Below are 72089 nucleotides of genomic sequence, written 5' to 3'. Positions count from 1 at the left end.
AATTGTAAAATTTTCCACATATTTATAAAATATTAGAACTATAAAAGAACCTTAAATCATTTGGCTTTAATAGTAAATGCTTACAGCTAGCCAAAAGCATTAACTCTACTATAAGTAACCCTGATAGCTATGATTTAATGCTCTTTCTTGACTTCCACTTACTTATTATATAAGAGAATTGAAACTCACAGAGGAGACTTAGGTTTGCATGTTTGAATTCCATCATCAGGCACACATAGGTTTTAGTTGAAACCTCCTATGGATTATGAAAAAGATGTCCGGAGATATGGTAACTTGTTCAGTTAGTAACATAGCTGGGCCTGGAATCCAGGTCCCCTAATCAGCTCTTCTTTCTATTCCAATGTATTGATCCTCTCAAAAATCCTTTGAGGTAAAAATAAGAAAATTATTATTGCCTTCCCCCTCTCTGTGCCCCACCTTTTCTTTTTAATATGAGGAAATTTGAGGCCTAAAGGAGGTGTAATTTTGCCCAAAATCACATATCTGATAAGTGGAGTCAGGATTTAAATCCAGGTCTTATGATTTCCAGCCAATGATCCTTTTCAGTATACCACATTGGCTCTGGGAATGAAAGAAAACAGTGGCATCTATAATCCCGAAATTGTATTTGTCTTTGGAATTTGTTTTTCTACTTATTGAAAATCTGGTCTGTGAAATTAGAATATTAAGACTGAAAATTCAGTTTGGACAACTTCTCTCTCCTGGCCCCCAGTCCAGCTCCCTGATCCTATGCTAATAAAATGTAGTTAGTACTTATAGTTAGTCTATAGCTATAGCAAATACTGTGCTGAAATTTTTCAGATTACAGATTGACCCAAGTTCTGCCTGATTCCTCTGGGCATTGTCAAATCATGTTGCAATTTTAACGTAAGCCTTTTTTCTTGCTATCTAAATCTGGGTATAGGATGAAGAAACCATAACTCTTTCACTTCTCATTTCTCCCTAAGGATGGTCTACAGTCTTGGAACAAATAAATGGTAGTAGGTAGAGTAGTTTTTAGAATAGATTATAATAGATCCAGATCACTCCCCCCCCCCCCCCCCCCAGCTAATGGCTAGAAAGCCTTGGTATTTTTTTAATACAATTATAAATAAACCAACATTCAACATTTCTTCTGTGTTTCCTTCTCCAAAGATGCTAATTCTCGGAAGCAGGAAGCAGAATGGAAAGAAAAAGCAATAAAAGAGTTGGAAGAATGGTATGCAAGGCAAGATGAACAGCTACAAAAAACAAAAGTAAATAACAGGTAAGTTCAAGAGGGATAAAACAAGAGTTTCCAACATGAAGCAATATAAGATTTCTTGAGATTATATTCTTCTTGTACCTTGGCATCCCCCAGATAGTTATGTTGCACATTATTTCTTGTCTCTCAGTTACCTAGTGATTAGATTATTTAAATACTGCCGAGGAATATGGGAAAGCTTGGGTGTGCTTGTTTGAATTTCATCACGAAACACACATAAGCATTTGAATTTGGACTATACTAGTCATTCTTCTGTTACTTTGAGCAAGTAATTTAAATTTAACCTTGCTGAGCCACAATTCCTCATCTGTATAACAAGGGGGTTATACTAAATGGCTTTTCCAGTTCTCTCATCCTATGATAAGCACTCATAATGAAAACTTAGAAGTAAACTATAATATGAGTATTAATTCTGTTTGAAAGCATTAATCTTAAAGGTTTCTCCCTTGTTATAGAAGTATGTTGACATTTTTGTTCTTTGGCTATCAGCAACAGTAGTTATTTTTAATTCCCTCTTCTACTTCAGTTAATCCAACCTTCACCAGAAAATAAGTTCTCAAACTAATTAAATAGTAAAACTTAGGAAATTGAAAGGAAAGGAAGAAAAAGAGAATGCTGTCATTCTTATGAAATAACTTTTTCTTTTTTTCTTTAAACCTTTGCCTTCTGTCTTAGAATTAATTCTAAATATTGGTTTCAAGACAGAATGTAAAAGCTAGGCAGTTAAGCGTCTTGCCCAGGGTCACACAGCTAGGAAATATCTGAGGCCAGATTTGAAGCCAGGACATCTCCATCTCTAAACCAGGCTTTATGTCCACTGAGCTACCTAGCTGCCTCAAAAATAACTTTTCTCCCTTTTTTTTTCCCAGAACAATTCATTTCCTCCTTTTGAGCAACTTTCATAGAAAGTCAGCCTGGAAATGTATTTTATGATAATTTTTAACAAGATTCTAGGACCTTAACTCATTGAACCAAATTTGCTAGTACAGGGAATGTCTTCTGTAACTTGCCTGATAAATGGTCAGCCAGCTTCTATTCCTTGCCTCAGAGTTGGCTGTCCTCAGTTATCATAGTCCTTACTCATCTTCCTCTTAATTTCTATCCTGCTGGCTACTATCCCTTTTATTCCTGTCATCTAAAACAGGTATCAAAATGGGGGACGGGGAGGACAACTGATCAGATAAAATGTGATGAGGAAATGTTTAACAGAACTAATTAAAATACTGTGTAACATAGATAATGTTGATTTATGGTTTTCCAAATCAATATGCTGCCTCAGGGATCTGTATCATTTTGAGTTTGACACCATTAAGCTAGTGTAAGAATGAGTCTTTTGTGTTTTCCAAAAATTTTGTGTTTTCCCCTCTTTTCTTCACTCCCCTCATCCCACACTTCTCTTCTCATGGCCCTTGAACTGTTCTTTATATGACATAGTTTCTGGGCACTTCAACTCTATCTTTGTGATCTCTTCCCCCTCTCAAGTACACAGAGAGTAGAATGAATGCCTTTATGCTTTTCTTCACTGGAGGGTGTTGATAGCAATAGCACACAACTCAATAGCACACAACTTTGAGTTTATGACTAGCTAACTCCCAGAGTTTTCTTCCATATGAATTTGTGTGCATAAGTCTTGCCCATTATCTCTACTTATGCCATTGTTTTTTTTCTCGCAGGTGATGGGAAAGGGATCTTAAAAGTAGGTTCAAATCTGGCAAAGAACATTTCAGTGCCCACTTTCATAATAGTACAAACTTGGTTTGTTTTTCTTGTTGCTTTTTTTTACAGTGGAACTCTTCTAATGTAAAGAAATGTGAACATGCCACAACAAAATATAAAATTATACTTATGAGTTTCTTATTTTAAATAATACAGATAATTTCAAATTATAGAAATTGGCAACTAATTTATCCCCTCTAATTCCATGTCACCAAATTGGCTGCAGAGTGGTGAATTTTTCTACCACAATAACTCTTTGAGGACCATCCATCCACTAAGTCATAATGGGATTGTGGTATGTGTTGGTGTAGGAAAGATACACATGAATGAGATCACATTTCCTTGAAATATTGAGGAAGCAGCAGTCTCAATGTAATGGACAGCAATTTTTTTCTTAACCCTTGCTCCAAAGGCTACTTCTGTAGCTAAAGAGCTATAGAAATGTCAGTTTCATATTGGCCACCAGTGAGCTAAATATGATGGACTCTGCATCAAGTCGGCCTCTTTAATTATCATCTACCTTTTGGTATTTCTTTTCTATACTCATTCTCTATTTCTCCTTCCTTAAATCCTCTGGGCCCTGACCTGAGTTGAAGAGAAGAATTAAGCCATGCGTCTTGATGAAAGTTCCTTCTCTTGGGGAATGGGGAACAGTTCAAAAAGGTGTATTCATCACTACTCAATTAGGGATTCCTGCCTATCGATTATGTAAGTTCCTTGAGACTAGGAACTGTTTCCTTTTTGAATTTCTGTCTCCATTGCATTATCTCCATTAAAAGAGAGCTCAATAAATGTTCGGTGGCTGATCTATGACTTTAAACTCCCTAGGAAAATGATATGGTAGTTCTCCCCAGTTGAGGAATACCTGTATTCATTCTATAAACACTTGGACTCTGATTTATGAAATTCATAAAGGAGTTCAGAAAAGAGAAAAATCTCTTAATTTTGATAAATCATTTCTCTTCATAGTAGAAAGGCCTAGGAAATAAGAGAACCAGATTTAAGTTCCAATTCCAACTTGCTCTAATATCTTTTGCTTGTCTGTATATGATGAAAGTAGCTAGATCTCTAACATTAAGTCTTTGAGATTAGATAATAGGATTTACCCATTTCATTACCTGTTCAATTGGAAACTAACTTACAAATTTGGATTGAAATCAGTTCATTGATGTTTTCTCCTCTAAATTTAGACTCATGAATTTTGCTCTTTACCTGAAAACTCCTTCCTGAAAATTCATCATATATTTTATTACTGAACTATTTCTTTCACCAAATTACTTTATTTCTTATGTTTGTGTTTTAAATCTTGATAAAACTTGCTTTTTAAAGTAAAGTGAGATGGAAGGATTATTTTAATAGTGATTTTAAAAAAAATTAAATCATCTTTGTGGTCTAGGGAAATGGGGATATTTAAGGAGACAATCCGAATTATTGTCATTTAAGAGTTATTCTTCATTTTAGCTGGGAAATGATATATAAGCCTTATTGAGATACTTGGATAGTAAGTGTTGAAAAAAGATATTTAGATCACTAAATATATTGACTAGGCCTAGATATTTATTAGTCATAAGTTTTAAAAGATCTTTGACCTAAGGAGGTTTTCTTATGGGAACTGTATTACATTTAACTCAAAACAGGATGATTGGCAAACTTTTTTGGTATAGTGATAGATGCGTTCGCATTAGCATAATTCCAGTCCATTTTATCCTTGCTTTAAGGGACTCATTAGAATATAACTCTTTCTCCCCATTCCTCTTGCTCTTTATTTAAAGACTGGCATTTTCACACATTCCTTTTTTCTTTGTAGTAAGCTAAGTTTGGATATCCGTTGGGACTTCTGTGCTGTTTTTTTTCTTCATATAGCACATTTAGGTTTTTGGGCTGCTTACTTGAATGAACTAGTATATCAAGGCATGGTACAATCAACTAGATTATTTGGGAAGAGAAGGTAGTGTGGATAGTTTTTAAAGGTACTGAATTAGGGTTGGAGAGTTATTTTGTAATATATTTTCAGAAAAAAAATATTGCTTTGGGAATCTGAAGGCCAGCATATAGGGTTTTGCTCTGATGTTTAATTTAGTTACCATGGGCATATCATTTAACCTGCAAGCCTCATTTTGCCCTTTTGTAAAATGAGAGTGGTATGTATTCCGCATCCACTTCACAGGATTGTTGTGAAGGACTGTAAATTGTGAACTCGTTATTAGTGTCTAAGCTACTACAAATTTAATGCTTAAATGTTTACTTAACTAAAAAATGTGATTTCCTTAGTCATTTTCAGTGACTAACCTGAGAAGATCATTTTAGAGTTGATTAAAATAATTAGCCATTCTTGACTCTAGTTGGAAGATTTGACCAGAAATTGGGGAACTGCTCTACTGAAATCTACTTAAGAGCAGAGCCTTTTAGAAACAACTAAGAGTGGCAAACACATAGTTTGGGTGAGATTTAATGTAGAGTTCCATTGACTAGGCTGATACTGATATTTAGATTTTTTCTGCTTTTCAATGTTCTCTCTTTTTTCCTGCCTGCTTGCCTGCCTTTTGGACTTCTTGCTGTCTAGGGTGGCAGATGAAGCTTTCTACAAACAACCCTTCGCTGACGTGATTGGTTATGTGTATGTTGCAAAACTAATTCTTTTGATCTTCATAACTTTTTTGTCTGATAATTATTATTTCTTTTATGTAAAAATAGTTGCCTTGCTTTTTTTTTAAGCTATCTCAAACTGATCCTGTCATTTGCCTTTTATCAATTTTGGTAAAAGGCAATATATAGATTACTATGGGCATTTTGCATAACTTTGATTTAATCTACAAATTATTCTCCATTGACCATATTTTTAGAGCTATTTGTTAAAGAAAAATGCTATTCCTTTCAAAGATTCTTTTGGAGGTTGGAGTAGGGGGACCTGGGATATGTGACCCTAATACCTACTTCTGCCTTCTCTCCCCATTCATCCCCCATCCTCGGACAAGGAGAAAGGTATTTCAGCCTTGGGGTGGAGCAGAATTGAGAATAAAAGAAAGGGTATGATCATTCACAGGGAGGGAAAAGAGCTCTGAATTTGGAGCCAACCTGGAGATGGAACTCCTGAGTTCTGCCACTGAATGATTCTTGATTCTGTGACTTTGAACAAGTTCCTCGAAGCTCACTAAAGTTTGGCTCTTTTCATTTATAAAATGGCAATGGTATTTACATTGCTTCCTTCCCAGGGTGGTTTTAATTTATCAACTTGGATACTATTTGTAAAGGATTATGGCACCATATAGATGTGAGCTGCTATTATTGTTGCTTCTGTCTCTTCCATTTAATCAGAGAAGTTTCTCAGATGAATGTGTAATTGTTTTCTGTGATCTTAAATGAATGAAGATGTTTCTACTTGATTGTTGCTGAGCTTCCTTTCTCCCCTAGATGATCTTCATTCTCTTATCCCTACCCTTACCCAGCCCAAAGGATGAAATGGTCACAACTATAAGCAGCAGGCCAATTTTAGCGTTTTGTTTTGTTTTTCACCAAAGAAAATCTAGTTTTATAGTTTGTTTGGCTTTAATTATTGGACTTTTTTCTTTCAAGGCTATAAATTCCCCTTTGGTTATTTTAGTATCTTGGAACAACAATAGAAATACAATAATTGAATCCCCCTACCCCTTTTCTGGAACTTTAAAAATGGTCATTTTAAATCTATTTAGATGTGATGAACTTCTAGGCGGATTTGAAACAAGACTTGTGAAATGCTGGATTTACAGGTGGTGTTTGATTTGCCTTTGAAAATATTTCTGACACCTGGAAAAAAAAAGAATGGCAAGGATGGGTTTTGGTTTACTGTGTTCATTATATAGATATTAAAGAACCGTGCAGTCAAATTGCACAATGAAATTCGCAGCATGTTTCCTGAATGTAGCCTGAGTGGTGAGGGCATGTCTAGCTTACTTGTCATCTGCATTAAGCTCATTTTCATTTCCTATATCTGACTTAAACTTTCTCTCCTTGTTTCTTTTCTTCTCTTCACCTTTAAGCACAAACATAAATCATCCTTGCTACAGCCTAGAACAGTTAAGTAAAACTTTCTCACTGCCCCTCAGTGTCTGTCCCATAAAGTAGCAGTGTTGTAGTGAGCTTGGTCCGCAGTGGTGTCTCCCATAGTCATTACTGTGAATAGTGCAAAACCTTTCCATGGAATTTCCATCTCCATTGCTTTGGCTTTTCCTTTACCGCTTGTTGGAGTAGATGAATTTGGTTTTCCCTTCTAGATTGTGTCCTGTCTCTTTCCCCCACCACTGCTTCCTGGGCTGGAGTGAGTACCCCTCCCCACCACTACCAATCAATTCCTGATTGAAGGAACAGGGGATATTTGCCCCAACTGAAAAGAATGCTTCAGGCAGCATCTTGCAAAAAGATAACATTTTCCCTTCCTGGTTGGTTTGCATCATGAGGCAAAGACCTTACAGAAGAGCCAGTGTTATCTCTTTTGCTCACCTTAAAGTAGCCTGATATCAGTGGGAAGATGGCTTAAGTTTACAGCTTCTCCAGGAATGGAGGCTGGCTAAGGTCCATTCAGACTGGCCATGTTCTCTAAGAGTCTTACAAATTAGCTTGTTATTTTTACAAAGGCTGATTGGGTCTGTAGATATTCCCAAATTTACTTGAATTCCGTATAGGTCGGCACTAGACACCTACTTGAATACACAAGTACCAGTCTTTGACTCTCAGTAACCAAATCAATCCATAGCTGTGACAGTTTAGGACCAGTCAAGATGGAAAGAGAGCAATCCTAAACCAAACACCTGTATTCCAACATTTTACACAGCACTTCTTGGCACTCTGTGTGCATAGGGGGGTGATGTGATGTGATGCATCTGTCTTCTGCCATAGGAAAAGACTTTTTATTCTTGGGGGGAAAATTAGAATGCTATTTGACAGGCCTGGCAGATGAGGTGCTTTTGTGGTAAGGTGATGAGATGGCTCACTGGTCACATGGCTGACAAGAAGTTAACCCTCATCTCCTTGTTTGCAGGGCAGCTGAAGAAGCTTTTGTAAATGATGTCGAAGAGACTTCTCCTGGCACTGAGTGGGAACGCGTGGCTCGGCTGTGTGACTTTAACCCCAAGTCTAGCAAGCAGGCCAAGGATGTGTCCCGCATGCGCTCAGTCCTCATCTCCCTCAAACAGGCCCCCCTGGTTCACTGAAGGGAAGCCCAATGGAAACACTACGATTGCAATATCTTAATCTTACTCAGCGAAGCTGTTCACAGTCATTGGATTAATTATGTTGGGTTCTTTTGGACCAAACCTCTTGTCTTTAGAGTTGATCATTGTTTGTGATTGCATGTTTTCTTCAACTGTTTTCTCCCTGGCATTCCAAGTGGGAGGGAAGTGAGAACCTCCAGAACAATAGCCTCTTGTGCTTTTGTGCATTGTCATTTTCAACTGTACTGATAATAAAATTCTCTTTCAAATAGTATACATTATTGTTTCCTTTTTCTTGGGAGCTTGAAGCAGAGACTTGATGACCATTTTTGGTGTGTTTGTAGAATGGATTTGTGTTTTGGGCAGAAGTCAAGTTGAAAGGCCTCTGAGATTCCCTACTCCCAGCCACCACCTTCTACCTTCTAGGATAGGTCTTTATTATAAATATAGTTTTGTACAAAAGTCAAATCAGATCATAAAGCCCAACTTTACATATACATGTATTTTAGCCTTGCAAAGTACTTATGCAACCCCTAAATGATCAAGATAGTGTAGTACAAGTTTTCTCTGTCCTTTACTGCCAGGGAAACTGAGGCTTAGAGGAAAAATTGCTTGTCCATGTTCATATAATGTAATTGGGATTCAAGCCTTGTCCTCATTCCTCTCTAACACACTGATTCCCTGTCTTTAGCTCATTGATGTGCCTAAGCTTTTCTGTAGGACCAGTTTTTATTGCCTTACCAAAGGTTCCTGGCTTGCTAGGAGGAGGCGGCCTGATAGGGGCAAAAGAAAGATGAGACTTTGTTCCTGGAACAGCCTGAGATTTGGTCTTTTTATTTGATGATTTGAAAATTATGGGCTTTGGATAGGTCCATCAAGGAGGTAAGTTTGGGGTCCCCACTTGCACACAAGGATTGATTTGGATTTGGCATAGTTAGAAACAGTCTTGCTAATTGTTATTGGGAAGTTCACCCTTGAATTAGTAAGTGAAATTATATGAAACTTGGCTAGTTGTACATATACAGAAGGCTACTTTGGATTTTGTCTTTTTATTAAACCCTTACCTTCCGCCTGTATTGGTAATACAATACTGCGTATTGGTTCCAAGGCAGAAGAGTCATATGGGCTAGGCAATGGAGGGTTAAGTGACTTGCTTAGGGTCACACAGTTAGGCAGTGTCTTGAGGCCAGATTTGAACCTAGGACTTCCCATCTCTAGGCCTGGCTCTTATCTATTGAATCACAGAAGACTACTTTGTGATAATCCCCTTAAAGGTGGAAGGTGTTTTATCAAATGTGATCATTTGTCCTGTGCAGTGAGGATGAACTTTTAGAGACCTTGTGCTGTCCCCCACCCCCTTACCCCACATAGGGGAGGGAAAAAGCATTTCTATTGGGCTGCTGGACAGAGGGGTGGGGAGCAGCTCTGCCTGAGTCCCTCTGCTTTTCTAGTAATACACTTGGGGGGAGAGGGAGGCAGCACACATGCCAAAGGTTCGCCATCACTGGTCTAGTGCTTAGACCTGGGCACAGAACAAGCATTATGTAAATATTACTCTTATAAATCCCTCCTTTGCCCTAGGCTTTGCTTTGATCTTGACTGGAACTTGTTTCCTCCACAACATTCAGGTTAGAATGCTCCATGATATTTGAATGGTTTCTTTCTGGCTGCTTGAAGTATTTTCTCCTCGGCTTGGTGGCTCTCTAATTTAGCCATTACATTCCTGGAAGTTGTCATTTGAGGATTTCTTTCTGGAGGTGATCTGTGAATTCTTTCAATTTCAATTTTATTTTCTTATTTGAGGATATTTGGGCACTTGGATAATTTCTTGTAATATGATGTGCAAGGCTTTTTCTTTGATCATGGCTTTCAGGGTAGTCCAATAATTCCTAAACTGTCTCTCCTAGATCTATTTTCTAGGTCAGTTGTTTTTTTCAATAAGATATTTCATGTTTTACTCTCTTTTTTCATTCCTTTAATTCTGCTTTATTGTTTCTTGGTTTCTCATTAAATTATTAGTTTCTAGATGGTCAATTCTGATTTTTTAAGGCCTGATTTTCCTGTCAGTTTTTGGTTCTCTATTTTCAATTGGCCCATTTCTTCTTGCATCACTTTCCTTTCTCCTTGTATCACTTTCATTTCTCTTCCCCACTTTTCTTCTGCCTCTCTTAATTGGTTTTTGAAGTCTCTTCTAGAATCTGTCCAATCCATATTTTTCTTTTGGACTTTGTGCATGTTTGCTTTCACTGTCTCCTTCTGTGTATGTACCTTGCTCTTTGTCTCCATAAAAATTCTTTAGAGTTAGGTGCTTTTTTTGTTGTTTGCTTATTTTTCCTAATTATAGATAAGCTCTGTTTTCAGTTAAGTTGGGGTACCCTCTTTATTTTCTGGGTTTTTACTAGTTGAAGTTCTTGGAGGTTGATGTGATGGTTTGAGGGCTGGAGAGCTCTGACAGCCCCCTCCCTCTGCTGATTCAGTTGACCCTTGAGATGCTGATGACTTAAAGACTTGCCTCAGGCTTGGGCATAAGCTTTTGATCTCACTCTGAACTTGATCAGGTCAGGGGCTGATCAAATTCTAGCCCTAGACTTAGGCTCAAGTTTTTGGTCTCACTGTGTACTCGATCCAATCAGGCACACCCTTGATTGCTCTGTCCGGGAGCTCTGCCCTTAAGTTTTGTGGAACAAGATGGGGGGTAGGGGGTCCTGTGAACTATGTCCTCACCCCAAAGTGTCAACTATGTCTTCATCCCAAGCCCAGACTGGAATTCTTGGCTTTTCTCTGGGCCCACAAGGATTAGCCCACTTTAGCCTGGACGGCTCTGGACTGGGACTCTACTTCTCCACAAGTTTGAAATTTCAAGGGGTGTGGGTTGGCTTGTACCACTATTTGCCCAGGCAGGATCTCAGGATCTGAATATTGTCTGGGACTTAGGTTCCAAACCTGGGACAGCAGATGTGGGAGTGGGTGGGTATGTGGCTTATTCTTGGCTTGCTCTTCCCTCCTTGCTATATAGCCTCTTGCTGGCTCTGCTCTCCTCTCACCCCTGTGCCCCAAATGTGCCTATCTTTGGGGTTTTTCTTTTCTTGAAAGTTGTTTCACTATCTTTGTTGGTTCTTTCACTCTTGTATTCATTTTGTGGCAATATTTTAATCTTGGTTGGAAAGAATTCTCATGGTGACACAGAACAACTCTGGTTCACTCCGCCATCTTGGCTCTACCCCTGAAAGTCCCCTAGAAATGACATTCTGAAGAAGAGTACACATAGAGTGAGCAAGATTACACCTGAGTTTAGTCCTCCAGTTTCTCTTGGCCCTAGCCTCAGACTTTCTTGGGAGGATACAGCTAATCACCATCCCAAGGTATGGTGGAACATTGGGAATGATGAAGTGAGATTAATGAATATTTGGGGAAGAAGGTAGCCCTTTTCTGGCTAAATATTTGCCAGGAAGAAGGTTGCCCATTGCTTTTATGGGCTATAGGAGCAGACACTTATTTACTGAGGCAGTATCAGAAATTAGAGGAATTTCCAAGGACCCCTTAGTGCAATGATGACAAACACTAAGTGCCCAAACTGCACCTTCACACCACATGAGGCCCCCTCTTTGCCACAGACAGGAGAGGGAGGAAGTGCTTCCATTGGGGTGCTGGGCAGAGGGGCAGGTCATGTGAGAAATATCCTCCAGCTCCTGTGGAGAGAGGGAGGGGAGCAGGCCCTCTGGCACGCTCCTGCATGTGTGCCATAGGTTCACCAACATGGCCCTAGAGTAAGATGGATTTGGAACCCTAGACAGTTGGGATAGAAATTCCATATGTTCCTCCGGGTTGGTCTGGGAATGACAGGTTTGGCCCTCTAAGAATGAAGTCTGCTTGTACTGATGCAGCGGAAGGCTGGGGTGTAGACTGGAGGGTGGAGTGGCATTTTTGGAAGGAGCCGGTGGTTCTGGATTGGTTGCATAATATGGAAGTGCTGAGCAGACCTCAGGTCCCTTGTGGCTACTATAGTGACACACAAAAGTTCTTCCAGGGTCCATCTGTCTAGCAACACTAATTTGTTGTACATCTTCCTTGTTATTGTTTCGGAGTTGAATGAAGGGTGGATTACCTCGATGTTAAGATAACTAGTGTTACACAGCAGTATTTGACTTCTTGGATGGCTTGGTCCAATAAGGATGAAACAAGGTCTGGTCTAGATTAAAGTTACGAATTTGATTTTTAAAATATAGGATTACTAAGACAAAAATAGTCTGCTAGGCCTTACTAGCCTGGTTCAGAAATACCAGAAGAGGAATATTGCTTGGCTTTTATAAACCTTCTCCAACTTTGAATTCTTGGCATTATATTAAGAGATCAGAGACTTTATGCCCAAAGGACAAATTAGTCATTTTTTCAGTCATGTCCCATTCTTTGTGACCCTTTTGGGAGCTTTTGGCAAAGAGAGTGGAGAAGTTTGCCATTTCCTTCTCCAGCTCGTTTTCCAGATGAGGAAACTGATGTAAACAGGGTTAAGTGACATGCCTAGGGTCACACAGCTGAGGTCAGATTGGAACTCGGGTCTTCCTGAACCCAGGCCCACTCTGCAACCTAGCTGCCTAATCATGTGTTTTGGTGCTTTCCTAATCAGTCTCTCTCCCTCAAGTTTGTCCTCACAATGCCCAAGTTATTTTCATATAATTTTTTAGCTAAAACGTTTTGAGTTCCTTGGCAATTTGGTCCTACCCATACTTAAAAAGAACCATTATATGTACTAGTGATGGTGAATCTATGGCAACAAGCAGCCCAATGGGAACACTTCCTCTGTCCCCTGTGGGGTAAGGGTTGGGGAGGGGTACAGGGCACACCTGGCACTCAGTGGGGGGAGGGCATGGCACACGGTCTGGGGGGTGAGATGGTGGGGAGGGCCCGGCATTCTATCTCTAAAAAGGTCACCATCACTGGTATATACTCTGTTGGCACAGTGACTAGAGAGAGCGAGCCTTGTTTGCCTGGGAAGAATGGGGATAAGAATAGCACCTACATAGTCGGGTTGTTGTGAGGAACAAATGAGATGTTTGTAAAAGCCGGAGCAGTGCCTGCCCTATAATAAGTGTCGTGTGAACGCTGAATCCCTTCCTTTTCCCCTTTAAGACCTACACTTAGGGAGAAAACCTGCACCTACCCAGGTGGCCCCTTCAACTTCTGGACGGCCCCAGTTGCCTTGGTGTTTTGGTACCCTTATAGAGTGTAAGGTCCATGAGAGAGAAGAGACTTATCCAAGTTACACTCAGTATTCTCCTAGGGCCTAGCAAAGTGCACCGCGCAGTAATGGGTGCTTGATTAATTGGGTCGGCATATATGTGGAATAAAAAAACAAAGGCAAGTAAATTGATATTCTAATACCTAATGAGTCCCTTCAATCTCAGAGTATTGAAATAAAACTGTAGTTTCAAAATAAACATACTGGCCTACTTTTTTATAGGATTTTTAGACTATCAAACCAAAAGTGATACTTTTTTTTGCAATGTTATTTTTTTAAAATGTTTATTTTTTTGTTATTTTTGAGTTCTGAGCTGCTTCCTTCCCTCCCAACTCCAACTAGAGAAGGCCAACATTTTACAAATATTTTAATGAAACTATTGGATACATAGTTTTACATACAGTAGTTCTTTCTCTGAAAGCAGATAGTATATTCCTTCATAGGCCCTTTGTAGTTGATTTGAATATTTATAGAACTCAGAGTAGCTTAATCATTTACTCTTCAAATGGCATTGCTGTTTCACATACAATGTTCTTCTCATTGCACTTGAACTTCATTATTTCGTGCAAGTGTTTCCATGTTTTTCTAAAATTGACCTGTTCATTTCTTACAGCAGCAGAGTAATATATTCTATCACAATCACTTGCCACAACTTGTTGATGGGCATCCCCTCAATTTCCAGTTCTTTGCCACCACAAAGAGAGCTGCTAGAAATATTATAGAACATCTAGGTTCCTTTCCTTTTTCCCTGATCTCCTTGGGAAACAGACCTAATAGAGGGATTGCTGGGTCAAAGGTATACACAGTTTTATAATTTTGGGCATAATTCAAGATTATTCTCTAAATAAAAATAGTTGGATCAGTTCACAGTTCTTCCAACAATGTAGTAGCATCCTGATTTTTCCACACCCCCACTAACATTTAACATTTTGCCCTTTTATCATTTTAACCAATCTGACAGGTGTAAGATGGTATCTCAAAGTTGCTCTAATTTGCCTTTCTCTGACTAATAGCCTATTCCCATCCTTGGACCCTTTATCAATTGGGGAATGACTCATTCTTATAGATTTGACAAAATTCTCTTCCATAGAGAGGAGGCCTTTACCTGAGAAACTGTTTACAAAAAATTGTCCCCAGTTTTCTGCTTTCCTTCTAATCTTGGCTGTCTTGGTTTTATTTGTACCAAGCAATACATTATTTCTCTAAGAAATAATTAGCTTTAGAGAAATAACATTCAGAAGAACAACATGACAAATGTAAAATCTGAATCATTATACTGGGCTGGGAAAGACTTCTTGAGGGAAAAAAATGAACAAGAAAACAGGAATGAGTCAGGACTACATATAAAGGATATTTATTTAGAACTTGGATTATATTAAAATAAATTAAATGCATCATACAGATTTTTTAAATAATGAAATTTAAGAATAAATTAAAATCATCAGAATTAATGTACATATATGAGTGAGCAGTTATTCAGAATTGATCACTTTTGAATTCAGTGATTCTTATATTTTAAACTCTTATTTGGCACATAACAAACACCTAATAAGTGCCTGACTGATTGAATTAGATTTAATCATTTGGTGTATGCAGCAGGTATAGATTTTTCACTTTTTTCACAAATGGTGTCACTGCTGGGTCTTCATTCCCAGGAGTCACCATGGAATGTCAAAAACAAAAACAACTAATGATTTCTTGAGGTATTATTTAGCTAACATTGTCTAAATAAGTATATTAAATACAAAAAAGGAACAGGTTTACAGTAAGAGGTATTATTTTCATTTAGTACAGAAAACAGAATTGCTAGGTTTAGATACACTAAGGTTTTTCTAATCTTGAAATAAACATAATTCAAAAAAGCTTACATAAGTCTGCACATACAAAAAAGAAAACTGATAAAATGCTAACACCTAATTTTATGTAGGTGTTACATTTAAAGCCTGGCTGGCTTCCACAAGAGGGAAATATTACTGATTCATAAGTCAGTGATGTTTCCACCCTTCAAGTCAATCATTTGTTTCAAGCCAAATGTTCCACTTTGAAGAAAACCATCATTAAGCTGAAGTCATAGGCTTGAATTTCGGTCATTCTACATTCCCATTGCACTTTCTTTCATAATTCTCTAATGCACTTTTTATTACTCATTAGAGTTATCTGTGTTTGTCATACTCCCCTATGGAACTATTTATGACTTATGTGAACTTTGTATCTGCTCAGTACCTGGTGCCAGGCTCTCTGCACACAGGCGCTTGGTAGATGTCTATTGATTGAATGCTCTATCAACCAAGTTTAGGCTAATTTTAAACTAATCCAAACTCTGATTCGTGAACTGGCTAATGAAATTTAATTGTAATATATAAACATGAACCTAATCTAATTTTCCGAAAGAAAATGTTTCTAGACATTCTACCTCAAAAGACCAGGATACTATCTATTCTTTTGATATGAAGGTATATGCTTATTTTCCAGAGGCTTTGGAATACAGAGCATGAAAAGCCATTTAAAGCAAAGTTGCACTCTCCTGATACAGTCCTTGCCCTTAGAAGTAGCCAGCCTCCAGCTCTGGGTCCCAGTGGTTATTATTCTGATTATTTTTGGCTACTCATAAAGAAGCAGAAACAGGGTTTCCATTTCTCTTTAACATAATTATACAAAATTTCTGATTGAAGTTTCTCAGACACTGTCTCTATGTGTGAGTATATAAAGGACTAAGAAAACAAAATGGTTTCTTAGGCAGCTTGCGCAGTTAACTTAGGATAGTTAATTCTCAATTATCTGTAGTCTTGATTACTTTGACTTGACACTCAGTAGTCACAGGTCACATCTCCTTATTGCCTCACCACTGTATACTCAGGGAATGTGGATCTAATAAAAACATGATTAGGAAGGTAAATCTACCCTATGACAATCAGTGCATTTTAAAACCATGCCATCAATTTGGGGACCATCTAGTTCACTTTTTACCTCTTGTACAGATAGCTGAGAATAGGCTGTCATTTAATGTATCTATCTCTGATGGTGATGTCAGATAACTGTGTTCATCCAAGTCAAGATGCCACCATATTCCAACTGCTACAAAAGTGAGAAGTCCCCAAGTTGATGTTACAGCATCTCAATATAAGCAATCTTGTTTTGTTTTGTTTTCAAATCTATAAACAACTAGGGTGTGGGAGATATGATACAAGGGATGTTTGGCAAAACTGTTCTAGAGCCACAAGACAAGAGTGATTCTTACTTATATTTGGATCTGGTTTCAAAGTGCCGTGGAAATGCAAGTAACACCACAAAGATGGATTTGGGTCTGATTCCATTTGCTGCCTTGTTACATGTCAGGTTTCAACTCCTAAGGTGGTAGCTTAAGTAAGCCACTGAAGCTCATGATTTCTCAAAGTTAGAGTCTGATGGCTTCACTTCCATTTGTTGGACATAATCCCCATCCCCAGAAAGGGATAAAGAAGTCCAGAAATTGGGGCAAATCAGGACTTACTTTTCAGGCATCCTGAGCAGCGCCTCTTTCTGCTGTTCCCACTGTGAGCTAGGAAGGCTGAAGCTGTTTTCCCTTCTGACTTTACTGAAGTAATGCTCTTTATGTCCAATTAACTGTCCCAATTAAACAAATGGACATTTGCCATGTCTCTTGCAAGTTCATTTCATTTAAAAATACGAGAATAAGCCATTAATAAGTGATAATTTTTAAAATTAGTAAAAGAAAAATATTCAAAATGAATTTGTTTTGCTTGACAGCACATTATTTGTTTCAAGTGTTTTTTCTTGTTTCCTTCTATTTAAGGGCAAAGGAGAGGAAATAAACACATGTAACTGGAAAACAAAATGAAAAAATATCAGAAGGCGGATCAAGTAGATCCCAAAGTAGATCTGCTGATGCAGAATTGCTGAAGACTTAAGCAAGATTTTATTCTGCTAAAGTATATGAGGAGAGCAGGCCTGGGTAGGGATGAAAAGAAGCAGGTTACTACTTGTCTGTGCTACGTTATATCAACATATGGAACTTAAAAAGAAAAAACATATTATGGACTATGATGTAAAAATTAGCCCAGATCTATTTTGCTGCTTTCTTTGGCACAGAGAGTGTGCTGGTTTCTAAATACAGTATTCTGAGGTCTAGCATCTGTCAGTACATGGATGGACAGTAAATGTAGACATGAAATAGAAGGCTAAACAAAGAAACAAAAGTGCATATTTATAAGCCAAAGTAATTGGTGGCTAAAATGATGCATTTGATTAAAAAAGAAATAATTGACTATCCCATTTTAAGAACTTTCCTCAGCTACTTATCTCAGTGTCCATCACTGCACTCGCCGTGTAGTATAGTCTAACACCAGACTTGCAGCTCCAAGCAAGGCAGGATCCACCAAGTCTGAAACAACAACATCCACCGTTTGAACTGAGAACAAGGCTTGTTGTCGGATCACATCTTTAACAATGTTAACGTAATGACTCGCTAGGACTCCAGAGAGGATCACAAGGGAAGGATTTATCGTGTGAAGGATATTCACGACCCCAAGGCCCAGAGCTGTCCCAGCTATAAGAAAACAAAAATAGCAGAAGTTAAGAACCATGCAAAGGGAAAATCGCAAATTGATTTGAGAAATTAAAAAAATCAGTAAAAATATGTCAGGAATTCAACAAAGATGGTCACAGAACCAAATTAGCTATTTCCTAAAGATTTCAATATCATACACTACTTTCCAAAAATATTAACTTTTGCAGCATTATTTTGAAGACCTGTCCCAATGAGATGAGTCCCCTCTTACCTGTTCTAAGAATACTTGCAGCTTTTGCATTGCCAAGCTTAGCTGCCTGAATGAGATGAAAAGCACTGATAGTTTCTTCTTTTTTCATTGACATTCCTTCCACTAAGAGAAGGTCTTCTATTTTAGGAGAAACCAAAATAAAGGGAGAGAGAGAGAGAGAAGGGTGGGAGGGGCAGAGAGAGAGAAATACCAAACATATAAATCATTAATAAATCTGTAGTGATGTTGAGACTGAACTTGACCTCCTTATTTTCTCTATAAATGACACCACCATCCTTACAAATATCCAGGTTTGTTACCTCTTTTAAAATTGTACTTTTATTGATGCCTTTTGTTGTTTTATCACATCCATTTCTAGATACATCCTTCTCCCCTCTTCTACAATCAGAAGGCCAAAAAGATGAAAAAAGAAAAGGGGGCGGGGAGCAGTCCAGTAAAACCAATTAGTTCATCAAATATATCTGTTAGTATTGGCAATATGACACAGCCATGGTCCTCTACCTCTACACTAAGGGAGAAGAAATGCATTTTCTTAGCTTTTCTCCAAGTGCTTACAAAATTACACATTATTTGGCTCAATTCCTTCTGTTTATATATGTTCATTTATTTTTAACATTTTAAAATTCTGAGTTCCAAATTCTCTCCTTGTTCTAGTCTCTCTCCACTCTTTGAGAAGGCAATCAATACAATATCCACTACATGTGAGATCATGTAAAACATTTCTCTATTACCCATGTTGTGCAAAAAAAAAAAGAAGAAGAAGAAGAAGAATATACTTCAGAGTTCTCTTCCTGGAGGTGGACAGACTTTCTCATCTTGGGTCCTTTGGAATGGTCATGGATCACCATCTTGACCAGAGCACCTAAGCCTTTCAGTTGATCATTGTTACAATATTGCTGTTACTTTGCCCAATGTTCTCCTATTTCTGTTCATTTCACTTTGCAAAAGTTCATATAAATCTTCCCAGGATTTTCTGAAACCATCCCCCTCATCATATCTTACTGTAGTCTGCATCAATTCATATAAATCTAACTTGCTTTTCTGAATTGTATGTATTCATCATTTATGTCACAGAATTTAATACCTTACATTCATGTAACATAATTTGTTTAGCTATCTTCCAAATGAAAACCTACTTTGTTGCCAATTCTTGCTACTACAAAAAATGTTATGTTGGTCCTAAATTCAAATCTGGCCTCAGACACTTGCTAGTTGTGTGATCCTGAGTAAGTCACTTTACCCCAATTGCCTAGCCCTTAAAACTCTTCTGCCTTGGAACGTAGTATCAGTAAAAGGTTAAGGATTTTCTTTAAAGCTGTTATGAATATTTCATTACATATGGAAACTTTCTGCCTTTGACTTCTTTAGCAGTGTATCTGATTTATAACCTTATCATCCATCTTTCATTTCCCTGGTACCTTCCTTACAATATATTCACAGTAAATGAAAAAACTGTCATTTCTGCCTCCAAATATCTTTGGCATTTAACGCATTCTCTACTCCTATTGCAACCACCCCAATCCTAGTAAAACCCTTTCCTATGCTCAACCAATTAGAATGTATGTTCCTTAAGGATGGGGCTTTGGGATTTTGATCTAGCACCTAGCTCAATAAATGCTTGTTTAATTAAACTGATTTGTTGCCTAGGTTAGTCCCTCATTTCTTGCCTAGTTATGATGGCCTCCTAATTGGCCTTCTCACCTATTCTTCCTCAGTTTCTCCCAGCTTAGCATCTGGCTTTTTTACAGCTTTGTCAAATTGGTACAGAACTGTGATTTTATTGGCTTAGAACAATAATGGCAAACCTTTCAGAGGGGCAGGGGATGGGAGAAATGTCCTCAGGTGTATGTGGAGATGGGGAGCTGCATTCCTCTGGCTTTCTAGTAATGAACTCTAGTGAACTCTGTGCTGGGGTGACAGTGCGCATGCCCACAGAGAGGGCTCTGGATACCCCCTCTGGCATGCATGCCATAGGTTTGCCACCACAGGTTTAGGGAATTCTTGGGAAAGAAATTCTTTCTACTAATGTCAATTATTACCTGTTTTACAACTTAGAAATTTCAGAGATTTGCTAGAGGGCAGGTGTTGGTTAAGTGACTTGTCCAGACTTATTCAGGGAGTATGGGTCAGAAGCCTGGCTTGAACCCAGGTGGGCCTTCGGTCCACTACATCAAACTGCCTCATTCCTTATTGTTACCATAAGGAAAATATATCCTTCTTTATGAAGATTTAGTTTAAAATATGGAACTGAGCATGGGAAGACTTGGTTAATGAAAAATAAAGTAAGCAGTGCCAGGAAAATTATACACAGTAACTACAGCAATATAAATGAAAAGAAAAATTAAACAAAATCAAACTATTAGTAATAATGACTAAGCTACACCTCAGAAAGTTGAACAAATACAGAATATTAAATATAAGACATTATTATATATAAGATTAGTTCTGATGAATTGCCTTTTTCTCTTTCTCTTCTAAAATTTGGTACAAGGGACGGCTTGTTGGATGGGGGAGTAGAAGAAGATATTAAAAAATGAAGGTGATATAAAAATAAAAGACAACAATAAAACAAGATTAAAAATAATATGGTTTCTGAGAAGCCATTGTGGTAAAAATTAAGAACTGTCCAAGTCACTAGCTATCTATCACACACTAATTTTTGTATGTAATGTAAATTGTACATTTTTCCAATTCTGGCTTGCCTAAAATCTGAATGGAATCTGTAAGCATGCCCTGAGACACAGATTAGTTATCACTGGTTTTTCTAGCATCATCAGAAGCAGGAATAACTTTCTATCAACTTGTATTCATTCTTGGAAGAGCCCGTTATATATCTTTGCTGCTATTATTGTAGGATTTAAGGGGCATCAGATGCCTTCCACTTATGACTGGTCTAACCCCTGCCTCAAGTTGCTTAGAGTTAGGGGGGGATCTTACTGTAAAAACCTATCAACTTTCCCACTCATGTTGTGGGGAAGTTGAGATGGTGACAGTGATCTGGGGTGAGTAGTAGGAAGGGGTCCCATGGCATTTCCTCCGTGGGCTGCTACTCAATTTGTACAAAGACAATCCCAGGGCTTCTACATTCTATGAAGTTTGATGCCAAAGAGCAGGCAGAAGAATGATAGAGGACATACTAACTGGCCTTAGAAGAGGAAGAGTGAAGGAGAATGCATGGACAAGGATTTTGATGAGTAGTCCATGGGAAGTGTAGGAAATGTATTATATTTAGCATACTGAAATGAACTTAAGTAGTGATTAGATAAGCTCAGCTGATTATGCTGATATCTATTATTAATGGCATAATGACACTTTTTCAAAGAGGAGGCCAGGGGACAGGCAGAGAGTGAGGTATGGAGCAGAGGAGCTTTCGAACTTGACAACAAAGTGATGTGCTATTGCAGTAGAGGGGAATGAGGATGAGTGAGAACAGCCTTTGGGCGCTGGCTGCCCAAACCCAGAGAATCTGGGGGAAGTTCTGGAGGACACATACAGATGGAGTGGTACTGGTGGAGCTTTTCATTAGTCCTAACATTGGGAACAGTTGTCCTAACACCCAAAGAGTGTGAAACTGGAGCAGATCTAGACAGTGGAAACACAAGGGGAGACAGAAGTTTCTACACCATATTTTCATTGTTAAAGTATTTTGCCAAGTGTGGTGGTGTGTTGAAGACTGCAAACTAGGATGGCAAAATGCTGTGGACTTCTAAAAAAGGTGAGAGAAATGGGGATGCTCTGTGAATATTATCTGCTTCACCACTGTCAGGTATGAAGGCTACTAGAGGGAAGAGAGAGCTATCAAAACATTCCTCTGGCAGAGGATAACTCCATACCAGCTCAATGCTATAATGCAATTTCTACATTTAATCTGGATGGGATGGATCCTGTGGTACAGTGAGAGGGGCGGTGGGAAGAGGGGCAAATGAGAGTGCCCCATTTGAGCTGGCCTCCTTAAAGAAAGCCTACTAGCTAGGTGGTACAGTAGATGGAGCACTGAGCCTGAACTCCTGACTTCAAATCCAGCCTCACACTTCCTGGCTACATGCCTCTGGGTATGCTTCTTGACCTCTATTTAATCTAATTTTCCTCAACTGTAGAATGAGGACAATAACAGCATCTACCTCCCAAGGACTGTGGCAAGGGCCAAATGAGATATTTGTAAAGCACTTAGCACAGTACCTGGCACACAGCAGACACTATAAAAATGCCAGCTATAATTATTTGTTACTCTGGGGGGCAGAGATGTCAGGAGTTTAAGGACTGTGGTGGACGTGGCCAGAAAATACAAAGTGCTGAGTTCCATTTTCATAAATATGAAACGTTTACTTTTAGAAAAAAAATAAGATTTCTCCAAAATTGATTGGTGTTTTCAAGTGGTAAATATTTTTCATTGTATACACTTTTACTTTTAGAGTCAAGTCTAGATTTTAGAGTGGGATGTATTTGGACCAATGAGCTAGATTTTTATAATAAGTTAATACTAAAAAATTAATATAACATTGTTGTGTCTTCCTATTTTGTTTATATGATTTGAACAACTTATTTATGTATATGAAAGCCATATGTTACTATTCAGCCACCATACCATCATGTAGTTTCTTAGCTTCTCTTTGCAAGGCCATCCCAGAGGCATAGGCCTCAATGCACCCGTGACTCCCACATGAACAATCAGGTCCGTCCAAAGACACCATGAGGTGTCCGAGTTCAGCTGCACAAAAGGAACTGCCATGTATCAACTCATGCTGATGAATGATGCCCCCACCAATTCCTACGGAGAGAGACAAAACAACTCTGATGTCATTGTCATTGGCAACAGTTATCCTTGTGCTTTAGAAATTACTATTTGGCAGCTGTTTGGAAGCATTAGGTGGTGGAAAGAAAGGCTTATAGGGAGGCCAATTAGGAGGTAAATAGAGCCCCGACTATGGTGGCTGTGGTGTGAATTGGGAGACAAAGATGGATGCAACAGAAGTTGAGTCAGTGGGGAAAAAAAGACTTGGTAATTGACTGCATATGGGTGGCAGTGGAGAAAGGGGGGGGGGTGTCAAGAATGACTTCTGTGTTGAGACACTGGGTGTTTGGAAGAATGGCGGTGCTCTCAGCAGAAAAAAGAAAGCCAGGAATAGAGTTGGGTTTAGGGGGAAAGATAATGAAGTTAGGAAAGGGAGAAGTTGTTGGAGATGCTTCTGGAAAATAAGGTAGATTCCAGCAGGAGGCTGGAAATGCAGGACTGGTGTTCAGGAAAGAAATAAATGCTAGATCTGTAGACTTAGGAATCATCTGCATAGTGATGCTATTTGAATCCATGGGAGCTGATGAGATCACCAGAGAGAGAGAGAGAGAGAGAGAGAGAGAGAGAGAGAGAGAGTCTAGGATGAATCCTAGGATATATCCACACATAGAGGATTAGGGGATATATGGATATACAAACATGGATAATGAATACAGACAGATGCTGGGTATGTCAGAGCATTGTCACAAAAACCTACAAAGAACTGCCAGCAGGGTCAAATGCTGCATACAGATCAAGAAGGATTGAGCAAAGGCCACTAGATATAGCAATAGATTGTTGATGTCTGTGGAGAAAATAAATAATGGTTCAAGTGGTCAGGACAGGAGTCAGATTGCAAAGGGTTAAGAAATGAGTTGGATAGATGGTGAGAAAGTAGAAAATGCAAGGACAATTTTTGCTAGGTGTTTGGCTGTGAAATGGAGAATACTTTTAGGGCTTTAGTTTGAGGGGGATAAGTAAGGTAAAGTGAAGGTTTTTTAAGGATAGGAAAAATATGGGCATGCAGGTAGACTGTATTAGACAAAGCCTATAGGTTGGAGAAAGAAAGGAGATCACTGAAAGAGTAGGAGGGGAGAGGACCCACAGCACAAGCTGAGTGTTTGGTATTGGCAAGGGAAAGGGACCTCTCTTTTTGGAGGCTTGAGTAGAGGAGGAGAGAATAGGGGATGGTGTCTGAAGTGACTTGAAGATGTAGAGGAAAGGGATCTCTGGACAAATGACTTCAACTTTTAAGTAAAATATGAGATGAAGTCTTCTGCTTAGATCAAGAGGACTTTTAAACCTTGAGGCAAGTCTATGAACTTCTTAAAAAACTATTTTGATAACTATATTTCAATATATTGAATTGGTCTCCTTTGAAATATTATGTTATTTTATGCATTAAAAAACATTATTCTGAGGAGTCCATAAGGTTCCATAGGGGTTTATGACAAAATCAGGATCTCAAAAAACAGAGGCTGGAGCAATGAGCTAATTTTGCTGAAAATGAAAAGGGACAAATAAAAAGGTCTATACATAAGGTTTAAAAACTACACAAAGAACTAGTTGGGAGAGATGGGGGAAGCACAGATTAACTACAGTTTGTGTGAAACCCCTCCGATGGATTTTTCAGCTTAATATGAGACAATAGCGATTTTAGGCCACATTAATATGAAATGTTCTGAAAAAAAAGAAAAGGTGAATGTTTCCCTCTACTCTGTGATGGTCAAAATTCATTTGGAATATTGTGCTAGTTCTGGGTGCCACATTTGAGAATACTGACATGAAGTAACTTCAGAGAAGTCTTAGGAGGAACCACTAAAGGATCTATCTGGAGATGGGGTTTTTTCATGGAGAGGAGAAAATGAGGGAGGGAGGGTCAGAACCATGTGCCTTATCTGAAAGACTGTTATCTGGAAAATGCATAAGACATTCTGTCTTAGAGCCACAAAATCAGAAATTAAAGGAAAGAAAATTTTTGTTTAATGCAATGAAGAACTTCTATGAATTAGAGTTATCCAACAATGAAATTAATTGTTTTGGGAGGTAGTGAGTTCCATCTATTCCCTGTCTCTGAAAGTTTTGAATTAAAAGCCAGATTGACCAGCATAAAATGACAAAGAGAAATATCAGTGTTCATTGAGCCACACTGTTCATAAGAGGGACTAGAATGTTTTCTCTAAGAAATCACTACTTTGGTGTTAGAGACTTAGCAAATCAATTGCTGCACCAATTTCCCTCTCTCTTCTCTCACCTGTGCCTGTGATAAGTGTCACAAAGTTTTCCAGTCCTTTTCCTTGACCAAATTTTCTTTCTGCCAACGCAGCACAGTTGCCATCGTTGTCTACCCAGACAGGGAGATGCAATGTATCAGAGATGGGGGTCCTCAGATCCACAGAACTCCATTCTTGAATAAGTTTGGTAGAATGTAATACAATTCCTTCACGAGGATTTACACGTCCACCTGTGGAAATGCCTGACCACAACCAAAAGTATACAAAAATCAGATAAAATTTCTAAGAAAGAAGAATGTTCTTTTCTTGGGATGGGAAAACTACTTAATTCACTTAAGCATTAGTGCGGTTAGTACCTACACAGGATTAACAATAGAATACAAAGTGGTTGTAGAAGTTGTAGATACTAAACACAAAATTAATGTTATTGGGGAATAATTTAGAGAGCCAATCTGGCCTTCAAATGAGGGAACTAGAACGGCAAGAGTAGTGGGAAATGAGTGAACCACACAGACTCCATCTTGTGTCTCAATACTGGAGCTCGCTCAGTTTCCTTTCTGTTGAATTATGGGTCTAGGCCAATTGCTGTCTTTTGAGAAAACTTGATTCAATTGTGGAAACTGGACTAAGTCTACCTGCTAAGAGTCTCTACTCTTGGCTAACAGCCTAGGTTATGATGACCAGAAACACAGTACGACCAGACGATTGATAAAAGGAGTTTTATCATAATTATATATTTCAAGGACTGTGGGAATAGAAATGCAGAAGGAAAATATATGACATCACTTGTTTATATGGGTATAGGTTTGGGGGTTTTGGTTTTAAAAGATTACTTTATTGCAAAAATGAATAATATAAAAATAGGTATCAAATGATAACACATGTATAACCCAGTGCATTTGCTTGTCAGCTCTGGGAAGGGAGAGGGAAGAAGGGACAGAGAGAACATGAATCATGTAACCTTGGAAAAATACTTTAAATAAATAATAATAAAAACCCAATTATACATTTAAGAATCCCATATATCATATCTGAAAACTGGCTACATACTGGTCAATTAGTTGTTTCTATATTCCTTTGATTGAAAACAGACATGGGGATATCTCTTTTTTTATTTCAGAGAATTGCACCTGCTTACACTATCTCTCCCAATTTGGAAAGTCTTCAATCTTTCCTATAATTAGAAATGAGATTACTCTTTGACATTTGGAGACTTCCAGGTTAAGATGGTGGCAGAGTAGAGGCAGGGTGACTTTCTCTCACCAAAGGATATAGAGTACCTCCAAAGGACAAAAAAACAAATCCAAATGAAAGAAGGGACCCCACAATAGGGAGCTGTATCGAAGAAAAAAAACCCAGAAAACAGAGGAGGGCAAACAATCAAAGACATCCAAACCTCCCCCAAAAAATGAAAATGGGTCACAAGATCTTGAAGAGTTCAAATCTGATCTCATGAGAAAGATGGAAGTGATCTGGCAAAGTTTAAAAGGCAGAATTTCGCAATTGGAGGCTCAGAAATCAAATGAATTGATAAGCAAATTGAAGACCAGAAATGACCAGCTGGAAGCCTTGAAGAACCAGGTAGACCAGATTGAAAAGGAAAACCAAAAGATTTTAGCCAAAAACCAGTCTCTAAAGGCTAGAAATGGACAATTAGAAGCCAATGATCTCACAAGACAACACGAATTAATAAAGCAAACTCAAAAGACTGACAAAATAGAATTAAACATGAAATATCTCAAAGAGAAGTTAATAGACCAAGAAAAGAGGTCTAGAAGAGACAATCTGAGAATCATTGGTCTTCCTGAAAAAGCAGAAATTAATAGAAATTTGGACGCCATACTAAAAGAAATTATTCAGCAAAACTGCCCTGAAGTTCTACAAAAAGAGGGCAATATAGACATTGAAAGGATTCATAGATCACTCTCTATACTAAACCCTGAAAAGACAATCCCTAGGAATATAATAGCCAAATTCAAGAGCTTCCAAGTAAAAGAAAAAATTTTACAAGAAGCCAGAAAGAGACAATTCAGATATCAAGGAGCACCAATCAGGATCACACAGGATCTGGCAGCCTCCACACCAAAAGACCACAAGGCTTAGAATATGATATTCAGAAAGGCAAGAGAACTGGGTCTACAACCAAGGATCACCTACCCATCAAAACTGACTATATACTTCCAGGGGAAAGTTTGGGCATTCAACAAGATAGAAGATTTCCAAATATTTGCACAGAAAAGACCAGGACTAAACAGAAAGTTCGATATCCAACCACAAGAACCAAGAGAAACATGAAAAGGTAAATAAGAAACAGAAGGGAAAGAAAAAAACTCTTATTTTTAAATTTGCCTCTTTAAGGGCTTTAATAAGATCAAATTATTTGTATTCCTATGTGGAGAAATGTTATATGTAATTTTCAAAAACTGTATTCACTATCATAGTAATTAGAAGAATTATTCTTCTAGGGAGAGGTTGGAGCACTAAATGGTCTAAGATGAGACGGGGTAGGGAAAAAAAGAGGGGGATGAATAGGAGAGGACACCAAGAGAAACTTGAATGAATAAGAAAAATAGGATATTCTATTATATACAAAGAGAGCATGGGAAGGGGAGGGGATGAATACTATTATAAGAAGGAGAGGAAGAAAGCATTAAGAGGTGATATTTAAACCTTACTCTCAGCAGAATTAATCCTGAGAGGGAAGAGTAGCTATATCCATTGGGATATAGAATTCTATCTAACCCTACTGAGAAAGTCAGAAGGGATTAACCAAGGGGAGCAGGGGAGTGGGGAGGTCAAAAAAGGGAGAGAAGGAGAGGGGGGAGGGAATTAATTAGGCCTTAAAAAATAAAAAGAGGGGAATAATAAGGGAAGGGGTGGAAAGGGAAGTAAATCAAGGGAGGGGACAAGGGGGACTGGTCTAAAACAAACCACTGGTTTAAAAGGAAACAGCATAAGAAGGGGTAGAACTAGGCGAGGATACCAAAATGTTGGGGAATACACAACTCACAATTATAACTCTGAATGTGAATGGGATGAACTCGCCCATAAAACGGAAGCAAATAGCAGAGTGGATTAGAAACCAAAATCCTACCATATGTTGAATACAAGAAACACATATGAGGCGGGTGGACATACATAGGTTTAAGGTCAAGGGCTGGAGCAAAATCTTTTGGGCTTCAAATGAGGAAGAAAAAGGCAGGAGTGGCGATCATAATTTCTGAGAAAGCCAAAGTAAAAATAGATATGATTAAATGAGACAGGGAAGGTAATTACATCCTATAAAAGGCAGTATAGACAATAAGGAAATAACAGTACACAACATGTATGCACCAAATGGTATAGCATCCAAATTCCTAAAGGAAAAACTGGCTGAGCTCAAGAAGGAAATAGATAGTAAAACCATACTAGTGGGACATTTAAATATTCCTCTTTCAGATCTAGATAAATCAAACCAAAAAATAAATCAGAAAGAGATATGAGAGGTGAATGAAATCCTAGAAAAATTAGATTTAATGGATATGTGGAGAAAAATAAATAGAGACAAAGGAATACACCTTCTTTTCAGCTGCACATGGTATATTCACAAAGATTGACCATGTACTAGGGCATAGAAACATCACAAATAAATGCAAAAGAGCAGAAATAATAAATGTAACCTCAGATCATAATGCAATAAAAATAATAATTAGTAAGGGCACATGGATAGGCAAACCAAAAACTAATTGGAAATTAAATAATATTCTCCAAAACCAGTTAGTTAAAGAAAAAATCATAGAAACAATCAATAATATCATTGAAGAGAATGACAATGATGAGACATCCTACCAAACTCTGTGGGATGCAGGTAAGGCAGTACTCAGGGGGAAATTTATATCCTTGAGTGCATATATTAACAAATTAGAGAGGGCAAAGATAAATGAACTGGACATGCAAATTAAAAAAGTAGAAAGGGAACAAATTAAAAATCCCCAGCTAAAGACCCAATTAGAGATTACAAAAATTAAAGGGGAAATCAATAAAATTGAAAGTAAAAGAACTACTGAATTAATAAATAAGACTAGAAGCTGGTTCTTTGAAAAAACAAACAAAATTGACAAAGTACTGGTCAATCTAATTTAAAAAAGGAAAGAAGAAAACCAAATCATCAGTATCAAAGATGAAAAGAGAGACCTCACCTCTACTGAAGAGGAAATCAAGGCAATCATTAAAAACTATTTTATGCAATTATATGGTAATAAATATAGCAATCTAGGTGAGATGGATGAAAATTTACAAAAATATAAATTGCCTAGATTAAGAGTAGAAGAAATAGAATACTTAAATAATCCCACATCAGAAAAAGAAATTGAACAAGCCTTCAAAGAACTCCCTAAGAAAAAATCCCCAAGACCAGATGGATTCATAACTGAATTCTATCAAACCTTCAAAGACAACTAATTCCAGTACTATACAAACTATTTGATATAATAAGCAAAGGAGTTCTACCAAATTCCTTTTATGATACAAATATGGTAATGATCCCAAAGCCAGGTGGATAAAAAACAGAGAAAGAAAACTACAGACCAATCTCCTTAGTGAATATAGATGCAAAAATCTTAAACAGAATAACAGCAAAAAGACTCCAGCAAGTGATCATGAGGGTTATACATTATGATCAGGTGGGATTTATACCAGGAATGCAAGGATGGTTCAACATCAGGAAAACCATCCACATAATTGACCATATCAACAAGCAAACCAACAAAAACCACATGATTATCTCCATAGATGCTGAAAAAGCCTTTGACAAAATACAACATCCATTCCTATTGAAAACAATAGAAAGTATAGGAATATAAGGACCTTTCCTAAAAATAACAAACAGTATATATCTAAAACCATCAACAAGCATCATATGCAATGGGGATAAATTAGGAGCCTTCCCAATAAGATCAGGAGTGAAACAAGGATGCCCACTATCACCTCTATTATTTAACATTGTACTAGAAACACTAGCAGTAGCAATTAGAGAAGAAAAAGAAATTGAAGGTATTAAATGGGCAATGAGGAGACTAAGCTATCACTCTTTGCAGATGATATGATGGTCTACTTAAAAAAATCCTAGAGAATCAACTAAAAAACTAATAGAAATAATTGACAACTTTAGCAAAGTTGCAGGATACAAAATAAATGCACACAAATCATTGGTATTTCTATAAATTTCCAACACATTAGAGCAGCAAGAGGTAGAAAGAGAAACACCATTTAAAATCACCCTAGACAATATAAAATACTTAGGAATCTATCTACCAAAACAAATACAGGAATTATACGAACACAACTACAGAACACTTTCCAAACAATTAAAACTAGATCTAAACAACTGGAAAAACATTGATTGCTCATGGGTAGGACGAGCTAACATAATAAAAATGACTATTCTACCCAAATTAATTTACGTATTTAGTGCCATACCTATCAAACTACCAAAAAACTTTTTTACTAAATTAGAAAAAACTATAACAAAGTTCATTTGGGAAATAATGAAAAAAAAATGTGAAGGAAGGTGGCCTAGCAGTACCAGATCTTAAACTATACTATAAAGCAGCAGTCATCAAAACTATATGGTACTGGCTAAGAGACAGAAGGGAGGATCAGTGGAATAATAGACTTGGGGTAAGTGACATCAGCAAGACTGTCTATGACAAACCCAAAGAGCCCAATTTCTGGGACAAAAATCCACTATTGGACAAAAACTGTTGGGAAAATTGGAAAACAATATGGGAGAGATTAACTTTAGCTCAACATCTCACACCCTACACCAAGATAAATTCAGAATGGGTGAATGACTTGAATATAAAGAAGCAAACTATAAGAAAATTAGATAAACATAGAATAGTATACCTGTCAGATCCATGGGAAAGGGAAAAATTTAAAACCAAGCAAGAGTTAGAAAAAAAATTACAAAATGTAAAATAAATAATTTTGATTATATTAAATTAAATTGTTTTTGTACAAACAAAAACAATGCAACCAAAATCAGAAGGGAAACAACAAACTGGGAAAAAATCTTTATAACATAAAACTCTGACAGAGGTCTAATTACTCAAATATACAAGGAGCTATATCAGTTGTATAAAAAATCAAGCCATTCCCCAATTGATAAATGGGCAAGAGATATGAATAGGAAATTTTCAGATAAATCAAAAGTATCAATAAGCACATGAGAAAGTGTTCTAAATCTCTAATAATTAGAGAAATGCAAATCAAAACAACTCTGAGGTACTACCTCACACCTAGTAGATTGACTAAAATGATAGAAGGGGAGAGTAAGGAATGTTGGAGGGGATGTGACAAAATTGGGATATTAATGCATTGCTGGTGGAATTGTGAACTGATCCAACCATTCTTGATGGCAATTTGTAACTATGCCCAAACAGCTCTAAAAGACTGCCTGCCCTTTGATCCAACCATAGCATTGCTGGGTTTGTACCCTAAAGAGATCATAGATAAACAGACTTGTATGAAAATATTTATACCTGCGCTTTTTGTGGTGGCAAAAACTGGAAAACGAAGGGATGCTTTTCAATTGGGGAATGGCTAAATAAATCTCTCTCCACTCACCCACCAACAATGCAAAGAGAAAGCAGCAATTTGAAGAATATGTCTACTTGCCTAGAATTCTATAGAACTTGGGGTGAGGGGAAATTTCATCTGATCTCTAGGCACAATGAAGACCAATCATTTCAAGGTTCATAAATTAAGTGTGTGGAATCTAGAGAGTGCTTGTAATATTATTGGGGGAAGAGGATAATCCTAAAATTATTGTGTGGAACAAAACAAAGAGCAAAGTAATTTAATGATAGGTACATGCATCAGAATCCCCTCCCTTCCATAGCCATTTCTCTGACAAAGACAACAAAAAACACAGGCCATGTTCTTAACAAAAGAAAAACTAAAACATTGAAAGCAGGTTATGTACCAACATGGTATAAAATAGGAGATGCTGGAAAGTAATTTGGCATTATTTGTTTAAATTATTACCCATTAAGGCAACAAAACAATTAGATATTAACTATGAATGCACAAATTCATTCTTTTAAGAGCAAAGTGTCCATAATTACTTATTACCCCCTCTGTAATTTTTTGTATATATATTTCTTTCTATATCATTGCAGTGTATACATTTTAATTCTTTACTTTTGCTTCCTGTGTTTCAGATAGCTTAGTCTCCTCATTGCCTATTTTGATACCTTCAGTTCCCTCATCTACAAAATGGGCATAATAACAGATGGCCTCTCTATCTCACAGGATTATTGTGAAGTAAGTATAAGTATTAAGTATAAAAGATTACTCATATATGAGCTATTATTCTTTTATAAGTTACTTATCTTCTAGGTCCTTGAAATGCAAAAGTGGGTCATTTAGAAACTAGGGAAACTGGAGTAAAACTTTTACTCAACAAGCTAGCCCCCTTCTTTTGTGTGCATAAATACTTAAATGAGTTGTCCATTCGTAGAAAATAAATATAAAAGGCTAACAAATTCTCTTTCTGTTTTCTATGTACATCATATTCATTTCATCATGTTCCCCCAATCTGAAATGCCCTACTTTGCTTTCCTCTGCTTGTTTTTAATCCAAATTCTACCATATTTTTCAATTTTTGTGTTCTATTGTATGATGGCACCAGACAACACTAAGCTATTCCTTCTCTGAATTCCTATTTAGTTTATCATTAGAGTGCTGGGCCTGGAGTCAGGAAGACTTGAGTTCAAATCTGACCTCAGCCAATCATTAACTATGTGATCATGTGCATATCACTTAATTTGTTTGCCTCAATTTCCTCAATTGTAAAATGGAAATAATAACAGCACCTATCACACAGGGTTGTTGTGAACATCAAATGAGTTAATACTTGTAAAAGTATTTAGCCCAGTGGCATTGTGCTAGAAGATAGTGGGTACTATTAAAAACGCTAATTCTCCTTATGAGACAATTGTCATTTAATATTGCTGATAAATTGAAAATTACACACCAGAATCCAGCATATCTTGTAATCTAATTAACTTATTCTACACTGGTATTGAAGTATTGAAATTAAAAAATATAAAACTCACCCACTCCCAAAATTCTGCAATTTAGTTTGATAGCTTCTGCAGCAGCTTCCACGCACATCTGTAGAATTAATTTAATTCTTTCTTCATAGGTTTTGGGATTGGTCTGAGTGTACTTCTTAACTATTTCACCCTAAAAAGAGGAACAGGACCAGTAAGAAATAGATTGTGTTAATATTATTACATAATAAGGATGAAAAAATGATTCAGATTGATAATCCAAAGAATAAGCGTGGCCTAGATGAGGAGAACATGATGAAATGGTTGAGCACAGCATTAAAATTAATGTTCCTAGTTAAATCATATTGCTTTGTCCTAAATTTTCCATAATTTGAAGCAGTCAACCAGATCCCCTCTTCTTGTTTTGTTTTGTTTTTTTATTTGAATGATGGGTCACCAAGTTCCAATCATTTTTTTTAGTTTTCATTCTCCTTGACTACATTGTATGCAGTCAAGATACTGCAGACTAATTAGGACCACTTTAAGATTAATTACCTTCATACTGACTATTGCAACTCGAAGATTTGTTCCACCTAGATCAACAGCTAAGGCACTTTGGGTTTCAAGAATATGATCAATGTCTTTAGAGATGTTTTCCTTCACAGGGGGAAAGCAGAACTTCTTTTGCAGTGGCTCTTGGAGATCAATAGATTTGAGAAACTTCAAAATCCTTGGAACAGCATTCCCATCCCCATATATCTTTGAACTGCAATATACAAACATATTAAACAAAATCAAGTGATACAAAATGTCACATAGTATTTTAAAAATAATTATGACATCCAAGTTTCTGTAACTAAATATCTACATGTAGCAGAGCTGGTTTTGGATAGAAAGCCTAGATTTAATATAATACTGGGGCAGGAGGATACGGAGCTATTTACATATAAAAATTATCATAAAACAACATTAATTTAACAGAGGCTTTTTTCTCAACACAATCTAGAATTACACTATAATCTAAGATGTCTTCAGTTGGAAAATGATCTTCTTCCATGGTCTCTACTTATACGCAGCATAATAAAAAAATGAACAAAAAATTAATTTTTGTACTCTTGAAAAGGAAACTACATTGGAATAGTTGGGGGAAAGCCAACATAAATTAGTAAAAATTCTGAATTTTAGAATCATTTAAAGGAAATGCAGTTTCCTTATTATCTTTTAGTACTTATCAAGATGCCAAGGTATGGGGCTACATTTTAAGATCTTTGGAGTCTCAAAGCTTGAGTCCTAGTTTTGCCAGCTTACTGTACCATCTGATCATACACAGTGGTATCAAACTCAAATAGAAACGGTTCCTCAAGGGCAGCAGATCCCCTTAGAAAACAACAAATTAACATTATCTGTGTTGTACTATATTTTAATTTATTTTGTTAAACATCTCCCAACTATATTTCAATCTGGTTTGGCAGCCCTCAAGAGCTTTACAGTCACCTTGCTTCTAACACCTCTGACAATCTATTTTAGGCTCAGTGTTCTGAGGGAGAATGATATTTGCACTTCCTACTGTGCAAAATTTTTATGGGGATCAAATGACAACCAAAAGGTTTTCAGGAAAATCTCTGTGAAACTCTGTAAACCTTAAAAACAACAAGCTATGAAGCACTTCTCAGAACCTCAGGCAACTAATACTATGAATTGCAAGAACAGTTGGTAGGAGTTCTTTATCAGTAACTCTCAATATCAATGAAATAGGTCTAGACCAGCATTGGCGAAGTATTGGCCCAACTGTAACCTGTAACACAGAGGAGCTGCATTGTTCCCCCTCTTCCTAGCATCTGAGGATATTTTTTTGCATGCCTTGCCCCTCTACCTAGCCATGTTATAGCCAAAAAAAAGCTTATAGAAATATTATAGCTTATAGGAATATTATAGCTTATAGGAATATTATAGCTTATAAGAATATTATAGCCAAAAAGCTAAACTTGGCAATTAAGTAGGGGGGTTTTTGGATAATGTCATGCCGGGCATGAGCAGGGCAGTTATCTCTGGCTGACAGCCCCAGGGCCACAACTCCTCCCCTAGATGGAACAGCCTTGAAGATTCCTAGACAGAACAGCCTTGAAGATTAAGAATCATATCCTGTGGCACCTGGAAGCATCCCTACTCCCTCTGTCTAGCTATTAGCTAACCCTAAGACAAAGGCACCTATATCCTAGAAACATATATATTCCCTCTTCTGAATGCACCACTCAGGATTCTCTTTGCTGAGTTCCCCCAGTGCGCACTGGCAATAAAGCTTTCTCCTGCTTTGATTGCATTGTCTCGTGTGTTTCTCTGGAGGCCACCCATTTTGAACCCTAACAGCCACCCAACGAAAGCACTTCCTCCTCTTCTCTCCCATAATATGGGGGCTCACAGATAGCTTGAAGTTGCCCTCTGGGCATGCAAACTCAAAAACCTTCACCAGCACTGGTCTGGACCCTCCAACTTAATTATTAAATATTAATATGAGACCCTCTCATCAATAAATAAATAAACAAATAAACAAACAAAACTCAAACTGTAGAAGTATAAAAGTAAATTTCATTTAGCCTGACCCCTATTTAATTAGTGAATTGGAATTGCCTTTAATTGAAGTCAACTGACTTTCACTTTAAATTGAAATTTAACTGACTTTGATAAAATTAATTGAATTTAATTACTAATCTGAATTAGTCAAATTAAAACTAATGCATTTTTATGGATTAGACCCATGTGTAATCATCTCTTGCTTCCAAATAATAATAAAAATTCAAGTAAACAATCTGAAACTAGTAAGAGGTTTTTTTTTATTTTATAAAGATTTCAATATTTGAATAGAAGAGATCCTGTAAACTTGAATTTCAGTAAAGTACTTGCCAAAAATCTCCTCAAAGAAAGACTTCCAACATGAACTATCTTAAAGGAGCCCAACATACACTTCATGAAAGATTTAAAAGGATGTCTAGTGGAACAATAATCAAGGAAACCAAAGAAAACCACCTCCTCCATCTAGTCTTTAACATGAAGGTGTCAGAAGCATGTGGGTGCATGGAGCAAAGATATACCAAGAAGAAGTAACCAGGTGCAAAAGAGAGCTTGAGGCCAGCTGGATCTGTCTCTTAGCCTATTTAAAGTTGCAGGGGGGGCAGTCAACCCTTCATTGGCCACTGTGTACAAAGTCAAAGCTGGGTTGTGTGTATATACTTCAGGCTCCTCAAAGATCAATTGCAAGGAACAAAGGCAGTGAAGCACACCAGGCAGAGATTATGAAGTCCAGAAACAAGCACAGTTCCCAAAACTCAGTTCTGGTATCTTAGGGGTGCAAATGAGGATGATGGCAACTGCTAATTGGGGAGTTTACAACAAGAAGAGTCAAAGATGAGACTAGCACCTACCATGTGAAGGTAAGGCTGCCAGAGATCGCAGTACAGGGTGGAGAAGAGTCCCAGCCAGCCCCTCAAGAATTAGTAGTCACATTCAGACCAGAGAAGGGAAACTACCAAACAAGGCTGACTATATCTTCCAAGGGTACAGGAGGGGCCCTACTACCCGAGTACAGGATCATGACCCTAGAACAAAGTCCCAGTGCAGAAACTGAGCCTAAAGATATGAACAAACAGAAGAAACCTGAATAAATAAGGACTAAAAGAAACCCAGAGATAAATCTAGAAAAGAAACTCTACAACATATACAGATAGAACCTTGGGGGGAGGGGGGATTACCACAAGGGCTATAAGGGCATCTGGAAGAAATAGATTGCCTACCCTTACCACTCTTCTACCTACAAGTCAATACACAGAAGTTAAGGGTTTAAAATAAAAAAAAAAATTTAAAAAAAAGTGGTCCATATCTATCAAATAGGAAGTAAAAACATTTTTGAATGTAGAATTCACCTCCTGAAATTATAAATTGAAAACACAGAAGAATGACATAGCCAAAACCCAGAATTTCCAAAGCAAAAGGGAAAAAATATCCCACAAAGAGGGAAATAGTTCAAGCACTAAGGAATCACAGGCTCCTAAAAATCATCTGCAAACAGGAATATCTGAAGGACTTCACCATCCATGGCAAATTCCTCTTTGACATGATCTCATCACTGGAACCCCATCATCATGGCAAATTACCCTTTGCAAGCGTATATCTCTCTATTTTACACCTTGATTTGTATTTATTGTCAAGAGTCACTGAATGGGTTATTTCTTTTGTAAAATTTTATAAATAATTTGTTGTGAATTTTCCTAATACTGGCTAGTTTTCCTCTGAGCTCTTTTTAAAATCTGATTCACCAAAAGTCTGTGTGATTTAGTTTTTTAACCCTTAATTTTATTTATCACTTTGTTGCCTTTTTTGTTTTCATTGCTATCTTTGATTTTTCAGTACTTCTATTATTGTGCTTAATGAGGGATGAGGTTCTTTGTAACTTTTCTCATTTTTTTATATGCATAACCAATTCATTAATCTACTCTACCTTTTGTTGATAAAAATGTTTAGAGATCTCAAATGGACTGTTTTGGCTTCACACCAAAAGTTTTTGAAATTTTTTTGTTGTCAAATCAAAGAATGATTCCCTTTGATTAAGTTATCTATTGTTTCTATGATATATTCTCTTTGATGAATCAGTATTTTATGACCAAATAAGTCTGCATTCATGTTTGAATCTTTTCTCCAACATCCTTTTATTGATTCTATAACTTTGTTCTATTGTAGTCAATAAAGGATATGTTTAATAATTCTGCTACTCTGCAGGAAAGATTTCCATTGCTTCTTAGAATTTCTCCAGTGTTTTATTCTCAGGAACTCATATTAATGCATAAACTACAATTATTTTCACATTGGTCTTTTTGTAAATATTTATGATTACCGCTGAAATATGTAATGACCAAATATCTCATGAAATAATGTTTGTTGTTGCCTTTGAGCATGTGATAAAACCCACTCCTCCAACTCTTCAGGTATTCTATTTAAAACCACAACTTCCTCCTTTCTTCTGGTTTCATTAATACTGAGAATGTCAAAATTCTTCTCCTTGCGCAATATGTTTACATATTTGACAAAGACACATAGCAGGTTAAAAATAAAGGGCTAGAGCAGAATCTATTATGCTTCAGCCAAAGTAAAAAATGCAGGGGCAACATACTCTGAGTCAGCAATACCATTACTCGGTTTGTACCCCAAAAAGACAAAGAAAAAGGAAATAAACCTTTGTGTACAAAAATATTCGTAGTAGTTCTTTTATGTTGTGGCAAAGAATTAGAAATTGAGGGGATGCTCATCCACTGGGGAATGGCTGAACAGGTTGTGGCATATGATTATAATAGAGTACTATCATGCTTTAAGAAATGATGAGGGGGGCAGTTTCAGGAAAACATGGAAAAACCTATATGAACTGATGCAAACTGATATCAGAAGAACCAAGATGTCATTGTGCACACATATATAACAGCAATGTTATAATGATGATTAACAGTAAAAGGCTTGGTTACTTTGATTAATACAATGACCAAAGGATTCATGATGAAAAAATGCTATCCACTACCAAAGAGAACTATGAATTCTGATTGAAAATTGATGTATACTTTTCTATTTTTTGCTTTGTTTTATAACATGGCTAATATGGAAATAGATCTTACATGATTTCACATGTATAACTGATGCCTTCTCAGTGAAAGAAGTGGTGGTGAGGCAAGCTAGATTTCAATATTTAAAAAGAAAAGAATGTTAAAAATAAATCATTTTATGGGTTTTTAAAAAAATCACAAAATATTCTGTTGTGAGCCATAAAGAAACAGCATAATCTGTAAATCCCATCAGATCCAGGTGTAGTTATAACTACTCTATGACTCTTTTCATTAATAAAAGTTTTGATATATAATAAATCACTTCAATTTAAAAGAAAAGGGTGAATATGTGGGAGGCCAATAAGAGAAACAGAGTCTCAAATAGATATTTTTATCTGGACCCTATCGAAAGCTACTCTGCTAGTCAGAGCCAGACAGGATGGGCTATCTAAGATATAAATCTTGACTCCTCTTTTGATCCCTTTTATGATCCACACCTTTTTCTTATTGGAAAAGCATTATAGTCTTATTGGAAAACTGTAAGTCCTTAGCAAACCAGAATTCAAGAGGTTAACACTCTCTCTCGGTTAAAATGCAGCTTCTTGGGATCAAAAGAATATTTCTAGACAGTCAAGGTCAAAATTAGACAAAACCTCATTTAGCTTTCTGAAATAAGGCGACTAGAACTCAACCTTGGACTTTGTTCTATTCCAGGCTAATCTCTACCCTGAAGACTGAGGTAAGTACTTAGTAAATGCATGTTGACTTGACTAGAAAGGCTTTATTAGTAATATATATGTATGCAAGTACCTTAGAATAGAGACCAAAGGACCATGCTACCTACTTCTTTGGAGAATCCAGAGTGTCAAACTTACATTATTTCATTATAATCTCTTAAATTAGGTATTCTCATGCCTAGTGATTATTGTTAGTCATAGATGCTAACATTTTCTGGGCCATTAAATCATCATATAATAAGTAATATGATCCTGTCTTCCAGAAACATCAGTTTCTTTCTGCTACCCAAAAGCTGGTCTGATGCTTACCAAGGATACTGTTTGCCAAACTGGAGGTGCAGAGCTTGCAGTATTTTATCTTGAGTATCAGCATCTCGAACATGAAGAACATTTTCACCTACCAAAACAAAGTGACTATATTTCAATGATAGAGAGGAGAAAAAAATGAATAATAAAGTAACTATTTTTATACTATGTTTTTAATGAATATTGATGACTCAAAGGGATTTAAACTTCTATTAGCAGTGTCAGGTTTTCCATCTTATGTTTTTAAGAGAACTCTCTAAGACTTCTAAAGAATAGGTGGGGGACATATAATAATAGATCTGCATCGTGAGCAGAATTTATCATGCAACCAAATAAAATCCATACCAATTAGCCCGATATTGCAAGGAAGGAAAAGTATTGATGAGACATTGTAATGGCTGGGCAACTAAAAGGTACCATGAAGACACTGGACACTGGATGTGGAAATGGTATAAATAAACTACCTGCTTGATTTTAGTTTAAAATTTTTTATTTCTAAATTGCTTTGACACCTTATACAACAATCCCCAACTTATTCCTACTGAACTGCCTACAATGTATAATCTTATTATAATAATATAATACAAGGGAAATAAAGTAACATAAAAGCACTGGTTGCAACTATAAAGACATTCGACCTGACACTTTCAAAGTTCTCCATTTGTTAAAAGAAAGAATATGTGTGTGCTTTGTGGCAGTATCAGTGTTGTCAACTAGTCTTCATCTGAAAGTTGTTGCTTTTTAAAGTTATCTTTATTTGCAAAGTTATAATAAATGTATATTATTCTTTTGATTTTGCTTTGTTCACTATTCATCACTTGAGGCAAATCTACCCCTATTCCTTTGAAGCGTTTATATTTTTCATTCCTTGTGAATGAATTAAAATACCTGTTTGTCTGCTTCCTCACCAATACTGAATTTTTCCATCCTTGCCAATTTGATGAGTATGATGTGATACCTCAGATTTCTTATAATTTTAACATTTCTCATTCTTAGAAATTTTAAGCACTTTTGTAGTTGTTGATAGTATGAATTTTTCCTTAAGCTGAGGTCAAAGGCACTTTCCATTTTTTAATTAAAGTTTTTTTAATCAATCAGCAAAAATCTCTCCTTCCCATACATACCCCCACCCCACTGGAAAAGAAAGAAAAACAAAACCTCTGTTACAAACACATATAATCCAGCAAAACAAATATCCACATTGGCTATACTAAAAAAAAAATACAAAACACAACTATGTCCCATTCTGCACTCTCTTTCACCTCTCCATCAAGAGACAGTAGCATATTTCATCATTAGTCTTCTGGAATCATGGTTAGCCATTATGCTGATTAGAGTTTCTAAATCTTTCAAACTTACTTGTTATTTACAATATTGTCATAAAATTGTTTCCTTCTAGTTCTGCTCACTTTACTCCCCATCAGTTCTTTTATTTATTTATTCTTTAAACCTTTACCTTCCATCTTAGAATCAACATTTAGTATTGGCTCCAAGGTAAAAGAGCAGTAAGGGTCACATAAGTTTTCAGTTAACTTTTGCAAGGGTAAAAGCTTTTGTTGCATCTTTGCATTACACTAGGAAGTATCTATGTCCAGATCTGAACCCAGGATCTCTCGTCTCTAACTTGGCTCTATAGCCACTGGGCCATCAAGCTGCCCTTGCACTTTTACAAGTCTTCCCAGGTTTCTCTGAAACCATCCCTTTCATCATTTCTTACAAAAAAAAATAATATTTCATCACATTTGTATATTGTTAACTTGTTCAGCAATTCCTCACCTACATTTACCATTCTTTGTCACTGCAAAGAGTTGCTAAAAATATTTTTATACATCCTTACTATTTGTTTTACTTTGAGCTAGTCCATCACTTCTTCTACCTTCCCTCCAATTCCTCCTTCTCTCTTTTCTCCCTGTTTTGTTGAAAGAAATGTTATCCAACTGTGTGTGTGTGTGTGTGTGTGTGTGTGTGTATACTTCTCTCCTTTGTCAAATTCAGAAGTGAGGTTCAAGTGTCAGCCACTCCCTTCACCCCTTCTTCCCTGTTTTATAAAATTATATTTATAAACTTGTCTGAGATAATTTTCTCTAATTTTCCTCTCCCTCTCTTTCTCTAGTATATTCTTTCTCTCCCTTTCTACTCTTCTTCTAGATGGAATAGACCCTCTCAGGCCTTCTGTCTAAAAGGACTACTATGACTCCTGATGATAGGATTCAGAAAGGACACATATATCATCTCCCCATTGTTTAGAATGTAAATAATTTATTGTTTTTAGCCTCTTATGATTATTTGTTCATATTTAACATTTTTCTTGACTTCTGTGTTTGAACTTCAAAGCTTCTATGCAATTCTGATCTTTTCATAAGGAATACTTGAAAGTCTTTTTTTTTTTTTTAAACCCTTGTACTTCGGTGTATTGTCTCATAGGTGGAAGGAAGATTGGTAAGGGTGGGCAATGGGGGTCAAGTGACTTGCCCAGGGTCACACAGCTGGGAAGTGGCTGAGGCCAGATTTGAACCTAGGACCTCCCGTCTCTAGGCCTGACTCTCACTCCACTGAGCTACCCAGCTGCCCAATACTTGAAAGTCTTGCATTTCATTAAAAGTCCATTTTCTTCCTGTAGAATCATACTCAGTTTTGCTGGGTAAGTTATTCTTGGTTGTAAGCCTATATCTTTTGCCTTCTGGAATACTATATTCCAAGTTCTCCTCTTCTTTATAGTGGTAGTTGTTAAATTGTGTGTTATCCTGATTGAGGCTCTTCAGTACAATTTTTTTTTCCTAGCTGAAGTATTTTTCTTTGATCTGAAAGCTCTGGATTTAGGCTATAATGTTCCTGGAAGTTTTTCATTTGGGAGTTTCTTTGAAGAGGTGACTGGTAAATTCTGTTTCTACTTTGCCTTCTGGTTCTAAGAGATCTGGGCAGTTTTCTTTTCAAATTTCTTGAAGTATAATATTTAGACTCTTTTTTAATCATAGATTTCAAGGAGTACAATTTCTTAAATTTCCTCTTCTTGACATGTTTTCCAAGTAAGCTGTTTTTGTTATAAAATACCTAACATTTCTTTTTTCTATTTTTCAATCTTTTGACTGTGTTTTAATGTTTTTTTATTATCTCATAAAGTCATTACCTTCTACAATTTGGTCCATTCTGATTTTCAGGGAGTTTGTTGCTTGGGTAAGGTCTTATACTTCTTGTGTCAAATTGTTAATTTTGCTATATATCTATATCTTCTAAATATATATATGTATATATGTAAATATATACATATAAATATATATATACACATATCTTCTTCTGCACCTCTCATTTCTTTTCTAATTCTTTCTTCATAGCATTCTCATTTCATTTACAAAAACATTTTAATTCTTACTTCATCTCTTCCAGGAATTCTATTTGAATCTGCACCCAAAATATGTTTTTCTTTGAGGCTTTACCCTTAAGATGTTGTAGAGACACTCTCTTCTGGTTTTGTCTTAAGCATCCCCTGCCATCACAATAACATTTTGGTGGTGGGATTCTCTTTGTTGTTTACTGATTCATCTAGCCTCCTTAACTTAAGAGCTAGGATCTGCACATTTCTGGAGGGACTATTTGGACTGATAAAGCTGTTGCTTTCTTGGACTCCTGAATATTGTGCTATTCTAGAATCTCTGGGACAGTTTAGACAGCATACATTTCAGTGCTCCCAAAATAGTCTCATCATCTCCACTCCCCATCTGTGTTCTGTAAGCACCTGATCTGGTTTGCGGTCTGAGAAACCTCTTTGGAGATTCAGTAAACTTCTGGACTCAGCAAATATTGTTTCAGCAAAAGAACACTGATGGTTCGGGGTGACAAAGCTTTAGATTTCCCTTTGGTCTGGCATTCCTGCCCTGGTCATACCTCTACAGATTTCAGAGTGGACTGTAAGCTAGAACTGAGACACTGCTTAATTCCTGGGGTCCCAGCCATCCAAATAGTCTTTGCTTCTGAACTTGCTTCTTTCTGGCTACATAGGCACCAGTGTTCCTTACCCAGGAACACCATATCCAAGTACTGGTCCCCTCCAACTGAGTAAAAATCCAAACTGGGCAAGGCCTTTTGACATGTGATTTGACTAAGCAACTGACATTTAAGTTAAAACGAATAAAGGGTAAAGGACAACACAAATGATAACATGCTAAAGGAGGCAATAAGTAGTAGGAAAACTAGGTCCCTAGAATTTCTTAATCAAAATTCCTGGACTATCTAAAACTTGATTTTGTAACATTATAATAAAAGTTCTGTTTTGTTACACTAATAAGATCATTATGATATATAATTATAAAGGGCAAAGAAAGTTATTGAGGATAATTGAGAAGTTATTGAGGAAGTTAAGGAGAAGCAAGGTACCTATATCTCAACATAATATATGTATGAATATCTGTATAAAGATAATTTTGTTTTTAAAAAGTTAAAACAGAGATTACCTGTTTCTCTTCCAATCTGTCGTGTTCCTAGATTGATCACAGGGGTACCAAATGCTCCCACTTCTCGTACCCCACAACTGCTATTGCCAATTATACAACCAGCATGAGCTACAAGTTGTATGAACTGGTCAAAAGGTACATGTTTAACTGCTCGGAAATTGGGGTGATGCTCAACACCCTTCTTCCTCATCACTCGAACCATCTCTTTGCTTCCTATGAAAAACAAAGTTTTATTAAAAACTAAATATTTACTTGTTCACAACTTATTTTCATTTACAAGTGTTTTTCACTTAATCTAATCTTCAGTCAAAGTCAAGTGAAAACTACATTTTTTAAATAATAAATTGAGTTATTGATCTTTTCAAGAAAATTAATGTTTATTAATATTTTGGCCAACTGACTGATCTAGCTCTTCTAAGAATTTAGTTGAAAGGAATCTGGATTTTTCAAACAGAAAAAAACATAGCAAAAGCTCTTTTCTAATAATATCTTATGAGTATTTAGAATAACTAAAAATTAATTATGAGAAGGCAGCTATTTAATACCTTTTGGGTCATAAGTTTAGGGTTCATTCTGAGAGAATTACCACTTGAACTCCTTAAGACAGAAAAAGAGCTTTTTTTTAGGTTTAAATATTCAACTCAAGAAATAGTTTGCCTCTTGGTCTTTGGCACAATATTGTATCATAGAATTTCAGAGCTAAAAGTGATAGAAAAAATCATCTTGGTTCATTTTTATAATTGGTAGCTTGCCTAATTTGGTAATTTAATTTTTTACAATTTAAACCATTCCAATTGAATTGAGATTCAGATATGTGCAGCGACTTGTGCTAGGTCACACAGCTAGTTAGTAGAAGACCCATGACTAGAATATGACTTGTGATATTCTAATCTTTCTACTACCCACCACTGTCTTTATTTTGAGTAATATTAATGCTTTTGTTAGAAATTTATCATTTTTTAAAGTAATTTAAATTTTTTCCTTTTTTGGTACTAAATATATGATTTCATTCATACAGGTACCTCCCAGAGAAGAAACATTCAATGCAGCTTGGCAACTGTTCTGCATTTTATAATATTGGAAAGTTCCTAAGGGCATTGTGATTTGTCCAGGGTCACAAAGCCAATATATGTCAGAGATTTTACTCAAAGACAAATATTCCGGTCTCCAAGGCCAGCTCTCCATTTATTCATTTTAACTCACTAAATTCAGTCCTAAGGTCAACATTTTCCAACAGAAAGTCAGAATGTCAGTTTAAAATATCAATTAACAAAATATCATTTGAGAATCAATTTAATAATATAAGTATCTCTGTAAGTGATATACAATGATATCTTTAAAAGTTTACATAAATAACAAAAAGAAAAAAGTTAAAATTTTTAAAAAATGTTTAGTAATATGCAGGGTGAAGGGGGGGGTCTCTGATTTTTTTAACATTGATCTTTTAATTTCCATTTAACAATTAAAAAAAAACAAGGGAGAAGGAGGGAGTGTTTAATTGATACTGTGATACCATACCAGCCATATTTCCCAGAGGAAAAATCCATAAGAACTCAAGGACAACTTTAGACTATTCAACTAGTCTCAAGAGTACCTTGGAAATATATCTGTGCTGTAAGGTTCAAACATAATAATGAATGTAAAACATTTTTGCAAACCTTAAAGGTTAAATGAATGCCAATAATTACTTTTATTATTATTATCCTATAGTCACCAGGCCTCTAGCCCAGTAATGACTTCATGTCCAGAGCACTCTACTATACTCTTGCTGAGCTTAGGCAATGTTTATAGAGCAATACGAGAGTGTACTGGTAAACATTTAACAATAGGTTCTCCGGCGTGGACATATATATTTATATACACACATACTTAGGCTAATACTAAAAGTTTAACAATAACTCTCATATTTAGAGCTGGCTCCCCAACAACCTTGGTTTATAGCTAACATCACTCTCTAAGAGAATAATTAGATGGATGTCAAACCATTGCAACGAGTAGGATTTATCCTTTTTTCCAAGAGAGGATAGATGCTTTTCTGGTTTTATTGGTAAATGAAGCAATTACCGATTACTGTTTCTTGCATTTTTTCTCTTACTACTTGGCAAGAGACTTTAGTATAATGTGGCTTCTGGAAATAGAAAATTCTGGAATCAGAGGGTAAGTTTTCTTAATGTTCTCTTTCCTCTTAAACTTACTCTAATCACTAAGCACTGAAAATACTATGTAACTGAGGGTCCAATATTCTCAACAACTTCCAATAATAATAGATTATATGAGGAAAATATGTAGATTACCAAGAAGATAGACTTTGGCTATAATATTGCATTTTGAAATTCAATTACCTGCATCAATATTTGGAAACAGAATTAGCGTCCTCTTATTAAATGAGATAAGTGCATCCAATGTTAATTCAAACATTTTTATAGAATGCTTAATGTCAGTAGTCACTGGATGCTGTAGTGCTACTATGTAATCTTTTGGTTTTACATCATCACCTGTGTAGAAAGAAGCAAATTATATTATTTTTATTAGTTAAAGGGTTACCAAAAAAAAGTTTTGAAAGCAAAATCAGAAGATTTATGTCTTCAAAGTCTAAACTGAAAATTATTTTCACTCTGATAATTCACAAGGTCTAACAGGATACTTAAATTAGAAAATTTAAATTAGAAATACCTAATAAAAATGCTATCAGGCCAAACACAGAAATTAAATAGCTTAACAGGTTTTTTAAAAGTTCTTGGTACGAAAGACACAAAATATAGTTTTATAGTTTTAAAGTTAACAAAAGTCCTAGGGATTATAAGAAGGAAGATTCCTCATTTCTTATTATACTTGAGTACAGTTAACATATCCTCAGTAAACATTAACATTATAATAATACATTATCCTTGGAAAAGTTGGAAAAGCAATCATTTAAAATGCCAAGCAAATCTTTAATATACTAGAGTTTCATGATAAGACAGCTGATAGTAATATAAAATTCATTGTATGGTTGGGCTTTTTTAGAGTCTACACAAGGCAATTTCTTTTTTGAAATGTCAGAAATACCTCATTATTCTCTCTGTTTCTCCTCTAACAAATTCTTCCCTAAATGAGCCGCCCCTATTGTCCCCTCAAGGACAATATTTAGACTTCTTTCTTAAAATATTTGTATTATAAAATCTACTTGAAATAACATGGGATATTTATAGCATAATGTTATTTTATTAGTAAACACTGAAAATGAACTATAATGTTACAGAATAAATTATCTTATTGAATAAATGAGTAAGTAATTCATTGAAAATGTTGTCAATTTCCAAGAGTCAATTAGAAGCAGTTATCTTAAATGATGAAGTGTAAGCTCATTGTGAGTAGTGATGGTTGCATTCTTTCTACTGGTATCCCTTGTGCCTAGAAGCATGTCTGCTATATAGCAGCTGCTTAATAAATACTTCTTATTAAGAGTAATCAACACTACATTGCATTTGGCTATCGATGATAAAACTGACTTTAGATTGGCACTTGATTAGTTTCTAATGTAGGAAAGACAGGACAAATATATGATGTAAGAAGAAAGGATCAAAAAACACCTAATAAGTTTGAAATGAGGAACAAAGAAAGACAAAGGTCCAAAATAACACCCTCTTTGGTCGAGGTTAAAAACAAGTGTTGCATAATTTCTAACCACAGGAACCCAAATAAGAGAAACAAAGTCTCAGACTGCAAGCCAAAAAGAAATAGGTTTATTGAGAGAGGGCTGGTCTCATAATAAAGCTGGACTTCTGGTCAAGACCAAAAGACCCAGAGCACTGTGAGAGGCCTTCCTTTATACTCCAAGAATATCATAACTTATATACCAAGTTAAAAATAATCTAAGATCTTGTTAAAAATACAGATGTGGCATTGGTTGAAGTAGTCAGGAAGTACTTCTCACTGGTAGAAGTCACTTGATGATGACTTGAGAGTCATTTGATAGACAAGGGGGAATCAGGGGAATCTGAATCCTACTTTCTAAGACTGATGATGTCAATGATGACGAGTGGGAGGTACCAGGTTTTGAACCGGGGGAAAAGCCTGATGATATATACTAGATTACAAGCTCGGGACACAAATTCAGGCTCATAATTGCTGAGGGTACATGATACAGCAAGTTTAAAGCTAAAACTGAGACCTATTCTAACAATTATTAAATAGGCTAACACTATATTTCTCTTACTAAGCAATCATAAAATGTTACTAAAATCATAAATAATGTTATTTCACTTATGCTAACATGATTAACTATCCTAGAATTACAATATTGATTAATTCAGTACTAATTGCTAACCTAACAATCTGACCCTCATATAAGGGGATAGGGGATTTCACACTCACACAATTTAATACAGATGAACTAAAAGCAATATTCTACTTGGAATCATTAAAGATAGGATGAAATTATTAAAAAAAGATAATGAAAAATAACAAAAAAGATGAAGTATCTTAACTATAATGAAAATGGAATCATAATATGTCTGTTATAATCTGATTAATAAGTATGACCAATATGGAATATGAAAGAATAGAAAAAACATCTCAAGAATCTGAAATTTGTGACTATGCCTCCAGCACTAAGCAAAAGTAGAAAGCTGCCCTGAACTATACTTACCTATCGCTGGGGTTAGTTATCTTATAAAATAAGGAGACCCAATTCCTTCAGTTGCTACTGTGGTATGAATAGAAATATTTGTTTTCTTTAGCATAACTTTTTCTTTGATTCCACACTCACTCAATGATCTGACATTTAATTACATTTCTTGATTAGATCTATCTTTCAGGAAAAGGATGTGCTGAACAGATAAACGTTGCTGATAATCATCCCTAGATATATTGTAGTAAGATAGAAAATTAGCATTCTACTTTATAAGTTATAAAATGGAACTTATAAGTTACCTCCACAATAAAAACCAAATTAGGTTTATTTCAAAATTGGAAGTAACTCATATTAGATTTTTTGAAGTAGGTAGGTGGCTTAATGGATAGAAAGCCAGGCCTGGAGACAAAAAGTTCTGGGTTCAAATTTGGCCTCAGACACTTCCTAACTGTGAAGTGACTTAATCCCAGTTGCAGAGCCTTTATTGCTCGTCTGCCTTGGAACTGATACTCAGTATCAATTCTAAGAGAGAAGGTAAGGGTTTTTTAAAAAATTATATTCTCACATGAAGTTACTTTTTAAAATAAAAAACAAATGACTAAAAAACTTAGAAAACATATAAAGGATATGAGATAAATGTTTTCTGTAAGTTTAATTTGGGCCCTTGATGAATTAGTAAATTGTGTTACCATGTAAGCAAAAACCAACCCCAAAGCAAACCCGAAAGCAAAAACTTGCCTTCTACTAAAGAATATCCAACATTTTCTAATAGAACAAAAGCAATCATTATATTACTATTTAGTGTAATACATACCTAACCACATACGAATAATACTCATGTGGTCTTTATTCTTGGCTGAAAGGAGTTTATCATATGAGGGGCAGCCTGCCAAAAGGATGCGATCATGATCTTCACACATAGATATCAGATGTTGTTCTGCATTTCTGGTGCAGCACACATGATAATGAGCCAATTTGGTTATAGCATGTCTAATAGAGTCATCTATGGTCCCACTTACTTCTCCACCTTCAATATGAAGAATACGAATATTCATCAAGGCAGCAGATGTAGCCACAGCCAATGCGTCAAATCTATCACCATGAACAATCATTATGTCAGGGTTCAGACGATTAAGAACATCTGGTAGTTTCACTAATGCAAGACCTACTGATTCCACCATGGCTGCCTCATCTTCACCCCTAACTATGGTGTGTAGCCTTGTATTAATGTCAAAATCATCTTGTTCAATCATACGATATGTGTTTCTAGGTAGGAAAGAAAGAATTTATTAGAACATTTATTTGAATCAAAGCAATAATAATACATGAGAAAAGCAATATAGTGACAATCTCAGAATAGGATAAACACTTATTAAGAAAGCACAATCTTTGAAAATCTAGAAACAGGATTTCTAAGTCCTATTTATCTGTAAAAATGCAAACTTTTTTTTTAAAAATAAAACCCTTACCTTCTGTCTTGAAGTCAATATTGTGTATTGGCTCCAAGGCAGAAGACTGGTAAGGGCTAGGCAATGGGGGTTGGGGCGGGGGGCGGGGGGGCAAGTGACTTGCCCAGGGTCACACAACTAGGAAATGTCTGAGGGCAGATTTGGACCTAGGACCCCCCATCTCTAGGCCTGGCTCTCAATTCACTGAGCCACCCAGCTGCCCCCCAAAATGCAAACTTCTAAGTGGCAGAGCCAATATGATTCTCAATGCAACAAAGGAAGAGAATACCATGTTAAAGAAAATTCTAGTTTTGATGGAAGGAAACTAAGGGAGTAGCTCCCAAATCTGTCCCATTGTCTCTAGTCAGTAATTATTTTATTGAAATTATTTTATTGTCAATTTTCTATTTCATAACCACACCAATTTAATAACTTTTTTCATTCTTCCATTATTTTTTCTTTTTAAATTTTTCTAATTTTAGTTTTTTCAATTTTTTCAGTCTTCCATTTATTGAAGCAGGTGGCTAAGAAAAATGTTTAGATTTCCTTCTCTGAATGTCTCCTTTTCACCAAATTTTCTCTCTACCTTATCTCCAAGGCAGGTAGGAATCTGCTCAGATTTCTTTCTCTTATTGTCATTCATTTTGTCCTTCATATTACCTCATTTCAAAGCTGATTTTTCTCCCTGGACAATCAGAACTTACTTCATACACTCATGTTAAAATGTTGATGTGCTTTCAATAAAATAATTTCAAACAAAACCAAAAAATCCCTTGAAAAAAATTTCTATAATCTGAATCTTATTTTTTAATAGTGATGGCAGTTAGCAAAACTGTCTTTGAAAACTAAGTAACGCTACCTTAAACCACTAGGGAGCATTAAATGACACATATATTATCCAAAGACCATTTAATTTCTTCTTCTTCTTTTTTTTAATCTTTAACTTATATCTTAGAACCAACATCATGTATTGATTCCAAGGCAGAAGAGCAGTCAGGCCTAGGCAATGGAGGTTTAAGTGACTTTCCCAGGGTCATACAGCTAGGAAGTATCTGAGATCATATTTGAAGCCATGACCTTCTGCTGTCTGTAGGCCTGGTTCCCAGGCTATTACCTAGCTGCCCCCAAAACTATTTAATTTCAAGTATACTTGCCAAGGATGATCATATATTTCCATCTTTTCAAAGATTTTCCCAAACCTTTCTCCTTTTGTATTTTGTTCAAGTTTAGTTCAAAAGTATGAACCACAGCTAATTAATTTAATTGATGCATGTTAATATTAATATTCCTTTTTTGCTTTATTTCTGAATTGGACTTAAAACAACTTGTATATTTGAATTTATTATACATTATTAATTTAATATTATCCCTTGTATACAAAATGGAATAATAATTCTCATAAGGATATTAGTATTATTAATAAATGTAAGTGTTAAAATGTTACTTAACCTCCTAGGCCTCAGTTTACTCATCTGTAAAATGAGAAGCTTGAAATAGATGACCTCACAGTTCTCTTTCAGCTCTATGCATTTGTTATACAGTACTAAGTTAATATTATACCTTGCCGACTAATTCTTAATTTTCACAATCCAGTTATCATAAGAGAATATGTCATTAATAAGTGGGATAGTTTTCTGATACAATTGAAAATGGCCCTTCTCTCCAACTACATAAAATAACACAAGAAATGGTTTTTATCTTACCCATAGTCATCTATTAGGTGAGATCCAAGTACTACCACATCAAGCTCAAAGAACTGAGGCTCTGCTTTAATGCCAAACATGATAGGGGCAAGTTTTGAATAATCAGCTCGGTTGCATGTAGCAACACAAACTCGGAGTTTTCTATTGTTCCCATTCTTCTCCATGATTTTTTTTCGTTTTGAGAGGTTCTCAAAATAGAGTTCCTAAATTTGAAGAAAATAAATGTTAACATTATCTTTCATACATATCAATTTTCTAAATATTTCAACAGAAATATGCATATCATAAACTTTTCACAAACCTGACAGAACCTAAATACAACCTAGAGCAATTACAGCTATGTGGTTTCACAAGCAAACTTTTTAGATTACAGAGACAAATCATAAATAAGTTAGCACAAAATTCAGTATTCAGAAAAGAACTATATTATACTTCAGGAAACAAAGGCAAATTTAAATATCATGGGCTATACTTTTTAAAAGATTCTTAATATTCCAAGAGATTATGTGATAGGAATTGGGAACCCACAAAGAGGGAAGTGGAGATTGAACATAATATATCCTGACAACTATGGTGCCAGTGATAGAATATATAGAGTACCTCACTTAACATCACCCAGACCTATCTATTCACTCTTGCTTGCTGTTCATTCATCCAAAAAATATTAACGAAAGTCAACATTGCACTTTAAAGTTTTCATAAAATGTGAAAACGTTAACTCATGTGACCTACATAACTACCCTGTGAGTCAGATATTTAAGCATAATCATACTGCTAAAACTTTTCCAGTAGATGGTTTAAAATAACGTCTTCCCACATTTCAAATCTTCTACCCTAAAATTAACTCTTTCCTCTATAAATATATAGAAATACAATGCAATAAGATGAAACACAATTGGCAAAGGGTTCTTTTATGCACATAAGCTTATGTATCTATTAAAATTTAGTCTGACAAGGAGATTCAACAACTTTCCTCAGTAATCTTTTACACTTGTCAACACTCTTTACTTTATGAAATTCCTTTTCCATGCAGGCATCACTTTTAAGATCAGTTTTTTGGGAGGCAATTTGCTGTACAGAACTTGGAGTTTTAGGACTTTAGTTCAAATCCCATTTTTATAACTATGAAACAGGCAAGTAACCTAATCTCTCTGGGTATCAGTTTTCTCATCTATAAAATAGCCACCTAGCTGCCCCTCTTCAGGACAATGTCAAAAGGGTGCTAGCTTTGGTAAAGCTGACCAAATTACAAAGACTTTGAGTATAGTCAGGCTACCAACTGTGTCTGTTATCCAAGCACCTGCCCAACTAATGTCAGGAAGTCTTAATACCAAAAAGCTTGCTAAAAGGAAATTAATTTTTTATTAATACAACAATTCACAAAGACCTAGTTACTAAGGCAAAGAAAGAGTAATGGTCTACTTTAGAGACTTAGAACAAAGAAATTACAAAACCACGTTTATATAGTATTTTGAACTTTTTAAAGGAAAAGTTATATGTAAATATAAATTCTATTACTATTCATTAGCTTTACATTTCTGAAAATGTTCCAGGTATAAAATTGATATGTGACCTGAATATTAAAGGTCACTATATATATATATATATATATTTTTTTTTTAAACAACTACTATAAGAAAATAAGATCAGTTACCTTTTACAATTATGGCAATGGGGAGAATTCTTAACTAAAAATGTATAGATATAATAAATAATAAAACATGATGCTGACTAAAATTTTAAAGCTTTTATTCAAATTAAATCAATAAAGGGAGAAAAGAGAAAGTGAAGTGGAAAAAATATTTGCATTATTAATCCTCAATAAAAGCCTAAAATATACAAATGACTGACAAATATATCATACCAAAAACCATTCTTCCAACCTGTTCCAAATTACTAAATGGTAAAAGAAACGTAAATAAAAACAACTCTGAGATCTCACTTCAGGACATGCTAAGGGTCAAAAACACATAAATATATCATTAGTAGAGCTGTAAATTTGTCTTATCATTCCAGAAAACAATTTTAATAAGTGACTAAAATGTCCACATCCTTTGATCCAGAAATCCCAGTGCTAGTCATATAACCCAAATACATTAAAGATTGAAAAAAAGATATCATCCTTACTAAAATATTTAGAGTAGCACTTTTTGTGGTAGCAAAGAACAAGAAACAAAGTAATTGTCTATTTAAGAATAGATAAACAAGTTGTGGGGGTGAATATAGTGGCATATCAATATTCTATAAGTAATTATGACTATAAAGTATACAATGGAAAAAACCTGTATGATCTGATGCAAAGTAAGCAAAAGCTGGAAAACACTGTACACAATGACTACACAAACAACAAAACTCCACAAAAGTGAATGCTGTATGAAGACTGAGTCAGGCACTGAAAAGGAGATGAAGAAACACCCCTTTCTACTTCTTTGCAGAGGTGGGCAGTAGGGATTTGTGTAGTCATAGTGTATATTGAGATAATGCCCATACTGTCACTTAGCTGATGTGTTGGATAATTATGCCAAAGTGATTTTCCTGCTATCTCTTTTTTATTCTTTGTTACAAGGGCTGACTTTATGTTTAGGGGAAAGTTAGAGGATGTATATGGAAAGCTAATATAAAAACAAAGATCTTAACATACATGCATTTTTTTAAAGATGGGAATAGTCAATGTGGGAAGGGCTTTGGGACAATTTTTTCACTGCAAAATGTTTACTAAAACATAAAGCAATGAATAGTGAAATATATCCTGATTTGGGGACAGAGGGAGGAAAGGAGAAAGTAAGAATAGATGGAAACAACTCAGAAAGAAAAGAGGCATGAGAACATAATATCAACAGGGCTGCAAAGTAGTCCAACTCTTTAAGATTTTAATCTGGAATTATTTAAGAAAAGTGACAAAATTTTCCATAAACCTTGACCCAGCAATACCATTTTAAGTTATATACACCATGGAAATCAAAATAAACATAGCAGTATTCTTTGTGATAGCAAGAAATGGAAACTAAGTAGATGCCCATTGACTGAGGAACTGCTAGAAAAAATCAACTATGGTCTATTAATATAATGAAATATTACTATATGTGGAAAGAAAAGACACATGATAAATTTAGAAGAACACAGGAAAATCATATGACCTCATTCACAGAGAAATAAAATTCATAGTGAAAAATGGGCAGCTGATTTCTTTCTTACTTTCTCCAAAAAAGTAAACTTAATTTGGTAATCCAGAAGTGCTAATGCTGCCTATTGAGAGGTTAGCAAATACTTGTTTTCTCATAATTAAAAGTCATCAAACTACAAAAATCCAGGTTAAAATAAAATTGTAAATATATATACATATATATATATAATATATATATCTGAAGTAAAATGGTATATATACTCTATACTCAAATTTCTGGGTTAGATAATAAAAGGAAAAGCTTAAAGAAATTAATATTTTATTATTAAAATCTAAAGTCTGATGAGTGACAATATGTTTGAAAATATAAATTATCTGGAACATTAATACAATTAAGCTTACTTTGTGACCATTTACAATTAGATGAAATCACATTGTAAAATGTCATGATAAAGACTTAATTCCTATAACTATTAGGATTTTTTGTTTGTATATTTATTGCTATTTGTTTTTCTTCTGCTTTTTTCACTCTGCATGATCTCATAGAGATTTTTTTCTATATTTCCTCGCCTTCTTCAGACTTAATTATAGGAGTAACATCTACCACACCCAAACTAGACTAAAAGCTGACCCATGAAAAGCAACTTTCCTTTGGCCTGGCACTCGCTTCTGAGTACCAGCAAGGCCAACAGAAATACAAGGAAACTGTTCCCAAATGAATCAGTACTATACCCTGTTCAGTTCCTTTCCATGCCATAGTTAAATAAACCTTTTGTTGACTGCTAATGCCCTATAATTTCTTATTTTATTCCAATCATGAACCTGAACCACCAAAATGGTATGAGTCAAGCCCAATTAACAAGACTTGGCAATAGTTAGCATGAATGAATTGGAAAGATTTCATTAAAGTGAGATGATATAGAAGAAGAAGAATCCAGGGTGATTAGACATTTTGAAAGAGGAGCCTTGGAATCCTCTGTGATTCTGGAGGTGGTTGGTGCTTCTGACCACAGCAGCATAACATGAGATGTACTCTACAGACTTAGGGAGATTAGAGAGCAAACTATCTATAGGCATTCCACAAATATATATATATATGTGTGTGTGTGTGTGTGTGTGTGTGTGTGTGTGTGTGTGTGTGTGTGTGTGTATGTATGTGCTATGCATCTTTAATAATAGTACCATAAAGATAATACATTCTATAAACTGCTTTTGTTAATGTGCATAAATTTTGAATGGGGTATGCATGTAGTGATCTCTAGGACCAACAGCTTTGGGAGGCCTGGGTCCTCTCTAGAGAATGTATTTTGGGAATTATCTAAAAATTGTAATAAATGAACTGCTTAGCATTTGGAAGGTGTCACCAGGAACTGTGCCATATGGCCTTTTATTGGAACTGTGGTACAAGACACGGTGTTCCCCCTGATCCTACAAAGGATTGATACTTTCCAGGAACCCAAAGACCTTTCAAGAAATGGGGATATGGACAAAAGGCAAGAAAAAACAGCCTCCAACTTTGCTCCTTTAAAATATAACTTTCTTTTTCACAGGGATTCCCAAAGGTGGATATGTTGCTATACTGGGTCCATTCTACAGGAGCCCCTGGAAGAAGTGGCAGAAAATTATTCACACCTGGCAACCAGGGCACATATATTAACTAGGAGAATCCTTTACAGCCACTTTTGCTTTGTGTATTTTCCCCTTAATCAGAAATAGATAATTCTTCATAGGAAATTCTTAGCCTTGATGGCAGATATGTAATTCATGACATCAGTAGCTCCTAGGTCCCTCGGCCAGACTTGACTGGCAGGAGGAGGAATCTGTAGCATGATTTAGGAAGACGACTTATAAGATGAGGAGCCCAAGCCTTGGCCTGGTTGGCCAGAAACCCTTACAGTTGCTTGAGCCAAGCTTGTGGCTTTTCCTTATCTCATCGATATAATAGACGAGCCAGTGGCAGTGGAGTCCCAGAAAAGGGATGCCCAGGGAAGAACTGCCTTCTATTACTGTGGCCCTGGTACAAGAGAATGGGGTGGAAGGACACTGGCAGGATAAATGAAGAACCCTTGATATCAGCAGCTTCCTTGAGCAGGCACTAGCATGGACATCAGCACAGGCAAGCCCATCTTATCTATCCCTTTACTTATTGTAATCTGGAACTGATAAGACCCCTCCTCATTCCTATTGGGATGGTAACCCAGAAACCAACAGATGATGTCTCAAAATGTCTGGGAAGAGCAAAGATAGAATTATTTGGAGGTGTCTTATTTTCCAATGACAGGAGGAATTCACTACAGAATGAGGCAATCCCTCAGCAGAGGCCTCTAAAGATGAAAAGATTTGTAATCCCCCTTCCTATCCATGGAGCTCCCAGGGAAGAAGTCCTAGGCGATAGGCCAGAGAACACCAAGTACTGTGCAGGGAGCAATGTGGAGGGGCCTTATCAGTTCCTGATTACAGTCAGCTAAGGGCTGCACTGACCCTGCCCATTCCTTTATCTTCTAGGACCCAAATGCTCCTTTGCTCCTTCGCCCACTCGGCTGGTGCCCAGGAAACTGCTTGCTGCTATAGGGTTAAACCACAGACCAAACTTCTTGTTCACTTAAATGCAAAAACCACCCCATGAGGAGTTAAGAGCTCTTCCCTTGGGCTTGATGCATGCTTCTGACCATTAAACCAGCACAGGTAACAAAAAGAAAAGAAAGCTGCAACCAGCTGAATCAATGCTATATTCTTGCTGAATATCTTTTTTATGCTAAGTAAACTCCCTTTTATTCTTTTATTGGCCTAACTCTCATTTCATTCTAATCCTGTACCTGAGCAACTAGAACAACATAAATCACATCTGGCCTACAACATTTGCCAATCTTAATTATGTTATGGTATTATATTACTATACCTAAATTAACCTCAAAATTCCCCTACTCTTTGTCATTAGGTTGTTTTCAATTTTTTTTGCAACCACAAATAATGCTTTTATGAACATCTTTGGTGAGTTAATTGATTTTAAATAAAAATTTCAGAATATTGTCCTTAAAATAGAATCGATGAGTCAAAGGACATCATTATTTTTTGTAATTTTCTGTACATATTGCCAGGCTGCTCCAAAAAAAAATTATATGGATTTGCAATTCTACCATCAATGAATAAGGCATACCTGATTCTCTGTATCTGGGTGTACCTGATTCTCCAATATCATGCCAACACCCAATTTCTTTGCTTTTAATTATTTTTGGGAAACTTGGTACATATGAAGTTTTTAAAATTTGTTTCAATTTGTCTCTTTTTTTAAATTAAGTCAAGCATTTTAAAAAACAATTATTAATACTATTTCCTCTTTTGAAAATTGTTTACAGCCTTTGAAAATCTACCAACTGTGAAAAGAATTAATTCTTTTATTTTTATTTATTTTACATTTCAGGTTCTTATCTGTCATATTTGCCATATTTTACCAATTTATTGGTAAATTTCTTACCTAGCTTTACTCCTTTAGTATTTTTCTGACTGACTTCTCCACCCACAAGTCAGATACCCTTTATCCCACCTCTTTTTCAGCTTCTTTCCATGAGGGCTGGAAATATATTTCTCTTTTATTTTTTGAATTTATGGTGCTTAGACAGTGCCTAGCACATAGCAGGGACTCAGTAAATGTTAACTGACTATTACTGAGTATTATTTTTCTTTTAATTATATAGTTTTTGTTATATAGAAATTTATCTTACTGTAAATTGAGCTCATAATTATTCCTCCTATTTATTAAATACAAAAAAGTTAATTTACACAAGTGAAATTATTGCATTGTTGTATTTTTTCAATCTTTTCATTAGCTTAAAAAAATTTGTCTCACCCAGTTGAAATTTACTGTGGTATATACATGTTGGGGTATATGAATCTAAATCTATTCCCCTCCAAATTGCTAAACAATTTACCCAGTTACATTTGTTAGAATAATGGTTTCTTTTTCCAATGAATTAATCAAACATTAATCTCCTACATGTATCCTAAATGTCTTGTATAGTCCATTAATCTATATATGTCTTTTACTCAGTAAAGGAGAGACCTGATGACAATCACTTTGTTATACATTCTAATGATAGTTTGTCAAAGATTCAAAGGATTATTATGGTTTTACATATAACATCACAATATACAAGCATAAATTTTACTATAAAAATCTCTATCATAAAGAACTGGAAATAAAATTAATGAAACTCATCTCTACTTTTGGAAGAAATATGAACTTCTCTCCAATTTATAATCTTAGAGAGTAGTATGAGAGTGCTGAGAGATTACAGGTCTTGCTCATGGTCTCCTCTTTGCTTGCCCAGTGTAAATTGTTATGTGTTCTTTTTGAGATAATAGTAATCCAAGAATGGATTAAAGGGACAAGTATGATTGTTGGTCTCCACTTCTATTATGAGCCAAAAAATAGACATTAATTTCAAAGAGTGAAATTTCAATTAGATAACAAATTAAATGGTAAATTCATTCATCCTGCTCATTTATTTAACAAAAGTTTGTAAAAAGACTGCTATGTGGTGGTAGCTAGGTGGCTCAGTTGATAGGACACCAGGTCTAGAGTCAGGAGGACTTAGATTCAGATTTGGCCTCCGACATCTCCTGAGTCCTGTGACTCTGGGCAAGTCACTTAATCTCATTTACCTAGTCCTTGCCCTTCTGTTTTAAGAGTTGTCACTAAAGCGGAAATTAAGTGTTTAAAAATAAACAAACAAACAAATAAATAAATAAATAAATGAATGAATGAATAAACAAACAAACAAACAAACAAATAAATAAATAAATAAATAAATAAAAAAGAGGGGGCCACTGGGTAGCTCAGCGGATTAAGAGCCAGGCCTAGAGACAGGAAGTCTTAGGTTCATATATGGTCTCAGACACTTCCTAGCTATGTGACCATGGGCAAGTCATTTAATCCCTACTGCCTGGCCCTTTCCCCTTTTCTGCCTGGAAGCCAACACACAGTATTGATTCTGAGACAAAAGGCAAGGGTTATAAATAAATAAGTATATAAGTACATAATAAATAAATGATTTAAAAAAAGAAACTGAGAGAAACTACTATATGTAAAACATTGTGTTAGCCTCTGGTTCTTTCCCCCCCCCAACCCCCAGAGCTTATAGTTAGTAAGAAATAAAAAATATGCATACAATTAACCATAATACAATTAATATTTGTGTAATGTAAGAATTTAGGAGTGATACAAAGTTCTACAGACATTCAGGTAAAGGAAAGATCAACTTTACTATGTTGTTACCAACAATACTAGAACATTATAAAATCCTTGTAAGATCCTGTCAAAGTAAGTTTAAGCACTGAGGATCTTAGGAAATTTTCTTCACTGGATATGTTTATCTTAGGGTCAACATTCTAGAGAAAGTATAGTCTCTCTAAAGGGAGACCGATGGACTGCCTAAGAATTACACTTTTACCTCAAGCCCTCTGGTTCCTTAAACCACAGGCTTAGTAAGTATTATGTGGATCCTTTGAGGTCATCTAGCAGAGTTCTTTTGTTTTATAGATAAAAAAGTGGAAACCCATAGAAATAAAGTTTGATTTCCTCAAAAGTCACACAAGCATGTCCTTTTTTACTACCAGCATCAAGGGTGCACACAGCAGGTCACTAGACACTATCCATTTACACTAGTGGACAGAGATGCCCCCATCAACATATAATAGTGACTCTTTACAAGTGACAAACAAAGCCAGTCACATTACAAATGAGAACTAAATATAGAATTTCTCATTCCACAACCAAACTTTTTTTCTACCTGCACACTAGGAAGCATAGTGAATAAAGTGCTGGAACTGGAGTCAGGAAGAATGGAGTTCAAAGGCCTACCTCAGACACTCACTAGCAATGTGACCCTGAGCAAGTCACTTGACAACTCTCAGCCTCAGTTTCCCCACATGTAAAATGTGGATAATTACAGCACCTATCCCATAGGATTACTGTAAAGAACAAATGAATTAAGCTTCTAAAGCACTTTTGCAAAACTTAAACGATTAACAAGTCACTCAAAGTCCTTGATGAGAGGGAAAAAAATCACCCTCTCCCTTTTCCCTAAGCCATACATCACGAGGGTATGAACCACCTCCCTATAATGTTACCTAGTGGGAGGCTTACTTAACCAAGCTGTTCCAAAACGTCCTTTTCAACATTTTCCTTATTTTGTTTTCTACCTGGCAGCTTTTCCCTTGCAAGCCAGGAGGAAACGACTATCTTTTTTGTTTTCAGCAGCTGCGTGGTCAATACCCCAGGCCTTTCACTGGTACTCCACCCCAGGACTGGGCAGGTGCAGACGCAGGGAACCAAGGGTAGGCGGGCGAGCAGAAAACCGTTACCTGCACCCCTTCTCTCTCGTCCGCCCTCCTCCATGACGGCCCTGCCGGAAAGAGACAAGGCTAGACCAGGGGCCGAGGCCTGCGCCAACCAGGGGGACAAAGCGAGAGGATGCTGCTTCCCACCTAGTCCGCTCTCGCTCCTCTGTGCCCGCCGGGGGGGAGGCTCTCACCTAAGCAACCGTCCTGCTCTCTTCAGCCGCTTCACGTTTCGGTGGATCCGGGACTGGGGGTGGGCTGGGGGTTGGGGTTAAACAGCCAACCCCCGGCGACTGAGACAAAGCGAGACACCCAGACCCGGGAGGAGGCGAGTTAGGGAGCCACTCGGTTGGTGCTGACAGCTCTGGCCTACGAGAGGGAGGAAAATCCCACGCAGGCGGTGACGTCAGGAAGGAAGGGGGAGGAAAGGGCGCTGAGGGGGCGAAAGGTGGGGCGCCGGGCCATCTCAAGCATCGGGATTGGTGGTTCCTCCCGTCGTACACTGCTTCTCTCCGCCCCTTCCCAACGGTTCTCGGTAAAGCGGTGGCCTTGAGTTTTGTCTCCTTGTTTCTCGGCCACTGGAATGTTTCCAGCTCTGGGAGTTGATTTGTAGTTGAGCGCTCCCGTTCCATCCCCCAAAGCATGGCCCAGGACCAGGTTTGGGGAATGGAGATTAATTACCCTCCACAAAGCTAGGCCTGCGTATGTCTCTGGAATCAATTACCATATTTTACGCCTTCGTGTTGTTTAGTCGTTTTCAGTCGTGTCTGACTCTTTTTGACCCCATTTGGAGTTTTCTTGGCAAAGATACTGGAGTGGTTTGCAATTTTGCCTTCTCCGGATCATTTTACAGATGAGTCTGAAGCAGACGGGGTTAAGCGACTTGCTCAGAGTCATACAGCTAGGAGTTGTCTTGAGACCACATTTGAACCTAGATCCTCCCGACTCCAGACCTTAGTCTTTTTTTTTTTTTTTTTAACTCCTACATTCTGTCTTAGATTCGGTAATGAGTAACGGTTCCACTACAAAAGAGTAGTAACAGCTAGCCAATTGGGGTTAAGCGCCTTGCCTAGGGCCACCTAGCAAGTGTCTAAAGCTGGATTTGAATTCACATCTTCCTGGCTCCAGGTCCTACTCTCTATCCTCTGCGCCACCCACAAACATACGACTTAAACACAACCTGAATATGTTACAATTACATATTTGCAACATTAAATAATAGAGATCTCTTACGAATGGTCTTTCATCATACTGACGGGAACCTTGCAGGGGTGCCCAAACTTTGACTGGTTCTGGGAACTCCTACTCTGGGCACACCTTTCCACTCTCCGCCCCTTTAGAGTCTACAGTCTGCCAGAACGTCCAGGTCAGTCCCTTCTGTAATCCTAGTGCAAAAACCTCCCGGATCATTTCTTTCTAGAATTTACTTTGGTATTTGGAATAGGATGTTAACAAACTTCATTAAAAAAAAAAAGTCTTAGTATCTACAAGAAGTCAAAAAAGTTTTAAAACAATGGCCACAATTAAGTATAATTAATAAATTAATACATTGAAATGAATCGTAATTTAAAATGAGTAATATGGAAATGGATTGTGAGTGATGATACTTGTAAAACCCAGTGGAATTTCTTGTCAACTCCAGGAGAGGGGAGTGAAGAGGGGAAGAAGAAAACAGGAATCATGTAACTTTGGAAAAATACTTTTAAATAACTAGATAACATTTTTTTGTTTGTTTGTTTTAAACCCTTAACTTCTCTGTATTGGTTCCTTGGTGGAAGAGTGGTAAGGGTAGGCAATGGGGGTCAAGTGACTTGCCCAGGGTCACACAGCTGGGAAGTGTCTGAGGCCATATTTGAACCTAGGACCTCTGGTCTCTAGGCCTGACTCCCAATCCACTGGGCTACCCAGCTGCCCCCAATTCAAATGTTAAAACAGACTAATGGTCGTTTTTTAAAAGAGAAAAAAAAAAAAGAGTAAATGTACATATTGAAGTTCTGGAATGCAGCATCTCAGATTTATAACAGCTCATAAAGATTATGAAATGCAATGATGAAACACTTCAGATGTTGCTCCATTTCTAATGCCCTACCCCTGCTGGGAACCCATGATCCTTTAAATCATTGGCAAATTAGCCAGAGTTGGTTCATCTTTGGGTCAGGTCAGGTGAAAGCTGAGTCTACTTTGTGGTTCAATATTTATTGATTATTAAAGACATCCACAATGTACTTAAAATTTAATCAAACAGCTTCTGCATGTCAATTCCCACCTCTGAACGATAATGATAATAATAACAACAACAATAATAAAAAAAATAGTACTTCAAAGTTTGCAGAGTTTGCATCACATAAGAACTGGGTAACCTGAGGCAAGTCTGACTTCTCAGTGCTCCTGGCAACTCTCTAAGCCTGTATGTTATGGCTAATAATAATATCAGTATTTGAATTCAGCTCTTCCTAACCCAAGTTTCACATTCTCTCCAATATTCCAACTCTTTAATTCAGGAAATAAGAGAACTAGGCTCAGAGCCAAGAAGACCTCCATTCATGTCTTACCCCTCACACACAAACTGTCTGACTTAGAGGAGTCACTTAACCTCTAAGTTGCCATAGGCAACTCTAGATAGTAAATTGAAGAGAAGGTACCAGCCTTCCTCCTTCATGTGTCCTGAGACCTCTCTGTCTGACAGGTGAAGGTAAAAAGGTGAATATCAAACAGTTCCTTCCAGATTTTCCATTTCAAGAATTCAGCTGCCTCACAATACTCCCAGACCCCATTTTAACTTCTTTTTTATATGCTGTTTCCCTCTTTAGATGGTGAACTCATTGAGGGCAAGGACTGTCTTTTATTTTTCCTTGTATCCCCAGCAGGCAGCACATAGCAGAAGCTTAATAAATGCTTGTTCATATGATTTATCACTTGTTTATATGGGCATAAGATTTGGGCTTTTGGTTTTAAAAGATTATTACAAAATTGAATAATATGGAAAATAGATACTGAATGATAATACATGATAATACATGTAAAACCCAGTGGAATTGCTTATTAGATCCAGGAGTGGGGAGGGAAAAAGGGAGGGAGAGAACGTAAATCATGTAATCTTGGAAAAATACTTAAAAATAAATAAATTTTTTAAAAATGCTTGTTGACTTGACTGACTAAAGTTGCATCAGTAAAGGGCATTTCATCATCTGAGAATTCCCGATAGCAATGAAGTCAGGTTCAGTCTCCATGTGTAAATATTGTCTCCCCCAAAATAGATCATAAATGCCTTGAAGGGTAGAAAATATTCATTTTTTGGTCTCAGTCTCTTCATTGGACAGTGCTTGTCCAATGCTTGTAAAGCTGTAGGAACTCAAAAAGTGCTTTTTGAATTATGTGCAGATAGAAAAATGAAAAAAAAATTATAAATTTACTCCCTGCCCTCAACTCTGTGAGTTAGAGAGGGTCTACCCCAGGCATGTGAAGACATCCTCAGGTGGAAGGAGCAGAGGAAAACAATTTGTTCCAACAGCCATGAAGGTTACTAAAGCAGGCACTGTTTTACATTTATTAAGTGCTTATTTGCTAGGTGTTGGGATATTTTTTAAAAAATGAAATAGCTCAGCCTCCAAAAAGTTTGAGTTATAAAGCAGGCAAAGAGCAAGGAAGAAGATTAGAGAATCATAGCAGAGAAGAAATTCAAAATGTGGTTGGAAAATCACTCTCTATAACTCATATGTAAAGAAGGAGATGACTTTTTTCTTTTTTAACCCTTAACTTTTCTGACTTGGTATCAGTTCTAAGGCAAAAGATCAACAAAGGTAGGCAACTGGGTTAAGTGACTTTCCCAAAGTCACACAGCTAGGAAATGTCTGGGACCAGATTTGAACCAAGCCTGGCTCTCTATCCACTGAACCACCTAGCTGCCCCAGGAAAAATTTTAAAGATAATACTCCTATAAATGGCTTAAGTGTAGCACATGAATACAATGTGAAATAAGAAATGAAAAATTAAGAGAAGTATAAGCTCATATTTTTTGTCTGTGTCCTTCATTCTGGAAGATGACCAAATGACATCAATGATGTGGATTTAAGTGAGAGAGTTGCACAAAGTCAGCCTCACTCTTTCTTCTAGTCATCCAAGTCCAGTGGCAAGACAAAAGTCAGGATGTCTGCAGATGGATCAGGATGCAGTGGATAACCTTGGAGTCTGACCAAGTTCTACGCACTCCACAATGCATTCTTTAGTAACCTTCATGGCTATTGGAACAAATTGTTTTCCTCTGCTCCTTCCACCTGAGGATGTCTTCACATGCCTGGGGTAGACCCTCTCTAACTCACGGATAGTTTTGAGACCTGTTGATCACCCTTACCCTGATTTAGCCCATCTACCATGATGGTTCCCGGGGTATGACCACCTGGCATTTTACAGCTTCTTGGAGCCACAAATGAGAGCAAGTAGACCTCAAAGGAGAAAAATCAACCCCCAATAAGGACTCAACAAGCCCTGGTACCAGTGATACTAGTCTTTCCTGAACACCCTGTATATGCCAAGACTCATTTATACCAATAAAGAATGAAACCAAGCAAAACCAGGAAAATATACAACTTCAATGATGTAAAAGAAAAGAACAAAGAACAAAATTTTAAGGCTGTACAATTAGAATGACCATGCTTAATCTCAGAAAAGAAATGGGAAAAAATAGATCTTTGTCCCTTTTTTGCAGATGTAAGAAGTGATGACTGTGGAAAACTGCATATATTGTCAGACCCAGCTGATGTGCTAGATAGTTTTGCTAGGGTGTTTTTTTTTCTTTCTTTTTGTTCTATCTCACAAAAATGACTTGATACATGGAAAAGTAGGCAGGGTAAAAAAAAACAATTAGAAAGTATGTCATGAAAACAAAACATAACAAAAAAATTAGTTTTGAAATTTGAACAAAATAATCTTTTCTACATTGCTTATGAAGTTTATTCTTTGATTGGATAAGTCTGATAGCCTGAGAAATAAATGAGTCTGGTTATGGATATTTTCAGTTTTCAATAATAGGAATTAATAACAATAGGAATAAAGTTATGCATGTGGCATGTTAACATTTGTGCCTATAGTTGCAACAATTCAGCAGGCATTTATTAGATTCTCTAGTAATAATACTGATGGAGGTGGGCGGTGGGCAGTGAGGGGCAGTAACAGAATCAGGACCTTTGTGTTCTGAAATTTTGTAGTTCTCATCAATTAATGCAAGTTAAGCATAAATTGCAAAATCTGTAGCTTCAACATTAGTCAAGCATAAATTGCAGAATTTGTATTATTAATCAGTGAACTATTCTGTATTGTTAATTACCAGTACTGAATTTGTACTGTTCTTGTTCTGTGCCTGCTCTGTATTACTAATTGCTCATATTGTTCTATATTTACCTTGGTTCTGAACTGTTAGGCATTATTAATTACCTATAATGGTCATCTACTGTACTGTATCACCCCCATCATGTTCCCATCTTTAAGGAAGACATCTAGAAGGGTAGTGAGACTTCTTCCACGTTGAAAAAATGGCAGGTGGGACAATGAGGGGGAACATGGAACATGAGTACTAAGGACTCTAGCAGTCCAGGGGAACCCCCCAAAACCTATAATGCTCCTTATTCCCTTTCTGGTGTCCCCAAGTTCACCTACAATGTTTCAGACCCCCTAACCACACCTGTAATGCCTCATAATGCCCAGGGGTGGACTATTCTGAGAAAAGGTGGAGATTTTCCTAGAATGGGAGGTGACAAGCTCCCAGACTCTCAATAATTTTGCAAACCCTGATTCACACAGGAATGTGGATGGAGTATGCTACTCCATACCTGAAGAGCTGCTACTCCACCAGCTTAGAGGCTATTCCATCAACCCAGAGCTAGGGGGACTAACCCGTCAGCCCTGAAGTAATTTCACTAGTCATGGTTATTATATTATTTTAAAAATTTCTTTTTCAAATAAAATTCTTTTCTTACTTCTGGATTGAATGGAGTTTGAGCTGCCCATTCTCCGGGATGAGACCCAGCTACAAACTTGGTCATTTTTCTCCCACAACAATACCCTACTAATGAATTAAAAGTCCCAAAGAATCCTATGAAATAAGCAGCATGAGATAACCCAGAATTGAAATGCCATTCCGCCCCACCCCCAAAAAACCCCAAATAAATAAGAAAAAAATCAAATGAAACAAAAGGAACTAAGAGCCTCAGAGAGGAAAATGGAACACCTAACTGGAGTGGGAAATCAATGGAGGAAATAGGACTCATCAATATGAGCCAAAGTCCCCTGACTATGAAGCTTTTAAGATAAATTTGGCAGAAATAACAACTGTAAGAACCTTCAGTAGAGTAACCAAAGAATTGATTGAAAATATAAAAGAAGGAGGTAGCTAGGTGGATCAATGGATTGAGAGACAGGCCCAGAGATGGGAGGTCCTTGGTTCTGACCCTGGGCAAAGCCCCTGAACTCCAGTGCCTAGCCTTTACCACTTTTCTGCCTTGGAATCAATTCACAATATTGATTCTAAGACAGAAACTAAAGAGTTAAAAAAAAAAGAAAGTTATGGAAGTGGGAGACAGGAAATGATACCAGGGGGGAAAAAGAGGCAGCCTAAAATAACATATGGGGCAAATGGACTTGTAGCAAAGACCTGAGTTCAAATACCACCTTTGATACTAACCATATAACCCTAGATAAGTCATTTAATTGCTCTGTCTCAATTTCCTTATCTGCAAAATAAGTGGGTTGGACCTGGTGGTCTTAACAGCCCCAAAAAGCTCTAAATATATAATCTTGTGATCTTGATACTAATTGCCCCTTGGCGGGGAAGGTGGTAGGAAGGAAATAGTTGGGCCCCTATGCAAGCATGAGTCAAAAAGAGTGTAACAGGGGTTCATAAGTTCAAGAGAAAAGTAGCATAACATCAAAAGGGATACTCAATTAGGGAAAAGGCAAATAAAAGGTGGGAGCCGCCTAGACTCTGGTTACAGACCACTCTACTGACTCTGTCAATAATTAACATTCCTGAGATTCTAAAGTATATTAAGTTGGGATGGAGGGGTGGAAAGGAGTAAGAAAGGGAGTGGAACAAAGACTTTCTTGCAAAGAGCATCACAAATTAATATAATTGAAATTTTAAAGAAATAAATAAGGTAGAAAACGGGGACAGGGAAGATTAGCTACTATGCTCTTCTTTTTTGAACTGGGAAAGAGAAGATTAAAAGAAACAATATTTTAAAAGGGTAGAAAATACCAGAAAAAATAAACTCTAGGAATTTGGGGTTGAACAGAGTTAGGGGAGGGAAGATGACTTATGTTCTGTGTTGTGGGGAAGTGGGAGACCAGGATTTGATTAGTGTAAGCAAAACAAATCAAAGAGACTGGAAAAAGTTGGGGAAGAAAAAAATTATGTGTGTGTTCTTTAATGAAAGAAAACTGAATTTTAACAATTATAAACCCCAAATGGATTAAATTCCCAAGAAAATAAAAAGAATGGATTTTTAAAAATTCAATTATTTGCTTTATTCAAGAAATATATTTCAAATAGAAAACTCAGTCAAATTTATAGGAATACAAGTCATTCCCCAATTGACAAATGGTCAAAGGATACAAACAAGCAATTTTCAGATGAAGAAATTAAAGCCATCAAAAATCATATGAAACAATGTTCTAAATAACTTTTGATTAGAGAAATGCAAATGAGAACAACTCTGAGGTACCAACTCACACTTAGTAGATTGGACAACATGACAGGAAAGGAAAGTGATAAATGTTGTAAAGGATGTGACAAAATTGGGACATTAATGCATTGTTGGTAGAGTTTTGAACTGATCCAACCATTCTGGAAGATATTTTGGAACTATGACCAAAGGGCTATAAAACTGTGCATGCTCTTCAATCCTATAATATCACCAATGGGTCTGTAAGCCAAAGAGATCATAAAAAAGGGAAAGGACCTACCTGTACAAAAATATTTATAGCAGCTCTTTTTGTGGTGGCAAAGAATTGGAAATTATATGGATGTCCATCAATTGGGAATGACTAAACAAATTGTGCTATATGTTGGTACTGGAATACTCCTGTGCTATAAGAAATGATAAGTAAGATGATTCAGAAAAGGCTGGAAAGATCTACACAAACTGATGCAGAGCAAAATAAGAAGAACCAGAATATTGTACAGAGTAACAACAATATTGTATGATGATCATCTGTGAAAGAATTCTGAGAGACTTATGACAAGAATGCTATCTATCGCCAGAGAAAGAACTGTTGGAGTTAGTATGCAGATCAAAGCATACTATCTTCCACATTATTTATTTAGTTAGTTTATTTATGGTTTTATTTTGGGGTTTTGGCTTCATGAGTATTCTTACAACCACCACCAATATGGAAGGTTTTTTTTGCATGATAATACATGTATAATCCAGATCAGATTGCTTACCATCACAGAAAGGGAGGAGGGAAGGAAGGAAGGAAGGGAAACAACTTGGATTTTATAATTTTGGAAAATATATGTTAAAAATTGTTATTACATGTAATTGGAAAAATAAAATATATTTGAATAAAACATGAAAAAATAGTAAAAAATATACTTCCTTTCTGTTCATAGTTCTTCACCAATGTTCAATCAGTGATTCAGACTGAATCACAGTTCATAGGTTTAGAGTGAGAAGGGAATTTGGAGGTCAAATAGTGGAATTTCTTCATTTTATAGATGAGGAAATAGGACAAGACATGGGAAGTGACTTGCCTAAGGTCACACAGGTGGAAAAGCACAGCTAGTACTCAAATTCAGGGCTTAGAACAAAATATCAAGAGATGAAAAAACTGTGATTTCAGATAAAACAACAATGAAAATCAGTAATGTCATGAGAGACAAACTAGAAAATATGTTATCCTTAAAGCTGATGGATACTTTAGATGCTATTGAGTTCAACTTTTTCATTTTATAGAGGAGGGAACTGAGCTTAGCGATGTTAAGTGACTTATCTACCATAGACAATAGAAAAATACTATATGTATGCATTAAGTTGTATGCAAGCCAATTTATTAAAATCTAGAAAAACCGCAAAAATACATTAATCAAATTATAACAATATTAGGAGAAACTACTAGTCCTTTCTTAGTATTGAATAAATCCTAAAAATGAAGAGATTTGTTGGAAAAAATAGATTTGACTGATATATGGTGACATTTGAATGGAATTATTAAAGAACATACATATTTTCAGTCTCCTATAAAGTACTTTGGCAAAAAAATTAATCATGTGATAGGACATAAACATAAAACCAATCATATGTTTTATAGACCATGATTTAACAATTAAATTATTAGTAATTAAATGAATTATTGTTATTAATCATATTGTTAATGATCTATGAAAATGAGCAAAAGATCAAAGTCTAAACAGAGACAAGTAATTACATTCTGAAAGATGAGTGGTCCAAAGAACAAATCATTGGAATATATAATTATGTTAAAGAAAATGAGTAAACATACCAAAACCTCTAAGACATAGATAAAGAAATCTTCAGAGGAACATTTATATAGCTCAGGAAATATGTATATGTTTGTGTGTGTGTGTGCGCTCACACACATGTGTGTTTATCCAAAAGAGAAAAAAGAGAAGATTGATTTAATGAGAATTCAATTGAAAATTGAAAATAAGTGAATTAACAAAAAAACACTTACACCAAAAAAAGAAATCATATAAATTAAGGGAGGAATAGAGAAGATTTGAAATAAAGACTACAGCCTTGATAAAATGAAAAGACTTATAAAACAAAAAAATCTACTGATTAACCTGACCAAAAAGAGACCAGAAAATCAAATTTCTAAGATAAAAACTGAAGAGTAATCACAACAAGAAAAGAAGATAATCATCAGAATCTACTATGCACAATTATTTAGTCCAGGAAAACTAAGAATTTAAATTGATGAATATTAAAATATAGATATTTTTTCAAAGAATGTAATCTATCATAACTAACAAAAATTAAAATATCACGATTATTTCAACTGATAGAAAAAAGTATTTGAAGAAATGCAACACTCATTTATTTTCAGGCATGGGAGGGGGGCTTCTTTCACATAATCCAAAACGTGTCTAAAACAAAAAGTTAGCATTATTTGTGGTTGCGAAACAATAGAAACTTTCTCAATACAAACAGGAAAATGCTCTCTCTTATTATTTGTCATAGCTTTAGAAATGTTACCTGTAACAATAAGACAAGAGTATGAAATTAAAGATATAAATATTTGCAATGATTCAAAGTTTTCTCTCTCTGTAGAGAACGTGATAATATACTTAGAAGCCTTAGAAAATCAATTATGAAAGTAATTGAGATGATTCATAGTTTCAGTAAAGTAGCAAGATACAAAGGAAACTCAAAATTTATTAGCATTTCTATATAGTAAAAACAACAATGAGAATGTCAGATTATCAAACTTATATAAGGGAAATGATGTAAGTTATATGACATCAAGAGCCCTTTCCAATAGATAAAAAGTCAAAGGATATGAATAAACAGTTTTCAAAAGAATTATGAAATATAGACAACCATTTGAAAG

At 36.2% G+C, this 72089-nt stretch overlaps 2 protein-coding genes across 10 annotated transcripts in view; one reads left to right on the top strand and one right to left on the bottom strand.

Annotated features, from left to right (window-relative positions):
• The window catches only part of CLTA (clathrin light chain A), a 24780-nt gene extending 16338 nt beyond the window's left edge, over positions 1-8442 (top strand). For 3 of the 9 annotated variants that reach the window (XM_044661051.1, XM_044661067.1, XM_044661035.1), the window contains 2 exons: positions 1156-1267; positions 7995-8442. In XM_044661051.1, coding sequence (XP_044516986.1) covers positions 1156-1267; positions 7995-8166 — 284 coding nt within the window. In that variant the 3' untranslated portion in view covers positions 8167-8442. Of the gene's footprint in view, positions 1-1155; positions 1268-5543; positions 5598-6996; positions 7033-7994 lie in introns of all 9 variants that reach the window. The other 6 variants (XM_044661058.1, XM_044661009.1, XM_044661075.1 and 3 more) reach the window with 4 other exon arrangements.
• An 8444-nt stretch (positions 8443-16886) lies between these two features.
• GNE (glucosamine (UDP-N-acetyl)-2-epimerase/N-acetylmannosamine kinase) lies at positions 16887-62073 on the bottom strand. The gene is made up of 12 exons (XM_044660997.1): positions 61718-62073; positions 52061-52263; positions 49724-50175; positions 46637-46789; positions 44295-44507; positions 39850-39937; positions 33777-33987; positions 33285-33414; positions 25206-25427; positions 22766-22948; positions 18181-18297; positions 16887-17948 (listed from the first exon to the last, which is right to left on the bottom strand). The coding sequence occupies exons 2-12, from the start codon at positions 52222-52224 to the stop codon at positions 17713-17715; spliced, it is 2169 nt and encodes a 722-aa protein (XP_044516932.1). The 5' UTR covers positions 52225-52263; positions 61718-62073; the 3' UTR covers positions 16887-17712.
• Between the last annotated feature and the right edge of the window lie 10016 nt (positions 62074-72089).

The sequence above is a fragment of the Gracilinanus agilis genome, chromosome 1 (genome assembly GCF_016433145.1).
Source record: "Gracilinanus agilis isolate LMUSP501 chromosome 1, AgileGrace, whole genome shotgun sequence".
Classification (NCBI taxonomy): Eukaryota; Metazoa; Chordata; class Mammalia; order Didelphimorphia; family Didelphidae; genus Gracilinanus; species Gracilinanus agilis.
This window is presented reverse-complemented; position numbering and strand designations above follow the sequence as displayed.

Excerpts from the sequence above, each read along its gene's own strand:
- GNE (XM_044660997.1), bottom strand. The coding sequence starts at position 52,224 with ATGGAGAAGAATGGGAACAATAGAAAACTCCGAGTTTGTGTTGCTACA. Across the intron at positions 46,790-49,723 it reads TATTATTCGTATGTGGTTAG|GTGATGATGTAAAACCAAAA; the intron begins GTATGTATTACA and ends CTTTCTACACAG. Across the intron at positions 39,938-44,294 it reads ACAGATTGGAAGAGAAACAG|GTGAAAATGTTCTTCATGTT; the intron begins GTAATCTCTGTT and ends TTGTTTTGGTAG.